General features: G+C 29.3%; 5 protein-coding genes across 6 annotated transcripts in view; 2 read left to right on the forward strand and 3 right to left on the reverse strand.

Annotated features, from left to right (window-relative positions):
* The window catches only part of LOC107455376 (adhesive plaque matrix protein 2-like), a gene marked incomplete in the record, with an annotated part of 21,163 nt that extends 18,468 nt beyond the window's left edge, over positions 1 to 2,695 (forward strand). The window contains 1 exon segment of the mRNA XM_071177332.1: positions 302 to 2,695. Within this exon segment, the coding sequence (XP_071033433.1) occupies positions 302 to 417 (116 nt within the window).
* Positions 2,696 to 12,483: 9,788 nt separating this feature from the next.
* LOC107455836 (adult-specific rigid cuticular protein 15.7-like) lies at positions 12,484 to 15,328 on the reverse strand. The gene is made up of 3 exons (XM_016073584.3): positions 15,317 to 15,328; positions 13,551 to 13,601; positions 12,484 to 12,987 (listed from the first exon to the last, which is right to left on the reverse strand). Exons 1-3 carry the CDS (start codon positions 15,326 to 15,328, stop codon positions 12,484 to 12,486), a joined length of 567 nt encoding a protein of 188 aa, XP_015929070.1.
* Positions 15,329 to 23,470: 8,142 nt separating this feature from the next.
* On the reverse strand, positions 23,471 to 28,742 carry LOC107456060 (cuticle protein 10.9-like). The gene is made up of 3 exons (XM_016073860.3): positions 28,599 to 28,742; positions 26,234 to 26,272; positions 23,471 to 25,065 (listed from the first exon to the last, which is right to left on the reverse strand). The coding sequence occupies exons 1-3, from the start codon at positions 28,608 to 28,610 to the stop codon at positions 24,562 to 24,564; spliced, it is 555 nt and encodes a 184-aa protein (XP_015929346.1). The 5' UTR covers positions 28,611 to 28,742; the 3' UTR covers positions 23,471 to 24,561.
* Positions 28,743 to 31,928: 3,186 nt separating this feature from the next.
* On the forward strand, positions 31,929 to 51,762 carry LOC107455458 (stabilin-2-like). Of its 2 annotated transcripts, XR_011636115.1 has the most exons (9): positions 31,929 to 32,238; positions 33,661 to 33,762; positions 35,674 to 35,775; positions 37,713 to 37,814; positions 43,044 to 43,154; positions 47,251 to 47,358; positions 49,353 to 49,475; positions 50,100 to 50,293; positions 51,594 to 51,762. XR_011636115.1 is itself a non-coding variant. In XM_043051462.2 (8 exons), the coding sequence occupies exons 1-8, from the start codon at positions 32,073 to 32,075 to the stop codon at positions 50,213 to 50,215; spliced, it is 930 nt and encodes a 309-aa protein (XP_042907396.1). In that variant the 5' UTR covers positions 31,929 to 32,072; the 3' UTR covers positions 50,216 to 51,762. The 2 variants fall into 2 exon arrangements, 1 of the variants encoding a protein (XP_042907396.1); XM_043051462.2 differs by having other exon boundaries at positions 50,100 to 51,762.
* Positions 51,763 to 64,509: 12,747 nt separating this feature from the next.
* On the reverse strand, positions 64,510 to 67,275 carry LOC107455683 (adult-specific rigid cuticular protein 15.5-like). The gene is made up of 3 exons (XM_016073363.3): positions 67,264 to 67,275; positions 65,558 to 65,608; positions 64,510 to 65,061 (listed from the first exon to the last, which is right to left on the reverse strand). Exons 1-3 carry the CDS (start codon positions 67,273 to 67,275, stop codon positions 64,510 to 64,512), a joined length of 615 nt encoding a protein of 204 aa, XP_015928849.1.
* Between the last annotated feature and the right edge of the window lie 4,814 nt (positions 67,276 to 72,089).

Raw genomic sequence — 72,089 nt, forward strand, 5'->3', positions numbered from 1 at the left:
GAAAAACGGGTATTCAGCTAAGAATAATGTATGTAATCCAGACACATTTCCGTAAAAAGTACTCAGTTCAAAATAATTTTCTTTTAGACGCTTATATAGAATTATAGCACATCTATAGACATCTATACTATTTAAAATTGTAGAACATTCCTTAATCAGTTCGAAAAACGGGTATTCAGCTAAGAATAATGTATGTAATCCAGACACATTTCCGTAAAAAGTACTCAGTTCAAAATAATTTTCTTTTAGACGCTTATATAGAATTATAGCACATAATTGTAATACTTAATTTTTTTTTCAGTTCCTTTCCCTTCTGGTTGGAGATTCGCCACCTATGTTGCATCTGCATTTTTTGGAATCATCATTGTCGTCTGTGCGCTACTCATTTGCTGTAAAAGATGTCCGACTGATTCATGATTCAACTGTGGAATATCGAGTAAATAGCTTTGGTTTTAAAATTAGTGTTATATATTGGGCTGGCATGACAGCAATTTTGTGAAATAAAGCTTAAATTGTTTTATACAAAAAGTGAACTTTAATCAGCCAAATATCTCCAATTTTGTTCATATGTATGCTGTTAATATATATATCACGCCATTTATGTAGAGACTTTATGATTCAATATTGATTTCAGAAAATTAGACATTGCTAGCAAAAAACTCAATGAATTGCTGTAGGAGACAAATGTTATTACTGAAAACTTTACTATTTGAATGTTTTTAAATAATTGATAATCCGAAACGTCGAATCTAAATGGAGTTTGCAGCACAACTTCTCCTCAACCATGCTGTAATAATTTTGTACTAGTTGCAAAAGATGTGTGATGCTTCACATATAGTATAGATATATATAGAATAAAAACATAAAGACAAAAAAGATTAAAAAAGAAACAGAGAAAAACGAAGAAAATTAAGAAAATCAGTAAGTTTCATTAATCTTTATAATTTTCCACGTTTCTCTATATTATTAACTCATATATATAAAATTAATTCAATAAAATACAATTAGTTTGTTAATCAAACATACACACACCACAGAGAGATAAAGAGTAGAATTCGAACTAGGCTAAACATAACAGAAATGAATAAAAATTAAATATTATGGAATTCTTTCATGCTTTGTAAAAGTTAACTTCTGCTTATATGAAATGTTCAGCAAAATGCAAGTAATAACAAACTTTCACCTTCTCGTGCTCTGTTGTAAACAATCTACCATACCCCAAAATTCGTGAAAAAATTTCTTGAAATGGAGTAAATACATATGGTTTGATGTAAGCTTGTTTAATTATTTGTGTTCAGAATTAACTATCTATACCCTTTAAAGTGAATTGGTAATGATTTGAAATAAATAATTTTTCATGCAATTTTTGAAGTTTTGCAAAATTCATATTAGATCCCATTCTTAACAATGACAAAATAAAGATAATAATAAAAAAATCTGATTGACAAATACTAACTGATTAACCCTAACTAATTAACAGATGCCACTTTCTTATTGTAACGAAGTATCGTTTTGTATTTCTCAGATTTATCATAATGTCTACGAAATAGAAAAGGGAAAGAAATTAAATACAAATAAATTAATAAAAAAATCTAGCACAAAAATAATGAAAAAATAAAAAAGAATTAAAAAACTAAAATTATATGCATATTATAGGCTCCTAATCAATCGGACCAATAGCGATAAAATTCGATATCCAGATACTTGGAACACTCGGAAGGTCACTGTGGACATTAGAACTTTCTCCGACGAATCGTTCGAGTGAGATGAGCGAAAAATGAAATGCAAGTTTCTGATTTGTTAAGCGTTAGCCATTGTTTTAAATTTAACTATAAACAATTTAAGTTTTCAAACATTTTAAAGATAGCATCAGTGTGAGATACTGGGGGTGGTCAAAATAATGGAAGCACTTCTATACCAATAAATTTTTTCATAATTCTACTGAAATAATTAGAGAAACATTCTATAACTTCAGAAGATTTTGGATAATGCGATTAATCATACATATCAATGAATTTTAAAGATTTGAGGGACCGACAATAAATTACAAAGAGAAAATATTGTTTTTGATCACTTTATGCCAAAAATGTAGCAATAGATTTGCAAATTGTGGCATCTACATTGTTATTTTGGTTATTATAAGCAATAATCACAAAAAATTTCGTAAGTCTCGCTCAAATATTTATAAAAAAATAAACATATTTATAATTACAAAAATTTTGCTTTAAAATTTGAAAATAGCTACATTTGAGCAAAATCGGCTGAACGTGTCCTGAGAACGAATAGAAGAAAATAATTCTGATCTAGAAGTAAGCACATTGCATTGTGAAAAATAATAAACTGAAGTGAGAAAGAAAAAATAAATTATATGTTATGTAAGAATTATAAGTTAATTTTGCTTGTAGAATGAAAAGCAAAATATATACTATTGCAAACAAAAATGGCCATCACCTTGATTCTCTAAGCCATTATAAAAATTTTATGTTTTTAATCATTGACATTGATTCATATAAAAAAATTAGATCAGGAAATCAAGAGAGATTCACAAAATTTATACCATACATTACCAGGAATGACTTTTTCCGGTATGTTAGTCTAGATTTAAAATAATCAAAGGAAAATTTTGGAGCTTGGGTAGCTCAGTTCATATTTATTCTTTTTTTACAATCTTGGTTAAAAAGAGAAGTAAGCGTTCTTGCTCATTTTCAAAATTGTTTGATGACATCTTCAACCCAGGAACTCCAAAGAGTAAAAATTTCATGACCATTTAGATCTTTCTTTTATAGTATGAATATTTTTAAACATATGAAAATTTGGAATAATTGAGTAAATTTTTTGTGTAATTGTAAAGCAATTTTTATACTTAATAGTAATAAGTAAAAAGTCCATGTTGAAAATTATACTTTGCCTAATGTGCTTTTGTTTTAAATTGAACGAATTATTTACGGTTAAGGAAAATAGATGGTTGTAATTGGAATATTGCTTTGTTAAAATGAATAAAGAAAGAAAGAAATAATCGTTTGAATTATTCTTTGTGTTTTATTCAACTAGTTATTTTTAATATTAATTACTCAATTTTTTTTTCACATTAACATATAACATTAATATTTATGTATTTTTTAGCATTTACTATGCGCATGTATTTACACATTGAGAAAAAATGTCTGGTCAGAACTTCCAGAATATGGAATAACTTAACCTTGCTTCTAGCTCCACATCTAAGAGCTCTGTAATTTTTATTGAAGCGCTTTGATAATAATTTTGGTAAAATAAACAATAAAAAATGGCTTTGTGTGATAAAATTTGGTGATTGTGATACAATTTAGTAAGGTAATTTTATCATTATGTTGCAAAAATCATTTATTCGGTTAAATTTACTTTTCTGTTTTGTATTTTTTTAATTAAATGTGTGGTTATAAGAACTATAATTTTGAGAACCAGAATTTCCGGAAAACCATTATCATTTGAAACGGCAAACAACTAAATAAATGGTTGAAATACCTAATATTTTAGATTTAACTATCAGAATTATGGTTCATTTTATCAGAAATGTCATTACCATGCAGTACCGCAATTTTACCACAATTGTTTCTCCGTACTTAAGGGGGATTTTAAAATTATTACATATAAATATTTGTTAAAAACTACGGGTATTAAACATCACGAATTAAATCTTTAAATAAAAAAATGGATCAAAGGTTTTGGCAAGAACTTTGGGTTTTTAAAATCTACGTAACAAAACGTTTGTTGAAACGTATAGGTGTTAAAAGCATATAAAGAAGTGTTTGATTTAAAATATAAGGAAGGGCTTTTTACACTAAAATTGATAAAAGAAACAAAGGCTAAATGTTTTGAGCTTCAGTGACAAATAATTCAAATAAATCTGTATAATCCAAATTTCTTGAACAAGGAAAAGGGAGATTTGAGTCAGGAGAAAAAATGTAATTAATTAAATGAATTAAAGAAAGAATATAAAAGAAAGAATATAAAGAAGACTATAAATGAATTTAAATGAATCAAAAAAAATTTTTGTTTACATCAGGCTCAAAAATATTCCTTAAATCTCTATGCTTGAAAAATATTTGAAAGAAAAATTCCTTATCTTGTCTCGAAATATAGAACATTTTAAATATTGTTTTATTATTTAAAAATTCCTTGAAGTATCTCTTAGAAATACAGAAACTAGTTTATTGAAGATGAGAAACTATTTGGTATGCTTTTGGTAAACTATTTGGTTACTTTCCCATATATCAATAAGTAAAGCTTTCATTCTCAGTTGATATTGAATGGAATTAAACATTTTATGCTTGAAAAGTAACTCAGTAAGTAAAAGTATTTAAGAGAGATATAGCACAAATATCGACAATAAAATTTCCTACAGCCATGGTAAGAAGGAGAAAAGAGATTACGCAAGTTAAGACTAATGCAAGAGCAATTTTTTTATATGGAAAAAAGCTAAATGAGCTATTTAAAATTTGTTTTTAATGGTTCCAATATACCTCTAATTTTTTTAATACTTGTATTATAATACTTTGTTGAAAATTCATAATCAACTAAAACAATTTTTCCCAAAATTCATCATATCTTAATTCATACCAACGTGTAGAAATCTCCATGATGATTAGTTTTAAATTACAATGCAAAAGATTACAATAAATATATATATATATCCTTTTAAAAGAAAAATATAGAATTAGTTTATTTAGTTTTAAAATTCCTTATGCATGAATATAAACTGCTGTTTGTAGAAAATGCAACACCATGAAAGAATCATCAGAATCAAATGAAATTTAATGCAGAAACGACTTGTACTGATACAAATGAATGATGAAATTTTCAAAACAAAAGAAACAAATTAAGCGTCCGAAATCAGTATTTGGTGCAGCCACCACGCGCTGCAATAAGTGCTGCTATACGACGTGGCATGGAGTCAAACAGATGTTGAATATCTGCTTGAGGAAGAGAATTCCATATCGCTTGTATGCGCAACCAAAGTTCGTCTTTGGAAACTGCAGGACGCGGATCACGAGTGAGACGCCGACCAACCATATCCCACACGTGCTCAATAGGCGACATATCCGGCGAATAAGCAGGCCAAGGAAGAAGTTGCATGCGTTGTGCTGAACAGAAGTCTCTAACAGTCCGCGCAACATGTGGGCGTGCATTATCCTGCTGAAAGATAGCTCCAGGGATGCCTTGAAGGAAAGGAACGACTTCGGGCTGTAGCACTTCACGGACGTATCTGTTGCTATTGAGATTACCCTCAATTCGTATCAAATTGGATCGTCCATGATACGAAATCGCACCCCAGACCATAACTCCGGGTGTTCGACCACTATGTCGTTCAATAATACACTCAGGAAGGCAGCGTTGACCGGCATAACGTCTAACACGAACACGGCCATCATGGGTCCACAAATTGAAGCGTGATTCATCTGAAAAGACAACTTGGTGCCAATCAGCTCGCCAGTCTCTGTGCTCAAGAGCCCACTGCCGACGCAGCCGTCGATGATCCGCCGTGAGGGGAATCCTGTATAATGGCACCCTTGCACGCAATCCACGGCGCAGCAGACGACGACGAATTGACGAAGCCGACAATTGTACACCTGTAGCAGTAGACCAATGTGCTGCCAGCTGCCTGGAGGAAGCTGTGCGATCATTCACCGCCATGCGGAGCAGGTGTCGATCATCGCGCTCTGACGTCACCTTCTGTCGTCCAGTGCCTGTTTTTCGAGTTGTTCGGTGCTCGTCGGTCCACTGCTTCCAAACTCGCATCACTGTGGAACTGTTCCGCTGCATACGAGCTGCTATTGCGCGATAGGAAAATCCTCCTTCTCGAAGGCCGATTATCCTCCCTCGTTCAAACTCCGTAAGTTGCTTGAATTTCTTATTCTTCCGTCGTGGAGGCATACTCAGGTCTCACTAAACGTTTGCCACTAACAAATAATCATAGACTATTTTCAACGTCCCGCTACAGCACTTTATTTATACGCTTTCAGCATCAATTCAGAGGGCGCTGCGCGCGCCACGCACGCGCGATGGCTCTGAAACTTTATTAATTTGCATAATATCCTATAATTGACATTTGCTGCGAATTTCATTTGATTCTGATGATTCCTTCATGGTGTTGCATTTTCTACAAACAGCAGTTTATATTTCTTTTATGCATGGATATGAAGGATATATTCTCCCATTCAGCATCTTCAAAATCTCAAAAAGTTATTCTTCACCTACCAGGTCTCAATCTCAATATATCGGGGGTTTGAATTAAGGTAAGCTATTTAGCAAAATTTAAAATTAGAAATCAAGTACGAAAACGCACTTTCTCTGGATAAATATGCGTTTTATTACGACGGATTAGGATTTCTGAAAATTTAAAATACAATGGTAGCCGCTATCTGGGAAATATGGCACTAATAGTTTGGCTAGGAGAGCGCTACAGAGTTTTTACCCCTTAATATTAATTTAAGTTTTTTTTCGTATTTTGCCATTTTTCGAGAAGCTTTCTAATGAATTAAAAATATTTACACACAATTATAAAATTCGTTTACTTAAAGTTTCTATTCAAAAAGTACTTTTTTATAATTATTTATTATTTTGTTTAATAATAGTAGAAAAAGTTTTGAATACAAATGCAGTACAAATAAGCACATTATGTAACAAAAACAAATTTTTATATCATTTTAAAGATTGTACTTTTGTATGGCAAAATACAAAATTTGAACGAAATCTATAGAATAGATCTTGAGAAATTGAATCTTAAATGTACAACTTCTTTAACAAAATACAATACATTTATAAATTAACTTTTTATTAGTGAGAAAAAATAAAGCAGATCAAATCGTTTTGGAAGGAAAGTTCATCATACTCAATGTTTTTAATTATTTGCTTAGCTTGGTCCATGATATGGTTAATGAAATGGGTGAAAAAATGAAAATAGATAAGATCTTGAAAAAGGACACTAAGAAGCTTAGAGTTCGATCGTTCGAACATGTTCAAGAGGAAGAAAAAATTAAAGAAAAAGTACCATTAATGTTTGTTTTAAAGGATGGATATTTTCAAGCAAGTCGGAATTATGGACTCGGGTTTTGGATTTTCGAATTAGATTATGGATTATGGTTGGATTACTTTTTGGAACTTGGTTACACATTATTAGATCATTGAATACTTAATGAAATATAAATTTGAAACAATAAGTTAATATATATAAATTAATATATACAAAAATAGCTGAATAGGAGAAAAATGATTATAATCAAGAACCAAAATAAAAATGTTTATAAAAAAAACAAGAAAAAGAAATTTTCTTTAAAATCAGTAAAAAAAAGAAATTAAAAAAAAAACAGATTTGAAAAAAGGGAAGGAAATTAAAAAAAGAAGAAGCGGAATGAAAAAAATTAAAATACAAGAATAATAAAAAAAAATGAGAATAAAACAGAATTGAATAAAAAAAAAAAACGAGAAAAAACAACCTTTTAATGCTACCCAGAACTAACTAAAAGTTCTGGAAGGTCCCAAGTCCTTTAAAAAGCAGAGGGAAAGGTTTACAACATAAACAGTTACTATAAAAACAATCTTTAAATATCGCTTGCACTTACATGAGGCCGGGGGCCAGAATTAAAAACACAAATCAAATGGCGGGCCGCAACTTTATCAAAATTTTATGTCGGACTCTTTTATTGGAAGAAACATTAAATATTACTGTCAGATTTTTACCAAGTTGTACAAAACAAAAGTATTGAATTACAAATTTAAATAAGAAGTAGATTTTTAAAAATATTTGATTGCATACTAAAAAATTCGGACTACAATAACTTTAATGTGCACCTATGTATTAAACAATTAATGTGCAACAGATATCTAATTGTGAAGATATAAAACTTTAAAAAGGTTGGTATTAAAACTTACATAGTAGCACACAAAATGTTCTATGAGAAAATTGGGGTTTGTCTGCTGCAACCACAAGAGAATAGATATTTACATTTAAAATTTACAAGTGTGTGTGTAAATATTTTCGTCAAAAATGAGTGGTTTCAAAAAGTTAAATTGGAGAATTTCTTCGAGAAAATTTTTGATACACACACGCAAAATTATATTCACACAATGCAAAAAAATGAAATAAAAAAGAGCAACATACACGATTATTTTTGTATTGGAATAAATATTTTCTTGGATGCAAAACCTGAGATATAAATCTTTTTTGCACCGCTGGTATGTTAAATTTCACAGAAACGAAGAAATTAGGTTTTTATTAAAGAGAAAAGCATTTTAAACCCATACAGATTTTTTACGAAAATAGTCCTCAAAAGAATGACAACCAGTAATATATTTTAGTTTGCGATCCGCAGAAAAGAGATTCGCGGACCAGATTCAGACCCCGGGCAGCCAGTTGGAAACCACTGAGCTAGACAATAAAGGGGCACGTGAGATGATTTTATACCCACTTCCCATACAAGCCAGACCTGTCTAGCAAACGCACTTTTCAGGCAAATGTGCAGTGCGCCAAAATAAAATTATTAAAAAAAAACGGATGTCTCTGAATAATTTTTGATCTAATGATCGGTTCTTCACCTTTCAGGCCTCAATCTTGATGTTCGCGGGGTATCTTCATGTTCACTGAATGTTCGAGGCTTCGAGAGGTAACTTCGATTATCCCAATTAATTAGTGCAAACGATATCTTAAGCTGTAGAATCAGACACGAAAACATACTTTCTCTGGATAAATATACCCTTTTTTTAAAAGGATTAGAATATCAGGACTTTAACTGATAAAAATATGAAGCTAACTTTTCCTGAATATTTTAGCCTGCTACAGAAATTAAAGGCAGTCGACCCTCAACATAAAAATAATGATGAAAGGATATTTAAAAAAATGTCAATAATTTTATACTTATCCTTCTCAATATTTTCTTACTAGTAGTGTTAAAAAGTTTTATTTTATTTTATTTTTTTTAAGCTGAACTCTTGTTTTTTTATTAATTAATTAAAAAGAACTTTTTTTGTGTGCGATTGTCAAATTTTGCTATATATTGTAAGGATATGTTACGACATCCGGTTTTTTTCTATCATGATTCAAAATTATAAATTTTGATCATTTTCTACTGCTTTAATGTCACTCCAAATTTACATCTCACACGTGTTGATTTTTTGTGTACTTCTTATTGGTATGCATTTACTGAAATAGGGAAGAGAGGCCTAATGTAGATTTTTTTTTTTTACAAATTTGTCAAAAAACCTAATTATATATAATTTTGTTAATCAGTGAGGTATTTTTCAGCAATAATTTTGAACGTTTCTGATTTAGATTTAGATTTAAAATGTTAATTCCTTTGTAATATTTTTTTCAAAAAAGGTTTTTGTTCTCACAAGCCCCTTGTATTCTTATTAACTTGTTCTGTAGTCATTCATTTCCACTTAGAAAAGTTTATCTAAAGCCAAAATGTAAATAATTTCAACCTAAGCTTTATTGGAGAGTGAATATTGCCTTTTATTAATTAAAATACCCATTTGTATTAGAGCATTTCACCATACCTAGAAAGACATTTTGGAAGCAAATCAATGCATTTGAACACTATTATTCAATGTGGTTCATTTGCTAAATTGGTTGCTTTTTTCATTTTATCAAAAAATAGAGTGAGATGGATTTTCTATTGTTAACTTATAAAATATAACTGTATGTAATACGTTTACTCAGTTTTATCCGTAATGAAAAAATGAAAAAAAAAGTGATGGATTTTACGACACTCATAAGCGCCATCCTTTATTTCAAATTGTTATTATGTATGAGAAATGTTATAATTAATTATTTGAATTTAACTATTGAAGAGAACTATTTTGAAAGGTATGACCTGATTGAAAACTCCATTCGCTTCAAAGATATACAAATATGAAAAACCACTCGATAAATTTCAAGCTCTTCAAAAATATGAGCCCATTTTCAAGACTTGTCAGACGTGAATGTAAAGAAATAAAAATGATTTGAAATAAAAAACTTAAAATTTCCAAAGAAAAATGAAAAAATACAGATTAGAAACAAAACCAGAAAATCCACAGATTTCGAAGCGAAAAAGAGATTTATAAAAACGGAACGAGAAGAATCAGGGTGGCCGCGAAGCAAAATCAGAGTAAAATGTATTTCCAAGTGGTATGGAGAGGTGAGGAGGAATTAATGTCGTTTACAGGAGAGTCAACACTCAAATGAATAAAGCAATATTCCAAGGCATCAAGATGGGTAGATGTAACTAGAGTGGAAATAGTTTAATCATTATCAAAATCGAATTTATGCCCAAGATTTCAACAATGTGAAGCAACTGTAGATTCCTCGAATTCTTGATAACGGACGTACTATCGAGCTTCTTATTGTCTAAACTTTAGAGCACGTTTAGTTTACCTGATACTAACCTGATGCATGGAACTGACAAGGAATGTGGTAAATGCCCCAGTGATTATCAAAACTAATAAATCCTATTAGCTTTGATAATCGCTGGGCTTAAAGAGACTTAAATTTAATTTTATTAACAGCCCTGACTTAAAAACCAAATAGGAGAGGATATTTGCAGTTTTATGACAAACGGGAGAAAAAAAACGGTAAAGTAACAAGTTCTCTGTAAGGATTCGAAGAAAGGAGCTCTTAGGTTTAGTGTTATGTCGACTGTCATTTATCATTTATATATTTTTGAAGTAAATGAAGTTTTTGAATTATTAATTTAATAATTTGAAAGGTATTACAAAGTGTACAAATGACAGCACATACTTTTTCACATCAAAACGTAATTTTCACAGTAAAAATTTTTCAATGGTGTTAGAATAGTATTTTCAGTACGAAAATAATTATGATGCTAGACAGGGATGAAGACGGCAAGATGCAGCATATAAATTTAAGAGGTATCTTCTTCATTCCATACAATCGAGCTGAACGTCTCGTTGAAAATATATAAAATACTCTCTCCTTCTCCGTCATAAGTCCCTTATCTCTGCTTAGAGCCTCTTTCAATTCCAAAAATTTCGTTTAATCTTTATTAAAACCGGAGAGCTGATTTATCGTTTTTAACTTAATCGTATACCTAAAAATAGCTTTCTACAAAATTTAAATATATTCTTTTAACCATTTGTTCACTAAAAGCATCCTACGTCGGTAACGTTTTTTTAACAAGTATAATCACCCTGTGTGCATTAGTTCATCTCCTCTAAGAATTTGATAGCCGTTTATTCAGCTTATTTATTATTTTAGATTTGGGTTTCTCGCGTATTATAGATTAGAATTCGTATCCCGTATTGCGTAATGAATATCAATTTATATTCCTTTCTTTTTTTTTTTTTTTGATTCAGTACGAAGAATGAGCATTCAGCTAGAGTAAAATTAATTTGGAAATACTTGTTTTAGCTTAATATTTAGTACCTTTTACAATTTGTTTTAGTAGTTAATATTAAAGATTTAACGATTTCTAATTACGATAGACGACATTGTTTCGTATTTTCAAAATGATTTACCAATCCGTAACGAGCTTCCTTAATTTTGAACTAAACTACTGTTTACACTTATAAAACTATAAAAAGAGCTTTAGAACTTTTAATTTTACTTTTATATTTAAAATTGTATTTCATAGGGGGCTTAGGTTTATATCCACATTTAAGCTAAATAACAAATATTTTCTATTCAGTTTATTTTAAATTGATTTTACTCTATAAAATATTTAATATTTTAAGTATATTACATTAACACAGAATGGCAACGTACAAGAGCTTTTTTTTACAATATTTTTATGATTCACACTATAGAAAAATAACTTTTATTGAAGCAAAAAATGATAAAATAAAAAAAAACAAAAACAATGGAACTTTTAGGGACTTTTTGTACGATTTTATTACTAAATATCAATTTCTGAAATATAAAAATATAAATCAATAATTTTATACGCAAAATCTTTACAATTTTCTATAGTAATATAAAAAAAATTGGCTTTATAATCTTAATAAATGGTTATTGAACAATTAAAAATAAATTCCCCATAAGATATATCAGATTAGATTTAAAGTATGTGCAGAAATTGAGTTTAATGATTTTATTTCAAGAAAAGTGTTTAAAGATTTTATTGAATATTAAATATATTTTCTACTAATATTCGTATCTAGCACAGGCCAAGGTACCTAAGATTCTTAATCCGAGTCCTCCATAGCCTCCGTAAGCTCCACAGTGTCCGGGGCCAGCATACCCTGCATGCACCAAGGCACCCATATCCATATGCAAGACCGTATCCTGCAGATGCAGCTGGTATACCCAAGTATCCTTCATCTCCAACATACGGAGAATCGGAAATTCTGCTTTATTATTTTCTGATAAATATTTTTTATGATGTTTTTATTTAGTTCCAGTTGATGTTTTCAGTTTTTTTTTATTGCAGATGATAAAATTAAAAACAACTAAAAATTGTTTCACAAAATAATTTATTTTTATGCTATTATTATTATTTTTTTTTACAAAATTTAATATCCATATCTGGCATAGCCCAAGCCTCCTAAGATACCCAAACCATAGCCACCATATCCACCATAAGCTCCTCCATATCCAAGATTTCCATATCCACCATAAGCTCCACCATATCCGAGGCCACCGTAACCTGCTCCAAAACCTCCATAACTGTAACCTAGACCACCAAGACCATAACCAGCTGCTGCTGCAGGGACACCCAAATATCCTTCACCACCGGTGTAAGGGGCATCAGAAATGAGTTGAACGGCAGCTGGGTTTTGATTGGCGGTGCCTGGTTCGTTGGTCTTGACCTTGGCTCTGAAACCGGCTTTGTCAGCGATGTAGTTCACTTGTCTTTTGATACCTCGGGCATCAGTGAATCCGTAGCTACCAATTACGTGTCCTCCGGTTCCGGATTCTTCTCTGTGTTGTTCACCATGTTTATCCGTGATGCTGTATCCGAATTTGTAAGGCTTGGGAGCATGGTGCTCAAAGACTGGATAGTGGCTTTCACCCATCTGTAAATAATAATTTATACCAATAACTCAACACATGTGCATTGCAAAATAGTTATTTCAAGGAAGTAATATTAAAAAAAAATTTCTTTCGATTTTATAGCTCCGTGACTTCTTAGAACTAAAGTTATAAATAGAAGAAAAAAAATGAAATCACTTATTGCACGGGATAACACTCATATCAATACAATAAAATTGTTTCATAAAATAAAAGGTGGTATATGATAATATTCTCTGAGTTGTTCCGAAAGTTCCAATGTTTATCGTGGTGATTTTTTGCATTCTTTAAAAATGTTTGGACAGGAGATTATTGATTTCTGTATTTCAAACTTCCGTATTATAGATATAAACAACATGGCCTTGTTTGTAATAAAAAATAACTAATAATACTATTATTTTGATGATTAGCAATATTTTATATTACGTACGATTTAATGAGTTCAATAAATGTTAAAATGGAGCTTACTTTAGACTAGTACTTGTAAGTAGAGGCAGGCTTGCAAGTTTACTGTTAAACGCTGAGATAGATTATTTTAAAAGTCTAAATGCAATACTTCAATACTTACGTAACCCAAGTGGGCTAGGGACATGCCGCAGAAAGCGAGAAGAAGAACGCACTGTAAAATAGAAAAAGAAATTACGTGATTACGTTGGAAACAATTTTTTTCTAAAGCTTTTAAATACATATATATATNATATATTTATATTAGTAACAATATGCGTGAAAAGTAATATAGTTTATAGTCAGTTATATAGGTTTTGTTTACTAAATTGTTTATGTAAACATTTTACTGGGGCTTTGAGAGCTGTTTGGTACGGTTCACGCTCCTGAGAATGGGGGTTCAACAGTGACTGGTGTACGTTGAACCTGTCAAGTCACAAAGTTCTCCACTTTCCCTTAACAAATTGTACCACTGAGGGTACTGGATTGGAGATTGATCGTTCTCTGGTTTAGGTCAAAATTACGATCTATGAATGAATGAATTAATGTATTAATGTGTCCACCCTATATCGGGTGTGACGTATGAGTGTGGCAGAAGTCGAATTCTTGGTCATAAATGGCGCCACTGGAAAACAAGATCAACCGTACCCCCAGTGCTTTAATGGCCTACGACAAAATAACAAATATTTTACTGGTCTTTAAGCCCTTTACAACAGCTAAATGATGTTAGAGATATAAAAAAAAAAATTCTTTACGAGAAAAAAAAAACAGTGATGAAATTATATTAGCGATAATGAAAATATCTCTAAACATCATGAGAGCAATAAAAATCATCAAATTTCACTTGTATTGTTACATTTTTATCTGAGCATTATGAAAATGAAACAATTACTTCTTACTATACAATTTCATAGTTTAAATTGCTATATTTAGGGGAAAACACTATTCTAATGCCTTTCGTTTCCATTCAAAATCGTTAAAAAAAAGACAGTAAGATTGTTGAAATACGCATACTTCAGTCTTTTATAACGGTGTTACAAAATAACTTCATGGCGTCAAAAATATTTCAGAGTTTCGAAATTATTAGTATAGTAAATTACTCTAATGCAATAATAATACATTTAAATTCAGTTGAAAAATGGAATAAATCTTTTCGAAAAATATATATGGATTTTTTCATTTATTTCAATTCAGTTACCGACTTACAATGTGATTTTATTATCTGTGCTACTTAACAGAACTTAGTTAGGTAAAGCTTGGAGCAGTTTAAACCAAAGTAATATTTCCATAAATAATTTGTACATTACAAGAACAATGTTAAAATTAAAAAGTATATGTAACTAATGAATACAGATTTATTTTATAAAAAATTTAAGCGAAAAAACCTATTAATGATTTAAATGTATATTATGTAAAAGACTTGAAATCTGCAGCCGAATTTCAGTGAGTTGTCTAATATTAGTTTTTAGTAACTCTTTGGTATATTACAATGGATTAGTTCTCTAACACGGAATCTAAACAAAAATGTTCTGATCAGATCTAACAAGAATGTTCCTTAAGTTTCTGAAAATCGTAACTGAATATTGTTCTTTAAGATTTAAATTTTTTCTTTTGTAGTTTATCTGATTAAATTATTTGAAAATATTCAGATTAAATAAAGAATCATGCAATTCGCGAATCAAATTATTGTTCATTCGTCATAAGAAACAGTCTGAAAATCGTTCGATTTACCGTAAGAAGAAATAAAAAACAACCTATATTCAATTTGTTACTAATAGATTTGATCAATTTTATATTTAGCCTACTGAAAAAGATTTATGAAGCAGTTCTGTAAGCGGTCAATGCTTATTTGTAATTATTAAAATTAATTTTAAAACAAGAAAATCTTACCTGAGATAGCATGGTTAATTTCGTTTGTATTTTCTGTGATTGTGGATAAAATCATCTGTTTTTATAAGTAGTAATAACGCAAAAATGCTTCAAAGTATTTAGAATAAATTTTACGCATGATTAATATTTCATTCTAGATGTAACTTTCACTGTCCGGAATAACCTGAGGAATTTCCTAATTTTGGAGATCAACAAACATGGCTCAAGGTCAGAATCTGAATAATTTCACTACCGATTAAAATATGACGGTTTTATTTAAAGTTCACTTGATTTTGAATTAAATTAAGAACGAAAAATTGATGATTATCAAATCGGATTATCAAATTGTTGTAAAACCAGAATAGGCTTTATTAATTAATTCCTACACAACAAAATCCGTAGAATTTAAAACTTATTTAGTCTTTTCAATGAAAGTATTTTCTTAGAATAATATAATGACTTTATCAAATGAGTTAATACAATAAAATAGGGGAATGCGAGATGTTCATTTCCTATAAAATAATTAAAAAAGAAACCTTTAAAGTTTAATAGTTATTGATTATCCAAAGGAAGATGGATCAATTTCTATTCAAAATTTAATTAGGTATCAATCATTTTGACAATGAATTCTATTTTCTTTTGATATTCATGATATTCATACTGTTTTATGCTTAATTATTAATCAATTAATTATTTTCATATCTAGTATAGATTTTCCTACAGCGTAGCAGACTATATAACCTGGGGAACAATATTAAGGGAAACATCTCAAATGTTTTATTTACGATAACCTCTTTTTTACTCGTAGCTTTAATACGATGTTATCAAATGTCACTTTTGCATTTGTTTTCGCATTGCAGTTTCAACTTTTATATAATCATTTTCCTATATACAGTGAATGGTGCTAACTTTTTTTAAATTGAAAATAAACGTAACCAAGAGAATAAAAAATTTTAGCAAGAAATTATTTTGGAGTTATTTACTTTATTATATTTTTATTTTATGACTGTTAATATTGTGTAAAATAAACATGCTTAAGAGATTCTTATGAAATGTGAAACTTTTTTAAAGAATTTCGACTGATACAAAGTAATACAGATGGAAGCTTTTTTTCCGTTTTCGGAAAACCTTAGTTTTTGATATAGGTTAATCGGCAATCTAGAAATCATTTATTTTATTTTAACTTAGGGCAGTATGGTCTTTACGGAATTAACCTAATCTTAAAAAAAGTCTGGTCCGGTGTTCGAATCCCTGTCAGACGCAAGGGTGTTCTTTCTGTCTCTGTACTATCTGTCTTTTTTTACCTTGGGAACAACGTTGAACCACGTAGTATGGTGCCTCTGCCCGAATGAAAAATGCCAATATCTACGGGAAGACATTGGAAAAAATTCAACTTGGTTTTTGTGATAGGTATATACCGAGGAAAAATTTCTGCCAAAATTACTGTAGTGCAGAGTAATGATATTTCGAGTAAAAAAGGGAAAAAAAGCTGTCCAATAAAAGCAAAAAAATGGTATTTAATTAATTTATTTAATAATTTTTCGTTTTTGTAGAAACGGTTTACCCGAAATACTGGTTTTCAAAATTTTAGTTCTTATTTTCTTACATTTTGTACAGAATTCAAAACTGAAAAGTAAATTTATCTGAATCAATGGTTTTTTTATGGATTACTATAATGTATCATGATAAAATTACCACATTTATTAAAATTTAATCAAAATAAAACCAAATTTTACTGTTAATTTTACCAAGGTCATTATTAAAGTGCATCGGTAAAATTTACCAAATTTCTTGGTGATCCCAAAGAGTCAGAAAAATGGTGAGCTTTTTATCATCTTTTTTTTAAGCTGTTTTGATAGATATAGATAATTTATTATTCCAAAAGTTGGCCGGGATATTTTAGATGTGTCAATAATTTTAATTTTTTAAGTAAGCTTTTGCTGAGCAAAATTAAGTTACGAGTTTCATAAAAGTTATTTAATGAGTAAGCTTTTTGGCACTCGCTGTATAAACAAATATCACAAAACTTAAAATAGCTTGTTCTCAAAACACTATTATTCACCATTTCCATTTTTACCATTTCTCATTGAAAAAAAATATCTCGCATGTAATATATAAAGACTCCCTTTAGTATGTATTTTTAGAGCCATTCTCCAATATGGAGCCAAAAACTAAATTTATTGTTTTATTTAAGTTAGAAGAAGAACGCAAATCACATAAAAAGGATGTGGTTGTCTAGAACTTTAATACATGCTAGGTAGAAACGTGATCTCTATTAATCATCTTTCAATTTCTCTTATTTTCCTTCTGCAATCAAACAGGAATGGAATTAGAATTTCGTACCTACACCTTTCTCGACTCAAAATCTTTTAAATAAACGAGTTCAGTTATTTTAGTTTTAGTTCTCTTAACCACGGTATCATTTCAACCTTTAAATTGATTGATTGATTTTTGTAGTATGAATGTTTTGTTTAACTGTAACCTATAAAGGGTTACTTCCCCCTCGCGTGCTTTCATAACTTCACTTGATGAATATTTTTCACCTGAGGAGGTGACCTCTTTTCAATAGAAATTTTCCAGTCTTTTTTTCCAGCCTCCGTCTTCTACTGTATGTCCATATTTTTGAAAAACCTTCAATTAAATTTAAATTCGTAATGTAGAAATCAATAAATAGTTCTTTCATCCCTTTTCGAATTAGAAAAATGCTTTTGAAAATTTAGACTCAGAGTCTGGAAGTGCTTTTCCTCTTGGCTATCTCCTTTCTTCTCCATGGAATTATGTGTGGAGCTTATATTAATGGATCAAATACATAGATCGTTTGATTTCTCGTCCAATTTGGCGGCAAAAGTATGATATGTTTGCTCTGCAAGAATTTCCTCTCAATAGCTGTTTTTGAAAAATTAATCTTCGACCACCAACTGACCATCATTCGACCCTCATCCAAATCTCAAGAAAGTAAGAAAATTAAATACTGATGAATGCTTCTGTCTTGTCATTCCTTGTAAAAACCAAATAGCATGGGCTAAATCAACCAGCAGTCAATTCTTCTCAAACGGCGAGTTGTGGTAATATATAATCTTCCATTTATTAAGATTCTAAACTCTTTATTTTGACATGATTCAGTTTTAAAAGAACTATAAATATGCCTACAAAATGTACTTATAGTTTATTATGTCTGTTGTTTTTTAAATATCTTTTTTAAAAAAATTAAAATTATCTCTTTCCGAACGAAAAGAAGAATCGTCATGATGAGAGAGAGAGAGAGAGATAGCAAATCATCTGTCGTGTGTTTCCCCAGACCACCACTTTTAGAGATATATTCAAGCGTTTGTTGATTACGTTGATCAGGTGCTTATCTTTCGGCATAATTTGTCAAAAGAAAAACTTTACAAGGAAAAATAAATAAATAAAACAAGAATGAAAAGATATGAAGTGCAGAAAAAAAAGCCAACAATTGATGGTTGACCGAGTAAAGCTAAGCACAATTGGCGTTAGGGGTTAAAATTCAACGTAAGACTTCCCGGGTTAAGTACTTGACCATTTGCAGTCAAAGCGTTGGATAATTGACGATCTTCTGTCTATTCCCAACTCTCCACGTCGCAAAGCCGTTGTTAAATTCTGTCTTTTGACGGGTCATGACTGTTTAGGAGAACATCCCCATCGTATAAAGATTTTTATCCATCCAACTGCTGAGACGACACTGTATTGACAAGCAAGAGACCTTTTAATGAAACAATGACTTCGGTCAACTTTTTATGTTCTACTTCATTGTACTTTCTCACCTTGTTAGCTTTGTTGTTGTTCCTTTTGTATTGCTTCCGGGATTCTTTCGATAGATTTTCATGCATAAGCTTGAAAAAGCACGCCATACAATATTATTATACTTGTAGTGTTTATAATATAACACGCTCTTTAATTTAAAATTCACCGAAACAAGCAACACCAATCCATCAAGAAAATCCATCAACAACTAAAAAAGCTTTAGATGATAATTTTAAAACTCCGGAGTCAACTTTAAAAGAGATTTTTAAAAAAAAGGATGCAATTGTTGCTGCTCAACGGGAATGAGGAAATAAATCCTCGAAGAGAAGTCGTATTCAAAGTGGAAAGTTTCAAGAACTGGAAAGTGTTTTATTACAAATTTTTAAAGAAGATCATGTTTCTGACTATCCGGTTAATATAGAATTGCTTAGGCAAAAAGCAGTTCATCTCGTAGAAACTTTGAAAATCGAAAATTTTTCAGCTTCACATGAATGGGTGGAGAAATTCAAGATCCGACATGGCCTAGACACTAATAACATATCTAGTGAAAGTGTAAGCGTGGACAAAAATACTGTAGAGGAATGGAAAGAAGAATTAAAATATTTAATTAAATGAAACAAACCAAAGGACATTTTTAATTGTGATGAAACTGGTTTGTTTTTCAGGATGATGCCTCAGAAAACATTGGCATTTAAGGGGGAACTCTGCCACGGTGGAAGAAACAGTAGAGAACAATTAACCGTTTTATTATGTTGTAATGCAGATGAATCAGAAAAACACTCCACTTTTATTATTGGCAAGTAGAAGGAGCCTCGCGGTTTGAAAAAAAATAAAGCAACTTTTTCGTGAGTACTTAAGCAATAGAGCAGCACGGATGACTTCAATTTTTTTTTTACCCTTTCTCTATTCATTTAAGAGAAAAATGGAAAAAGAAAAGTCCTCCTTTTTATGGATCAATGTTTCCAACTTTTGAACATATCAACTTGCCAACTTTTGAACATATCATAGTAGTGTGTTTTCCTTCCCACTGCACGAGTAAGTTACAGCCTTTGGTTTTATACATTATCCGTTCCTTAAAAGTGCATTATAAAAAAACAATGATTCGTCGATATGGAAACAGGCAAATTAGCAGCAGCCGACGTGAAGATTTGAATTCATGATGCGTATGCGTGGCATGGAGAAGCATTGAACAATCCAGCATAAGGAATTAATTCAAAAAAGCTGGATTTCTATTTTCAGAAGAAAATGAATTTATGGATAAAATTAACAAAATTGAGGAAGGTTGGGATATCGATCTTAGTGATAACGAATGTAAAGTTGTATCTAATGGACTTGCTTCTTTTAATGAATTTATTGTCTTTGATGATGATCTATTAACAATGGAATTAAGAGACATTGAACTCATCGCTAATGAAATGGACGATGAGAACGTGGAGGATGATACAGTTCCTCCAAATCACACAGCAGTATTAGAAGCTTTAGATACTATTCGTGATTATTTACAATTTAATTCTGCTTCTGAAACACCCTTATCCCATTTATATGAACTGAAAGAACGGCTTTTGAAATAAGTCGGCAAAAGCAAATATAAACATGTATTAAGGATTATTTTGCAGGAAAATAAACTGTCATTAGGTATGTTAAATTTTGTCTTTGTAAAATATAGTAAGTACCAAAACAGTATAAATATTAACATTTAATCTTTTGAAACATATTTATTTATATCGTCTCTGCAATTTACATTGCATTTTAGAGTTTTGAAGTTTTTCACTTATGCGTTTTTTTTCTGTTGGCCCCTTACACCGGTGCATAAGGGAGAGTTCACCGGATGTGTTTAGATATAGACTTTAGTAATTCGTAGGTCTGGTTCTCCTTTGTTTTTTTCTTTGTGTGTCCAGTTAATCAAAAGGTGGGTTATTCCATGTAAATACGTGTTTAGATATAGACTTTGGTAATATGTATGTTTGGCCCTCATTTTTTATTCTTTTTGTGTTTAGTTAATCAAAAGATTGATTACGCCATGTAAATATGAGTTTATATATAGACTTTGGTAATATGTATGGTTATCTCTTAATTGTTTTCTCTGTCCAGTTAATCAAAAGGTGGATTACTCCATGTAAATACGTGTTTAGATATGGGTCATTCTCATGAAAACTGTCATTTTTCAGTTCATAAAATCCCAAAAAAGTAAAGTGAATAAAAAGCTCTGAAACTTTTTATATTAATAGAAATATGTAATGGCATTATAAAGAAAGTATATATCCTATAAATTATACTTAATATTTAAATTAATTAATTTTTTAAATAATTAATTTATAATTAATTAATTTATAATAATTAATAATTAATTAATTAATTTAATAAATAAATTAATTAATTTAATAAATTAATTTATTAATTTTTTAATTTATTTTTCAAATTAATTAATAAGTAAATTAATTATTTTCACTATTTAAAAAGTGAGGGAATGACACTAATAGTGAGGGAATGATATTTTATTTTAATACATGTTTTTATCTAAGTTACATCTACCTAAAGTTTGAAAATGATAACATACTAAGTATATCTAATATTTATTATAATTTAGTCTTATATATTTAATAGTTTTTACAGGTTTGGGAAATAAAATTGGCTGGCACGATTGAACAAAAAAAAATTTAATAATATACTCATCTTGAATCATTCCCTCACTTCAGCGTCATTCCCTCACTTTATACACTAGTGAGGGAATGACGAATTCAATAAAATTTAAAAATAACAGTTAGGCCTAATTAATTTCTGAAGTCAATCACATACAATTATATTCATACAAGAAAGCAACATATAATTATCCACTTTCTCGATGAAGTTGTATTTTATTTTACTCTAAAAAATGACATGAGGGAATGACAAATGTAAAAAATTTTACCTGGTTTGATTCATTCAAATTTATTCCACAGCAAAGCTTCTTTAAGTTGAAGATGGAAACATACTGCAATTTTGTTCTATGATGCCAGTTGTTAACTTCTGAAGTTTTTATTAAAATATTTTTATTCTAAGAAGATTGCAGGTGATAAGAACATTGTTGTGAGGGAATGACGCGAAACACTGGGGACAAAGTTTAAAATAGTGCTGTGTTAATATTTTTATCAGAAATTAAATTTAAAATTGATTTTCTGAATTCTATATTTCAGTATTCTGAAATAAAAAACACGAATTTGTAAAAAAAAAAAAAATTATTTCAGAAACAATTTTTTTTCTTTTTTTAAATCAGCAGTGGGGACAAGAGAGGGAATGACATATCATATGACATATCATATGAGGGAATGACATATTTTAATTACCTAAAATAAATAAAAAATAAAAATTGATAATTTTATTTTTATTCTTTTGTTAGCTTGCATTCTGAAGGACAGTTTCCCTGAATTTTTTTTTTTTCGTAAACTGTAAAACAAACATAAAATATACTGGGGACATAAAAATGACTGTTTTTGTGAGAATGACCCATATAGACTTTGGTAATATGTATGTTTGGCCCCCATTTTTTATTCTTTTTGTGTCTAGTTAATCAAAAGGTTGATTACGCCATGTAAATATGAGTTTATATATAGACTTTGGTAATATGTATGGTTATCTCTTAATTGTTTTCTCTGTCCCGTGAATCAAAAGGTGGATTACTCCATGTAAATATGTATTTAGATATAGACTTTGATAGTATGTATATGCCTGGTTCTCTTTGTTTTCTTTGCGTCCAGTTGTGACAAGAAATCAAGAAGGCTGTATTTAGTTGGGACACATTGTATTGACTAATATATTTTTTTTCACCATTTTATCAAATTTACAAATTCAAACACTTTCAAATAAATCATATTTTTTTCAATAAAAATTTTATGTTATTTTTTTCAGCCAACGTGAGTAATTAATATACCTAATACAAAGTAATTTAAAAGTCTAAAACAATATTAATAATTATTTAAACGAATTAATCTAACTAAACAATCTTTTTGGTTGAAAATGTTCAACAATTTTTATTGTAACTATTAAGTAAGAATTTAAATTAATTAAGTAAGAAATAAAGAAAGAAAGAAATTGCAAATTTGTGGACGAGGTTACAATGGCAATTGAGTAATATTATTATGATTAAATTTTACTTCATTAGAATTAGAAACTAAATACATGGAACAGATTTTAGCTAATAAAGTAAAATGTTTTTGATCTTTTGATTGAATGATTTTTAAATTGCACGAAATATCGTCAAGGAACAAAAAATATCGAGAAATAATTGTCTGTGAGGAGGGAGGGGGTTAAAATGGAGATAAAGTCCCCTAGTATTTTCAAAAAACAAGCTAATAATGTCATTGAAACCACGAAATGTAGTCCAACTTTAACAAGAAGTAGGGCTGATTAAAAAATTTATCAAGTAAAGTTTTTCAATTGTCTGGTTGTTCTTTTATTCAAATTTACAAACATTTATAGACACATTGCACATAACGTACATAAAATGGGAAATATTTAAAGCATTGTGAATTAAAATACATGAAAGGCAATTGAGCTGGTACATATTTAAAGATATACAAAACTGAATTTGAAGCAAATGCAACTTATAGCTAAGAATAACAAAGTAATTTAACACAACATGATAACGGATTTACTATCTTGCAGAGAGAGATAACAGGAGAAAACGTTATAAATTGTAATAAGCATCTTTGCAAAGAAAAATTGAAATGACATGAGAAAAAAAATGGGAAATGGCTACAATATTCCACAAATACATGCAAAAGAATGAAATATTAAAAAATACTAGAAAGTCTAAAAATATGGTTGAAAATAGGACAATTCTTGGCATGCATAGAAGAGCGGAAAGACTAAAGAAGCTTAAGACAAGTAAAAGATATAAGTACTGCTTGCAGAAAAAAATAAACATTTTATTGAAGAACATATTTAAAAGTAAGAAAACCAGATATCACCAAAAATATACATCGCAAAAATGAAGGTAGGAAATAAAATTGTGCATGGAATAGTATTAAATATCGAAGATATAAAAAAAAAAAAAATGAAAAATAAGAAAAAAATAAAAGCATTCAAATAATTCAAAGAGAAAAAAAAGAACAGTCAAAGAGTAAATACATGCAAAATAACATAATAAACGAACGTAACGAAAATAAATAGAAAAACAAGGGTAATCTTAAGTAATTTAATTCCATGGAATTAGAAATGAATGCAATATAGAAACAGATTTTGAAAAGAAAATACAACACCCAAATAAGTAAAACATGCAAAGGGTTAAAGCATATAAATAAAGTAATGTAACGCAATATTTAAAAAAAGAGACGAAAATGAAGAAGGCAGGAAGCTCTGTTCTAGAATTAGAGAAAAATCACAAACATAATGCAAGTCAATGATAATGTAAGATAATGCAAGACAGTAAAAACTAAATTTTCAGAAGAGGCACAATTTGTTATTGTAGTGGAACAAAATATTTACAAACAAATTATTAAAATTATTTCAATAAAACTCTAATTTAGTTAATATCCATATCTAGCATATCCCAAACCACCTAAAATTCCTAAACCGAGTCCTCCATAAGCTCCACCATAACCAAGATCTCCATAAGCTCCACCATAACCAAGACCTCCATAAGCTCCACCATAACCAAGGCCTCCATAAGCTCCTCCATATCCACCACCATATCCTAAACCTCCATATCCAGCAGCTGCTGCAGGCGCACCCAAGTATCCCTCACCACCGGTGTAAGGAGCATCGGAGACTAAGAGTATTGCGGCTGGGTTTTGGTTTGCGGTTCCGGGTTCGTTAGTCTTGACTTGGGCTCTGAATCCGGCTTTGTCAGCAACGTAGTTCACTTGTCTTTTAACACCTCGAGCGTCGGTGAATCCGTAGCTACCAGTCACGTGCCCTCCTGTTCCGGATTCTTCCCTGTGTTGTTCACCATGCTTGTCTTTAATGCTGTATCCAAATTTGTAAGGCTTGGGAGCGTGGTGCTCTTCCACTGGGAAATGACCATGAGCATACTGAAATAAACAAAAACATGTTTTATATGGAATATTTCAATTATTTAATCTTAAAATAAAGATTAAAATTTTTGAAATAAAATTGTCTTTTTAATAGCATTATTCGAGTAATAGTACCAATGAAACACATTTTATAGTATTTGATGCCTTTAAGTAGCTAATATTTTCATTTGGAGTTTTTAGTTTATAAAATCTTAAACTATATTACAGTATACAACTTATTAATTATGATACAGATTCAATAGTCTCATATTTAAAATTAAACAATACACAAATAAATTTAATTCTTCGGAGGTTTAATTTATTTTCAATTTAGTGAAATAACCGGTTAAGTTACTGAAATGTGTGAAAATGTACTGATCAGTTGATTAATCGATCTTCAATTAAGGAGTGAACACAGAATTGTTACTCAATTTATTTTTCTCAAAAGTCATTTTTTTTTCAAAGGTCACTATTTTTATCTTCAAATAAACCCCAAATCTACCTTGACACCTTTTTTTCCCAGCGTCTCCTGTATGCGGTGGATACATCTTTTGTTTTATGGGCTTATTTTGATTGCAAACATTACTCCACTGTGTTAAATGCTATGCTTGTATTTGGATATAGAAAGTCATTATTATCTATAATCTGTAATTTTACTTATTTTTTGTGTTTACCTTATATTCTAACTTTAGTGTTACCAATCTGCCCTATTTGTTCAAACCTCACATTGTGTGACCATTGAAACTTTGTGCTATTGCTATCACACATGGTTTCGTACGACCTCTTTTAGTAAACGATCACGTTCTCCTTTAAATTAATTACTTTTGATCCTATTTTCAGCATATTTTTTCTAACTTTGAAATCAATGATGGTTGTTCTCCATTCAATGACTGAATATTTTAATATCGAAATACAAATACAATTTCATTAAATTTCAATATATAATATGATTATTATATGTCATCATTCACTATAAGTTCCAAAACCATCATTAATCAATCATACAACCATTATCAATCAATCAATCATATAATCAATCTATCAATTATTATGTTATAAATAAAAATATTAAAATCGAAACAATGCAACAGCAACATATGCAACAATAAGACAGATTCAATGTTTTTATATTTGCAACGATCATTAGATTATTCATATTCTTCTATTTTTTATTTATAGTACTTACCGTCATGGAGATGATGCTGGCGACAAGAACGAAAATGCACTGAAAAAACAAATAATTTCATCAAATTATTCAACAGATTAAATATGTAGTCTGCAAATAAACTAAATGGATTTATTTTATTATAAAACTTGCTAGAGAAAATAGCGGAAAAAATACCATTTTGATCAATAAAATTTGAAATATCGTGAAATATAAATTTTTGTAACACCTAAACAAATTTAAATTTTCTTTTTTTTAATTCTGGTCATATTTATTATATATTACTATTTTATTATTATTTTTCATTTTTAGGAGCTATTTTTACTATTATATATATATTTATATTATATTTATTATTATACATATATTTATATATTACATTTAATATTATATAATATTTCTTTATATACTATTATATTATATTATTATTATTTAATTATAGTAGAATTTATTATGTGAGCATTTAATGGTAGTATTAGGTATTTTATTGATGATATTATTCATAATGCAATTATTTATGTGATTATTCAATGCTTAGATCTGATAGTTTACATAGTTCAGGTATTTAGAAAAAAGTGAGTAGGTAGGCAATTTAGTTATTTCAGATATTATAATCATTAGATTACTCAAGTGCACAATTAATTAATTATTAAGTAATTTTATTGTAGTTCAGGTTCGTAAAGTGTTACGGAGCACTGAAACTCAACTTAAATTTATGAAGATTAAAATAATATTAGCATAAATGATTATTCAAAATAAACTACGAAATTTTTTCATTAATTTCGGAATAATGGATGTTTAATGCCTAAGGGTTTTGATTAAAGTAAAAATGAACATCATAACTTTGTTGTGTTGTTTTACAAACAAAAGTTGAAATATGCCCGAATATAGTTTATTTTATCGGTAATAAAGATTACTGATGAGACATATTTATAAATTTTTGGTAAATAATTTCACTTCTTTCAATATTATTAACATTTGACGATAACTAATATTGTTATTTAATGTTATTATTTAACATTAGTTGTTTTAAAATATATATACTTTATATATGTAGATAGTAATATTCCTTGCGTATAGAATGCGAGTATTAGTATATCAAACAATTTATATCAATTTCGTTCAGTTTAACATAGTTTTAAGGGGAAAAAACACATTTCTGTTAATTATTATATTAAACAATTTAAAGTTGAGCACATGTGATTTTTCTAGCGTTGAATTCTGATTTCAGAGAACTTGATATTACTCAGAGTCACTTTTTTAACATTTACAACATAAAAGAAGAACATGAATGAAAAGGCTTAGAAATATTGATAATATTAGCGTTAAGTATAATTCGTAAACTATATAGAATGGACAAATGATTTTTCGAATTATTTATATGAAATTAGCAGAGGATTTGTCAAAAGATTAATTTGTCAATCTTTCTAAATGAATGAAATCTCTATAAATTTATATTCATAAAGAAAAATTTATATTTTTATAAAGAAATATAATACTGAGTTGACTGCATAGATTAATAAATTTATCTATGTTTAAATAATTTTTTTAATAATTATATTAATAAATTTTTCAATACTAACTTTTTCGATTTATAAACAAACATAAAAATTTATCTTGTCGATATTCTCATTTTGTTGTCTTATTATCTATTCCTTATCGGTCTTACCTTTTCTTTAGCTTGTAACAACATATGTTTGTTGTTAAAACTTAATTTTTTTTTTTAGCCATTACTTTTGGATCAATACAACTAAAATTATGCTACTCATATCTTTATAAAAACAATAACATTTTAAAATAATTTCGAAATGAAAAATGTTCTAATTTCAAGGAAATAAGAAAATAATTACAGTTAATGCGAAAAATACAACAATTTCGCAAAAAAAAAACAAACCGTTATTTAACTCCTTAATGGTTGCATAATTTTGAAGAAAATAGTTGCATGAGGGCCAATTTTTTATTCAAGAAAATTATGTAAAATTGGTTGTATGTACAATTCATGATAAATATAAATTTTTAACTTTTAGGTAATTCTTTACCTTGAAATTAAAAAAATAATTAATTGTAGTTTAAAATAAACTATATCTAAACACATTACAAATAGACTGTAACAGCCATCTAATTGAGAAATAATCATGATTCCGGGTGTATTGAATAGATTGTCTTAATTTTTTCGCACGTTACTTTCATACACTCCAATCTGGAAATATCGCGAGAACGAGATACCCTGACATTTTGATTCAAGAAAAAAGAAAGAGCTTTTTTTTTTAAATTTTAAGGATATGAATGATTAGAACATTCTGAACTGCCAAAACAATTTAATGGTTATAACAATTTAATGGAATAATCATTTTAACTTTTAGTGGTAAATGAATAATTCTCTTACCTTGGAGATCATGTTTTACGAAGCTGAATGGTTACTGATTATACTGCATTAAAAACATTTTCTTTTATAGCAACCACAAAAGAAATGCATTTCAAATATTTAGAGTAATTTTTACAGATGATTGATTCTAAGCTTCCGAAGGGAATTTAGTCAGACAAAAATGCTTGAATCTATCATTATTTCTATCATTTGATAGAGAAAGTGTCAAGGTTAGGAGAGATAGTTAATAACAAACATAAAAACGCAGATAAAAATTCTGATAACCTGAAAGACTGAAATAAGTAAAATGGTATGGAATTGATCTTTGTTGAGTAGCTTTGAATTAGCGTAATTCATCGATGCATCATTGCAAAAATTAATGGAATCAAAACTATTTACTTGTTATAGTTTTTCTCAGATAAGAATAAACAGCAGTTTTTCTGTAGAATTGAAGTAGTTTTGAAGTTATTCTACAGTCAAATGTATATTTTCTGAAGTAGAATACTAACTGTAAAAATACTTATTTATTAGCTAATGCGCAGTATGTTCTCGATAATTTGTTTCCAAAGACTTTTTACCTTTTGTCTAGAAAATTACTGTAGTTTATATAAGTCATAAATTTAAAAAATAATGAAAAGCTAAACCCATGGTTATACTGCAGTAAATTCGAAGTGATTATACAGATATTGTTTTAGAAATATGCTTTCTGATGCATCTGCAGAAAAATAGTTATTTTTTATTGTTGTAAATTTGAGAGTGAGAGAGTTTCCCAGCTGATTTTGATGTCTTCGATCTTGCTTTCCTCGTTAAAAAATCTATGTTAATACAACTTTTTATAACGTTTTTGTTAGTTTTTAATGATAATATACTAATTTATGATTATTAGTTTCTTACATTTCGGTAAAGATTCTAAATATATATAGTAAGGGCGAAGATAACGTGCATTAAGCTTTATCTTAATATTTATTATTAAACAATAAACCTTTTTTTATTCATTAAAAATAAATAATTTTAAATAAAACAATGTCAGATCTTCTTTTACCCCTCATTGCAGACTACATTTTTAATACATAGAAAAATTTGCAATCCAATAATAATGTTCGCATTTGCCCTGCTCTTCCCCATATTTCAATTTGGGAGCGTTTTTGGATGGCGAGAGCAGCCCTAAGCTTATAGATTTATTAATGTCAGGATTTTTCTGGTCTGATTTTGTGTTATTGTGATTTCAGGTGTCTTGTAACTTGCCTTTGTAAATAAAAATAATAATAATAATTTTGTTAGAAAAAAATATAGCTCATAATATTTTCAATTTAACATAAATGACCATAAGATTTATTGAACGTTTAAAAAAAAAATGACGAAAGCTAAGGCAACAGACGCAACTCTACATTGTCTACATTTCTCATAAAAATGGTTAAATGATAATTTATTTAATTGTTATCTTCTCGTATTCAACCAAAACAATCAAATAACCATAAAAGGACGGTATTTAAACTGTTGACTGTGAGAAAAATAGCATATTAACTTTTTACCAAGTATGATTAAACAAGCAAGAATTTTATTCGCGGAAGCTAGGCCCACATTATGAAATCATTTATTTCCTTGCAGAGAGAATGTATCAGAGTAAGTAGCTGGACGGATTAATCAGTCTATCTCACGATCGATTGAATGAGTGTTAGAATCCCAGCAAAACTTCATACGTTTATTCCTTCAACGTATGGAGAGCTTCTTGTGATGTCCATGATTATTAAAATATTGATACCAAAAAAGCAAAATTTTTTATAACAAAAAGCTTAGTAGTTCCCATCGATGACGATTGATGGCACCACTAAATAATATAATAGCTCTGCGTATTTACTGTAAAATGTTTTAGGTCACTGCTTTGTTTTTCCTTCAGTTTAATCTCATCATAACTAATCCACATTAGTTTTTAGTATGTTCGCAGGAATTTTATTTCGAATTAGCCCATGGAATAAATGAAATAATGCAAGAATTATTTTTTCTCTACAATTTTTACCTGCCCCTTACCTGGTTCTTCCACTACGTTTCTCTATTAATGTATCTAAAATAATGTAAAATTTTTATTTAATAAAATTTGTTGCCTTTTTCAGTAGCTTTGCGTTACAGAAGTAAGCGAAAATCGTTTTTTTGGTAGCTCTTCCCATTACAATAAATATAAAATTTATTTAGTAGCTCTCAGATTGATACTATTGATGCCAACTCATTATAATCAATGAAAGATCAATTAAAGATTAACTAATTAAAGATCACCAAGATCCCTGTCTTCACGCTGAAATAAAAACGCGTGATAGTAACAAACACCAACATATGTTATCGAAAATTACAGAAATACTATATTTAACTCTCACATGCAACTTTAAATATAAAAATGCTTATTCTTATTTGTCCAAGCAGCATTTCAATTTCGAGACTTTTAAATTTACTAAACCATTATTTCATTTTCTGGCTAAATATTACTAATAATAATAATTTTGACATCATTTTTATGCACTAATGTTTCATTTTCTAACTGCAAATTACTATCCCTTAAATAAAAATATCATAAAATTTGTAAAAATACTCTAAATTTTTAGTAGCAAAAGTTTAGGCAGCAAAAGAGGTCGATACAATAAACTTAAAATTTTATGTTAGTGTACTCACATTTAAGATCTAAATCAGTCAAGCCTAAAACCCTGAGTCTAAGAAAAGAAAAATTTTAAACAACAGAAAATATTTCATTTAGGCTTAAAAATATAAATAAAACTGATTGGCAATCAAAATTCCTTTTTAATTATCAATAAAACGAGTTTTATGAATCTAATGAATGATGTTATCTTTTTAACGGAAATACTCATTGACAAGGTTAGGCCGTCTTTTAATTCTTGAACAGTCATTAAACTAAATTATTTTTTTTAAAATTAATTTTAGCTACAAAATATATTATTTATCGTTTTAGATGTGTGTATTCTTTTAATTTAACAGTTTAAAGTTCTTTTTTTTTAAAATATAAATTGGCTGTACTGAACATTTTCGTAAAGAAAAAAAAAGATACCAGGCGAACGTGAAGAGAAGACGAACTCACACGATCGAGTACGCACACGGACAAGAACATTAAATTTATTCTCACTTGAGAAATACAATTTTGTACTCAAATATTATTTTGATTTTGGAGTAAAAGATTTTAAGTATCGAATACTTGAAATTCAACATATTTATAAAAGCGCATCAGCTGGCGTGGCTGGCAGTTAGTTTACAAGTAAAGATATCTTTTTTTTATAAATTTTTTTTTGTATTTTATGACATTAAGTGATTGGTCATAATGTGATAATGCCGATAAGAATACACTTTTATCAATTCGCTCTCTTCCCAGTTTCATTGATCGACTGAACAAATCAACAAACTAATGGTAAACCAGTGAAATGTGTTGCCTTGAAGCAATTTATTTACGTTGAATTGCTTCCAAATGTGAAATTAACATTAACAGGTGGCTAAAAAATGGAATACTGTTGGTTATGTTGCGTTTTACTTTTGTGTGTTAACTTTAATTTCTCTGTTTCCGTCCAAGGTGAGAATATTTTTGATTTTTCCGATGAACCGAACAAAAAAGTAAAGCACACAATCACGAACTACTCCGAAAACATTCAACATGACTACGATTGGTGTAAGTACTATAAGAATTGCTCTATTCTTAAAAATTCTAATATTGCTTTTTGTTCAATTTTAGTAATTCCTGAATAGTTTCTTCAAATTAATCATTTTCATTTAGGAGAGAATCCTTAATATTTTAATTTATAATACTTTTTTGTAAACCAACCAACTCTCTCTCTCCTTATATATATATATATATANCAGAACGTTTATTTCATACTTTGCCTAAATAGCATCCGGCATTATATAGAATGCCTAAGCATTATATACAATTCCTAGGGAAAGTATTAATAATTCTCACATTTCATACTTTGCCTAGAAACATCTAGCATTCTATACAATGCCGGCGTTTCATACTATGCCGGTAGCATATATATATATATATATATATAGTCAGACCCCGCTATAGTGAATACGGTTTGTAGTGAACCCCACTCCCGGATATAGTGAACGAAATGTTCGGTCCCGTGCCTTACTTTACTCGTATGATGTTATTTTTTGTGGATATAGTGAACTTAAAAAGTGAGGTTGTTGGATGTTATGAACTTTTTTCTGCCTTCGACTGCTTTTTTTTCTTCATTTTTTTAAAATAATTTTGAAATGTCTACTTCAAAATAAATACTTATACTAATTTTTAAAACCATCTGTAGAGTGGAATGTAGCCTTAAGCATTTATTCTTTCTTACTTTTTTAATCTCACTTCTCCATCCCTAAACAAAGGCTAACACAGACAGATGTATAGACAAATTTTTCTCTGCATCAGCTAAAGATTATAAATTTTTTTTGCATATAAGATGAACAGTAATAAAAAGAAATAAAAAAACAAGTTAACACATTTTTTGCTACTAATTATTTTTCAGTCATTTCTGTACTTAATTTTATTAGTCATTTATTTAAATAATATATAATAAAAAGAAGGAGTTCAGAACCCTTAGTTAAAATTGTTTGCGAAATGGATAGTGAACTCCCAGTTATAATGAACCAAAATTTCGGTCCCTTGAAAGTTCACTATAGCGGGGTTTGACTGTGACAAGTTTTTTTTTAATTATATATTTTTTTATTTTTTTAGAAAAATGTTCATATTTCTATAAATAATGAAGCCAAGTTTATGAAACTTCAAGCAATTATTTCAAATACCAACCAAAGTAATCAATGCAAGTTATATGTTTACTATTTTATTTTCTGGCATAAGGTGTTCAATAATCTTTTTGTAATTTGATGCTCTCTCAAATTTCTGAACGTCTTAAGCCTTATTGCTGAGATTTAAAAAAAACGCATGAACTAAACAACTCTATAATTACAAATGGCTGGTCCAATATTTATTTGCATCAATTACATATTTATTTGCATTATTATATATTACATATTTATTTGCATCGATTATTCACATGTATCAATTACCTATGTGTATATATACTCTTTGAATTTGCAATAGCGTGTGATTGTGGCTATGACTCCTATGGGTGTAGTCGGAAAAATGGGGAAAAAACGTGTTTCTGCAAACCAGGTTTCGCTCAAGACAAGAACAAATGTGAAAGTAAGGAATTTTGCTTGTTTAAAAATGTAGATAGATCATAAAATCCTTGTTATCCTTCAAAGAAAGACATAAGTGTATGTATTTGTCTTAAGAGTAACTTCCTGTGATAAAAGAAGTTGAATGCAAGAGGGAAGTAACTATTTTCAAAAAGAAGCTAGTTAGAATCATGGCACACAAAATGAAGTGTATAGGGACTCTAAAAATCTCAATGAATAAAGATTTTAGCATTTTATAATACAATCGGAAGAATGTGCCTAAGTTAAATAATAAGGGGGAATTTATTACACAAAACTATTAAGTATGACTTCTAATACACTCTCATCAATGGGTCGTTAATTTGTGCACTGCTCTTGGTCAATACTGAACTAAAGGTTTTGAAGAAAAATATTTACAATAGTCATGGATTAGAATCTCTTCGTTAGGGAGCTAACCTGCTGGAGATTTTTCTCGATTTTCCTCACTATGAAGCATGAGTGGGAATTAGTTAAATTGAAGGAACTTATCTACTAAAGGGCATTTGACTCAAAACAAAATCCAGGAGTTTCTTCATCGGCTCTCACCAACCACAGTGCCGAATTAAACTACTCTCAAGTGGTAGAAGGACCACGGGTTTTAATCCCCTTGCTGTCGTGAGATTTTAGTAGTTTTCTTATTCATTTAACGCAAATGCTGGTTAGTTCGACTAAAAAGTTCTCCACGAAAGCTAGTTTGTCCCCAAACTTAATTCCATATTACCTTGTCTTCTGGGTTGGGTTCAAAGTTACAAAACTAAGGAGTTGAACTTTGATAGTCATGAACTTAGAATTGAGTCAGTATAAAATTAAATATAAAATTGCCCACAGTGACTGTATTTACCACATGAGACCCAGCGTCCAGAATATTGCACAACATTCGGCACAATTTTATATCTTTAAAAGTAATATTTTAACGTTTCTTTACCTGTTTGCATGTCTTCACAAACTAATTGTATAAAAATATAATTGGATTCAGCGTCCTAGGTCAGAATTTATGAATACAATAGAAAATTTTACTAAAGGCTTGAAATTCCATCCAAGTATCCTTTTGGAAAATTTTATGGCACGCAAATGCCTTATTATTTAAATCTAATGGACTTCGTTTTATGAAAAAAATGTAAAGATATACACTCTGATAATAGTCTACAATATGAAAAACATACATAACACTTATCACTTTTTATTTAACATTTAAAAATAATGTTAAAATAGCTATAAAATTAAATAACTCAATTTTCCTATAAAATTTTTTAAAATCATATTTGCGAATTTAATTTCTTCTACAGCCAGAATAGCCTGGTTGGTAGTTAGACTTGTGTTCTCATGAACGGGAGTTCGATTTCAGCTTTCGAAATATCTCCGTGCATTAAATGGTGACTTAATGGTGCACATTAAATCTGTCGGGGTCATTCCAAAATCCAATAACAAATCAATATCTTTGTAATTACTGAATTAGAGATTAATCGTTCTCTAATTCAGGTCAAAAAATACTATCTGAGAATGGTTTTAAAGTGTGCTAATGAATCCTCCCCATGAAACGGGTTGTTACGTATAAATGTGTGGCAAAGTGGTATTCTTGGTGGCCACAGGTGGCGCCACTTAAAAACAAGAAGTGCACCTTCTGCCTTAATCCGCTTGATTTCAAGGAGGCTTGTTGATATTTTGAACCGGCATATGTAACAACAACAGTTTTTTTTCCAATCTACTTATTAATAATAAAAAATAATTTTTGCTATCATTTAAAGTTTAAATCTCAAGAAGATTATAGAGACCTAAGAATTTTCTTAATTTGAACAACAGAGCTATTAAGATTTAAGCAGGGTGAAATAAACAAATAACATCCGAGACGTGTTTTATACAGAATGTGAGGATTATTTTCCCGTATATTTCATTTCAGAATGCAACTGTGGATTCAACTCTATAGGATGCAGTTTTATAAATGGTGAAAAAATCTGTGATTGCATAATAGGTTACGGTAACAACGATGGCATATGTCAAAGTAGGTAAACCTTTTAATTATAGATATATCATAGATCATAGAAGTGTCATTATGTGAAACACATTGACGTGATAGCTTCACACCTATGTAAAATTTAAAAAAAAAAAAAATTAATCTTACTCATGTACTGTGACGTCTGCTAAGACATAGCAATTTAAACGGCTCATAAATGACGAACATGCACATTTATGAGCAATATATAAAAATCAAAGTCAATTCTTATTGCACATTGTTCGAAGAAAAAACTTGTCTTTTGGCATAAGTTTAAAACCAATTATTGGAATTTTTCGTACTCAGTTTCTATCTTCATGTTTCAAGTGCAGACGTATATGTGATTTCTGAATGTTAAATTGGTGGAAATTATAGAATTAATGTGATAAATTATCGCAAAATACTTATTTAGCTATTATTCATGGTTCCAGATTATTGTTATCAATAACCGAATGAAAAAACAAGCAACAAAATAAAAAAAAAGTTGTCGCACTCCTTGTGTATGCGAAGAAAGTATTAGTTTTTAAAAACAACAACATGGGGAATGCTGGTTAAGGCCCTAGCTTTTCAAAATGTAAAGAAGAGGAAATTGTGGGTTTATTACCTATCAAAAAATTAACAAAAATCGAAGTATGAAGCTAAAAAAATGACATAATGAACCCTTGAATAACATATTTAATTTTTGATACATATCCCATCTAATTTTAAGTTCATACACGTCCTATCTAGATTTATGCGATACTTGTGCTAGAGAAGAAAAAAAATTTAAAATTTGCAATGTAGACAAAAGAAATTAAACAAAAATAAAGCCTCCTCCGAGACCTCTTTAATATTGTCTCATACAGAGACATCCATAACATCTGGAATAGAGACGTCCAGACCCAGATCTCTTCTAGAAATTTTCTCCTGGAGATTTTTTTTTGTATAGAATTCTTAAAAAGTGCAGAGCGTACTTAGTACAATATTATGTAATCTAACAATTACCAGGTTTCTTATAAGACATGTAGTTTAAACCTCCTGATCCGGTAAAATAATCTGCTGTAACAATTTAACACTAGAATCGATCAACAATGACTGCACCGCTATCTGTAGGTAGGTTCAGTACCGCTATGATGTTATAACTAAGTTTGATAATTTCTAAACAAAATAGTTCAAGAAGTGGATAGGGTTGGTGATGTATAATGGAGTTGGGGAGTTTTTCATGGGTCATATATTTCAGGTTTTTTTAAAACATGAATTCTGAGACGTGAGTAGATATGCTAGGTAATGCTGCTCTACCAATCTTTACGACCATGTTACGAATTGCCTCTCTTTCAAAAAAAAACTACTTCATTTACACATCGAGACTTGAGCAGTCATAGATTGACGAAAGCAGTGGCTAAACTCGACTGATCTAAATAAATCCGATACAGCAACTCTGGGATGAATTAGAAAGCAGATTATGTAGCCAGGTAATCAAAATTTTTCGCTTTTTGCCATTACTTTAGCTGTGATAAACACCTAGAAGTCGATTCCTATAGTCATCACCTACAAAGAAAAGAAGAAAAACTGGTTGTCATTGTAAAACGTGTACAACATCATGTAAATATCCCCCTCGGGAATCTTCGAGTTCATACTATTGTGTGCCTAGATACTTTCTTCTAAATAGCATATATTCCTCCCAGCAATTTGGATTTAGCTTTAATAACCAAATAAGAAACAATATCTCCTACTTCGAAATAGCAATGCATAAATCTCTCACCAGTTTAACCTTTAAACCTCGAATCTCCAAGTCACGTAACATTTAACCAACCTCTATCACGAGAGTATTTAACAGTTTTCAGCAAATAGAACTTTTAATGCTTGTCCTGGTTTTGATAATTATTTGAGCTATTTTAACTGTAATAAATGGACTACATGCTTGTAGTTTGAATAATTGAGTTGTTATTGAAAAATTATTGTTTCAGTTTGTGATTGTGGAGATGAAACTATAGATTGTACTTTTGAGAGATTTGAAAAAACTTGTCGCTGCTATCAGGGGACTGCTCAAATACACGGCAAATGTAAAGGTAAGAAAGAACTCCTTATTCTTCCTCCTTTTTCCACGTGTAACTCTTTTGGGCAAAAATGCATTAAAGCATTTAGAAGGAAAACTTTTTTCCTGTAACGATAATTTAACACTACTTCTCCTTTTTTTGAAATTAGTTGCAGGGAAACAGCGTTTGTATATCACATGTACCCGTTTTGGAAGTAATTCCATAAGTAAAAGTTATTAATATTTTGAGAGAAGAAAACTAAGTACTGCAGCTTCCAAGCATAAGAGTCTTATTAGATAGATGAATTTTTTCAATCATGCCATTGGTCTGGAAATTGTGGAGCTTTTACCATCGGGACCTCTCCTAACCCTCAGCAGGTAGCTACAGGGGTGCATTCCTTTTTTTAAATTTATTTATTCATAATTCATATTACTATTCCAACCTAAATGTGCAAACTTTTCTTACTTGCAGCAAAATAGAAAAATACTAAAATTTTAATGAGAATAATTCCTTAATTAGCACAAAAAAAACGTGAATCGAATATATTTTCAGCTCGCTTTAAGTAGTTGCCTTAATATCAAAATTTTTTCAATTTTTTACCCATTGGCAAAATGGGTCTTAGTTTGGGTATGATGGTGTTCGCATTTTATTCGGACGTCATCACACTTTTCAAGTTTGTTCAAGAATAATAGTAGACAATGCGCATGCGTTGCTATGGCAACAGCTGGTGCTTGATAATTCTTTTAGAATTCTTTTTCCCACTTTTAATTTTGATATGCATTAATGTGGTGAGTTTATCATATTCTTTTTATTATTAACTTATAATTGCTGGCTTGACGGTGACTTCAATATAAATATAAATATTGATGAAGGAAAAGTGTTTTGTGATGTCTTGAAACACGTACATAGGCAAGATTTGTAAACCAATCCGAAGATAAATAACAATAAAAACAGTTTTTGCAAACCATGATTTGAAGTTCTGTGGCGTTTAACGGATGTACCGCTACCCCTTTAGCTGTGATCTCAAAATTTAAATTTAGTAACGGTTACCCAGGCTATTTAGTAGACAAATATCTAATGAATTACAGAAAACTCTTAACATTTAAAACTCATTTTTATTGCAACTCTAAATATTCAAAAAACATAATTCCACACATTTCCAAGTGCTAACATGGGAATGAACACTTCCCTTTATATATTAACTAGCTGTACCCTGCGTGCGTTGCAACGCTTTCAATTTGAATTTGAATTTTGTATTTAAGTGTGTAAATGACATTTGCGATTATGATTTGAAATGCAAATTTTATTTAATGGTGAAAAAAAGCAGTTAATTCTCTAGGATATCATTAGTGCATTTTCAAACAGACATGTATGGTGATGCACACGGAGCATGAAACATATTTTGGACAATGATCTGAAATAAGACTGGATCTATGGTGACATCAAGAATTTCTGCTGATATCTGATCAGTTTTAGAAGGTGGTTTTTTTTCAATAAGCCAAATTAGAATGTGTGCCTGAGGCAATCCTCGTTTTTGCCATTCAATAGAGTACACCCAACACCGTGTCTCTCTAAAAACATGACGCTTCACAATGAAATCAAGTAAAGATTATCATTTTTGTTTGAACACACGTGCTGTAATATCATGACGATCCGATGATGATTGTCCTGGTAACAAAATATCTCTAATTTCAACCCAAGCAGAATTGCACGTAAATGTAATAAATAAATCTAGGAGCCCATATGCGAGAACATATGTCATTGCATCCTGTGAGTATTCATACATGTGCCTTGGAGTCCAAGGCACATGTATGAATACTCAGACATGTATGAATACTACATTTGCAGGGAGTCCAAGTTTTTCTCCCTGCAAATGTAGTCGGCAATATAATCATTTTCCCCACATCATTAGGATTAACGTTACCATCATTAATTATTGCATCCCGTAAATGAATGCATTCTTCTGAACGTAATTTGGTTTGATTTAATTTAATATACAGTAGGCGTTCAGTTTCAATTTTCGCATACATATCGACAATGTATTGATGAACTAATTGTCGACATTTTAAAGTATGATTATCAGCGTTTTGGCAATCATTAATCTATATGCATAAAAACTTATTGCACTTGCTTTCTTATTGGTTTTCTCGCCTGTTTGCGGACTTCTTAATTTTATGTTAAAATAATATCCCTCCTCTCCTCACCAAAATAAAATAGGATATTGCAATGCATCATATGATCGATACGTTTCTGAGAACTCTTTGAACGTCACGATTTCTGCGATGAAGAACTGTATCGCGGGAGGTAAATTCTTCGCCAACTATAACAATAGCCACTTCATCCAATGTTGGCGCATTGTATTTTTCTTTGTGGTGGCCTACAGGTGTTTTTTCAGCTCTAATAACAACTTTGTAAATATCGGATGACATTTAGTCTAGGGCAATTGTGAACAGCCTAATTAACTGATTATGTTGATCGAAAAATTTTTGTAATACGGTAACAATTTTTCGTTTAGTGCCATTGTTTACCTGACAACGTTGATTGACTTGATCATTTGTGTTATCCATGAAATAAATTTGTAGAAATTTATGATCTGCGTTAGGCATTGAAAGAAGTGATCCTTGCACGATGATAAATTTGGCCTTGCACTTTGAATGTTGGGATGTAATTCTCGTTCAGGATACGTGTAGCACCGAATAAAGTCATTTAGAAACACGAATTGTACCGGCGTATATGCGCCAAAAAATGTTTCGATTGGTTTGTTTGACCTGATACGAAGGTTGATAATGTCTCGGCAGGCGACGTAAAATCTTGTAGTTTCTGTATGCTTCTAGAACAGCAAATTTCAGCTGTTTCATTTTTAAATTTGAGAGCATTACAAAACATACATAATTGATATATTTCTCCGATGATGACACTTGGGGGAAGACTATAGTTTGTTGTCGGATCATAGTGAAATGCACTGAAATTCAAATCAGAGTATTGGCAGCGTCTGAATAGCGAAATGCGTTCTCGGTCGGTTTTCATTCTTGCTTCCCGTTGCTCTGATGTTTCCGACGAACGGGCTTGTGTAGTTCGTAGTTGATTTGTTGACAGTCTTCTTTCCTGTTGCTCAGACGTTTCTAAGGAACGGGCAAAAGCATTCTGTTCTCGATTAGTTTCAAGTCTTTTTCCCGTTGCTCCGATGTTTCTGAAACACGGGTAGTTCTCTTTTTGCGCGCTTGAGATGTCGACCGACTAAGAGCGATTTGCTTAGGCGGCATATTTTTGCAAATATTCTTTCTGACAACGAAAAAGAAATGTAAAAGTTGGCAGTGGTCGCAAATTTGCTAAATCGAAATATCACATACATATTTTAAATAATAAAAAGAGCAATAAAAATGAGATGAATAAGAAATATGAAAATTATAAGATTTAAAACAAAAATCAATTTTATAAATGAAAGAAATAAAATGGATGAATTCGAAAACTTTGCATAAATAAACAAACAAACTAATAGTTTTCAAATGACAACTGTCACAGCACTGAAATCTTCGAAAAGTATATTTAATTTTGCTAACCTAAAATTACGTACTAAATATAAATATTTCTGAAAACGTGCAATTTGAATGAAATTTGCTTTTGTCTTTATATTTATTAAACAGTTTTCACAGTACTGAATCCGTGATACGACCAACAATTAAGAAATCTATTCTCGTTGATTTTACTTGCTTGTGCTCACCTGACATAAAGAAAAGCGCGAATTAAAAATTAAAGTATATGCAATTTACTTTAATTTACTTTTCTAAATGAATAGAGTTATAAGATAGAAAATATCACTGTTGTTATCTTCAAGATATTTGAAAATTGAATCGTTTATAGCAAAATTTAAAACAATGGCTAGCTTTTAACCAATCAGAAAATTCCATTTCGACTTTCACTGATATCGCTGGAACGGTTTATCGCACGGGATAAAAAGTATCCTATGTCCTTCTCCTGGCTCTAAACTACCTCCCTGCCAATTTTCAGCTAAATCGGTTCAGCCGTTCTTGAGTTATAAGTGAAGTAACTAACACGACTTTCTTTTATATATATAGATTAAAACAACATGCAACCTTAAAACACTCAAGCTTAACCTTCAATTCATACAGTTCAGAAAAGACATTTAAGAAATAAAAACTGCATTTAGCATTACTAAAAACAAAGACTTGGTTTATGATATCTATAAATCACACTTAAATACTCATTGTTCTCCTATACAAAAAAAACACAACGTAAACAATTCAGAATTTACGGTAAATGATTCCTCTAAAATGTAAACGAAATAAAATTTAAAGTTTTATAAGTACCCAAAAGAATTTACTGTTTGCCCTCTGGAACCGCCCACCGGAATGGTAGATGAGCTCGTGGACAACCTCCTTGGCTCGGATCTCGAAATTTCTCCAGCTATTCTAACTTCAATAGGCTTAGGCATGCAGAAGGGGAACACCGGACTCCCAGCATAGATTCATTCGGACTTGGCCCACCGTCTCGAAGATGCCGGCCTTCGGCTAATCACGGTCGTTCCTCCCGCTAGAGACTTCAGTTTAGCTTTCCATAAGTTCACGATCCACCATCTCCGAGGTACTGTCACGGACCACTCTTTCTGCGGACAAACTCCGTATCCTCAGGTTACTGCTCGGGTTAACTGCTTACTGCCTCGCTCTTCAGTTCTCTTTTATCCTCCCTTCAGCAAGGCGAAAGAATCTAGACTGACCTGTTTACCACGTCCAGAGTCATCCCGCATCCGGTGGACGTCAGAACCAAAAAAAAGATCCCTGAGAAAAAACAGTCATAAACCCACTAATACCCTATAGAAGTTATAATACCATCCTCAATAAATATTAATAAATTTAGTAACCTAGATTTCACCCCAAAAATCCCATTTTAAACGACTAATTCAAAATTTCTGAAAAAAATATCGTTATTATGATTGAATTTAAACTTCACCATAGTGGTACCATCTGCAGAAAAATAATCTATCTTTAAAAGTATTGGGAAAAAAAACTATAATAAATTTCTATTTATTACACGGAGTCAATCTAGAAAGAAAAAGCATTTAGCGAATGGGTAACCAGAGATCGTAATAAAGCGATATCATAACTTCTTTGTTTCTCTTTACTTATTTATTTTTGACTTTTTTACTGAAAATTTTTGTATATTTTAAAAAGCTTATTTTGAATTATAAACCTTTAAATTAATTGCAAGTAGTTTATTGGAATACAAATAAATGTTTTGTTACAGAATGCAACTCTGGACGGGGCAGCAGAAATTGCTCTTTTGATTTTCAAACTGGCAAAAAAATATGTTCATGTTCTGAGGATTATAAGCAAAACCATGAAGGTGAATGTGAAGGTAAGTCAAGATATTGCTGTAACAAATTTAGATCAAGTAAAACCATTCTCGAAGGCTTATTTCCAGTTTTATTCAGTCTGTTTTTAAAACTGGTCCTCAGAACAATTATATTAACTTTACTTCTATTCATTTTTTGTTAACTTAAAGTTATTTAGTTTACCAGATGATAGCTTCATTTAGTAAAGATGAGGATAACAACGAACGCTTTAACTCCTTACTTTCTTTTTTACCAAAACTCTTAGTTTTAAAATTCTGATAAGTGTGAAATATTTATTACTTTTATTCAAGTTGAATAAAAGACATTTTATGAGCTCATTATAAAACTCTTTCTGCCATTTTTTTTTTGCATTGCTCTTTATACACACTTTAGAGAGGAGTAATTCCCAGTGCAGAGTTTCAAAGTTATGTTGGCATGTTTTCCGGTCACAATTATGAATGGTATAAAGACCATCGCCAATAGCTCTTTGTGATGTATCATTACGATGTAACTTTTGGCTTGTTTATTTAATTCTTTTTTACAAAACTACTGATTTCAACGCAAAAGGAAAATTGTTGTAAATCGAGTGCTTTTTAAATAGCATGCAATAATTTTCTAAATAGTAAAATACAGTTTCCTAACTTTGGGGAGCGTAGTTCTTGGACAGGATGTTTCACAAATGTTTCATTTCTCTTTCTTACCAGCGTTGAACAACGGACCCATTTTTGAGTTTACAGCTATCAATGTTCAAATCCGTTGTCTTGTAATTTTTAACCCAACGAAGGAGGCAAAGGAGTTATTTGGAAGTCACTCTAAGAAGTCAAGCATGAAGACAAGCTAGAGCTAACTTTCGTAAAGGAATTTCTGATGAGGAGTTTCTATTTGTATAAGTTTTGACAGGGGTCAGTGAATGAAGTATATATAAATGGGTACAAAGTTTTCGAGCCAACTCAATCTGCAATAAATCCCGTGGAAGACTCTTTTGCTATGCTAAGTCCTCTCTTCAGCCATCTTTTCATTTTGTCATGTAAGTGGCAAAAGACCATATGGCCCATGACCACTATCTCAATGGAGTTTCCACCTTCTACCTTACAACATGTCATGATTTCGGATTATAACCTGAGTAACTCTGGTGTTGTCCCACCTTGACAAAAGTTGACAGATTTATGTCCACTGGGAATGTAACCATGTCCACTTGGACGCAAACCGATTATCACACCTGACTGACAGAAAGAAAAACTTGGTGTGGTGTCCGCCTAACAAATAAAATCTCCATGAGTGTGGCATTGTTCAGCTATCATAGCTTCATAGGTGTCAAGTGCTAATTTTCAACTAAGTATACTGTTGTAACCAGTAAATAAATATTTGATAAAAATAAATTAGAATTTTTCAAATTTATATTATAGTCTTCTAGATGACAGCCGAGCTGCATTGTTTTATCGAATATTTTCTAAGAAATATGAAGCTCGTCAATAGCCCGAAAGGAAATTCTTACTTTGAAAACCTCTGATCAACTTTAATCACTTGTCATTGGAGGAAATTTAAAAGAATAAGCTTCACAAGTAAAATGCCCGTAGAAATGTATATATCATAAAATCAAACTTCATAAAAATCTAGATTTTTTTAGAAAAAAAACTGAGATACATGAATATCATTAATGCCAGATGAAAGAAAAATCAACTAAATATGCAGAAAAAATGTAGAATAATTCATTTATCATCAACATCCTTGCTTTGTTATTAACATAATGAATTGTATTAATTTAGTACGCAATATCTACTGTGCGCAAATTTAAAACGATATCACCCTGAACAACTTTCATTCTAATGATCGAATTTTCCCGTACTAAGTGTTAGTCTTAATGATTCCTGAGGAGGGGATTTTAAGTATGCTAATTTATTAGCGCAAAATATTAATCAAGTTATGAAATCAGGCAAAAAAGCATACTTTCTTTGAATAATCATACATGTATGCGCATTGTATTGTATGTAGGATGGTTGCTGAATTTACGCATAAAAAAGAGTAAAAAAAGTGGCGTTCGCTAGCGAAAGTAAAAGTAATGCAGATGATTTTTCCAATTATGAAAATGTGAACATATACGAAGACTAATATTTAGCTTTTTTCATTTTGCCGAGATAATTATAGATTGTAAAATAATGGTAAATTAAACAGTTTTGCACATAAAAAAAATTAAAATTTCAACTTGGAACTTGTGTGTTATGTTTTATTTTAGTTCCTTGTATTTATAAGTAAAATGAAAAATATGATGATTTTTTGCATTTTTCTTCAAAAAAATTGGCAACTGAAGCGGTTAATTTTCAAACTTGTTTTACGATTTTCATCAACACTGAACAGATATCTGGTATAAAATACTCTCCATTAAAACAGAGTTCGTAAGTTTCCCAAGATTCTGAAATGGTTGCAGCAAAACTAAGAAGATAGAATGCATTTTATTACGTTTTCATTCAAAGCAAAGTTAAATTTCATTAACTCCAAATATTTGGTTTCAAAACTTAATTTAAAGTGAAAGAAGATAACTTCATACTTACAATATTACAATATTCATCATATTACTAATTACACATTTTCTAACTTTTTTAAGGACTGCATGAACCTTGTTAAAATATTAAAATACAGATGTTTACTTCGACGAGCATAAAATTCTGTTCGAAATAATGATTACAGCCTAAAAGTAACATTGGGCAATTGATTATCAAAACTTCATTAGCTTTAAAAAAATAGGATGATAAAAAAAAATGTCGACATGCTCCAATAGCTCAAAAATCATCCATTTTCAAGGCTCAAAAGTGATGAATGACTTGTGACGTCAATTTTTGATCGCCCAAAACGTACCGACTTTGACATCCTCATATTTTTAGAAGTCAAAGAGGTTTTATCTATTCACCTTAGTTTCTTGGTATTATTCATTTAGTGTCACGGTATATTAAATTACTTAACGCGGCATTAAAATAATTTTTACGTAATATAATAACATAGGCTCATAGATTGCAAAAATAATAATTAATCACGACTTTCTAAAAAAAATCAATGCAGTACAATTTTTTTACTACTAACATTAAAAACATTTTTTAAGCATGTCAAAAAAATTCCGTTTACAATTGAAATTTCAGGAGTCGAATTAGAAAATGAAATGTCTCCTATTTATTCAAACAATTTAACATTTCCGTCCTACTCGATGTTGATGAAAAAGTATTTTTTTATTTATCGATTCTAAAAGTTTCTCCAGATATATTTTAAGGCAGAAATGAAGCTAGGAACATTGAAGGAACTAAAAACAATGGAAATCTAAATAAATTTCCGATATTATGTAGAAGAATGTAAAAGAGATAATATAATATACATAGCAAAATACTAAATTTCAGAAAAATAGGCCAAATAGTTTCTGAGAAATTTAATTTTATTTATGCCAGTTTTTTAAAAGTCAATTTCTCAGGACCTTTTTGCCTGACTTTGCTCAGATTTTGTATTTTGTCTTTTGTCAAATGATATAAAATGATATAAAAAATTATATATTTCATTTTTGTCGATTTAGTATTAAATAAAACAAAAAGAGATAGTTCTTACATGAGCTTTTTTTTGAAGGACATTACCTTTGAATGAATGGATTCTATTATTGTGCACTAAATATTTTCGATTCGCTTTAGTAGTAAAATTATCTTTAAAAGGTCAAAACTTTAAACTGCTCCCTTGACTCTATTTTTCAGGTTGTAGTCATCCCTATGTTTTGAGGGTCAAAAATTTAAATCCGTCAAAAAAAAAATTATTCGGGAAAGTAAGTTTTTGCGTCTGATTTCTGAACTTCAAATAGTGTTTGGGCAATCTATAATTAGTAAAATTAAAGTCTCCTAGTGGACCTTTAAGATTAAGTTCTAACACATGAAAATCCGACCATTAGATCGACAGATATTCATGGTGTTCCGTTTATTCCCTTTGCGCACATTTACATTTTATTCATAAAATCAAATTTACATTGAACTTATAAATTTTATTGAATTTGTTTTGATATCTTTACTTACAAAAAATATAGCTGTTGAAATCTTTACTTTCTCTATATTTGTTTGCTAGCATTTTTTGCTATTAATTGAATTTATTTTACAGAGTGTGATTGTGGATATGATTCCAAAAGTTGTGAGTTTGAAGGCAATGAAAAGAAGTGCATTTGTAAATATAAATACATATATGTAGTTTCTAGCGGCAAATGCGAAAGTAAGTTGAAAAAATTTTATAATATTAAGATATATAATTTTCCATAAGTTATTCTAAAAGTTCCTTTGTAAATTTTTGGTCAGAAGAACAACATAAAATATAATTTTATTTCTAACATGCTCTATGTCTCTTTCAAATCTTTCAACAGGTTTGGAAAAAAAAATAGTACAATATTCTTGAAACAAGTTAAAAGCTCTGATTACTAATTTCAATGCTTGCTCCACATTTATTAATGTCTTAAGGACTATATTATTGTTTGAAATATTATTGTATCCAACTAATTTTTAAGGTAAACAGAAGAATTTTAATTTAATTTAATTAAATATAATTGTTAATTAAATATAATTATTTGGTCAAGTAAAAAATATTTAAAAAAAATGAAATTAGAAAGCAAAGACTGTTTTCACAAAAAATTAATAATGTTGTTCTAATTCCAACTAAAGTTCATATTTCATATTTGTGTATATATATTATTGGTCACTAATTTCCATGCCTGCTTCGTGTTTATAAGACTGCCTGCTAGAGTTTTTAAGACTATATTATTGTTCGAAATATAATTGTTTCTCACTGATTTTTAAGGAAAACAAATAAATTTTTTTATTTTTAAAATATAATTGTTTGATCAAGAAAAAGATATTTAAAAAAAAAATACATTTAGAACGCAAATAATGTTTTCGTTAAAAATTTAATAAAGTAGTTCCAATTCCATTTAGTTGATATAGATAATATTTTATACTTGTGAAATCTTTTATGCAATGAAACTAAAAAACAAGTGCGGACAGATCTTTTGCGACTTGTCGGTCACAAAATTTGAAATTTTAAGCATCACTCCTTTTTTACAAGAAGAAGCAGACCACAAAAATTTCGCATCTCTTTCAAACAGAGACTGGACTCTAAATTTCAATTTAAGGGCTACTAAGGATTGTTTTGCCAGTCAGCTCATAATTTATAATCTTATATATTACCATAAAAACTACGTATATTGTATTTTTTTTTCTTAAAAGAGTTGAAAGATTACAATTGCGATAAAAATGGTGGCTTTATGGCAAGCATTTTTTAATATTTATTTTCCACTTCAATGACTGAGACAGAATTTATATAAAATAAGAATATGGGGAGAACGTTAGTTTTCTTCATTTTAAAACCAACGATATATATTCATTATTTCAAGTAAGAAGTGCCAGAAAAAATCGTGCAAAAGAATTGAAATTATAACAAATTCCTCACAAATCGGAATTAAAATAAAAATTGCGTGAAATCAGAAATGAAATTTACTTTTTAGAAGGTCAAAATTCAAATATTTCGTATTTGAATTTTGACCTACTAAAAAGTAATTTTTAGCTATAGAGGTGATTTTTTTACTGATTAAAACAAATAGATTTAAATCAACTATAAAATTTAATTTACGTAGCTCAACGTGTGTTGTGATTTTAAGAAAAAAAAATGCATACTTACTTTCTTCTTCTTCTTCAGCACGACAGCCCCTTACAGGCCTTGCCTGCCTCAACCACACGTAGCCTCCAACGCCTCCTGTCCATGGCGACTTACTCAAGAGCATGGCATACTTACTTTTCCGTTAGAAATTTCTCGGAAAAATTATTAAAGAACAATTTATTAAATTTTTTTTCACCACATTCAAACAAAACAGTCAGATTACTAAAAATAAGATTGTAATCAAAATGTTAACTGTGAAAAAAACAGCTAATTATCTGCATTCACCTAATACGGTTAAACATCCAGAATTTTAAGAATTTATTTAGATGTTGTCAGACATAATATCTTCATATTCATATTAGCATTTCTAAAAACTTTATTAAATTTCTTAAAATCAACTGAAGAGTTGAAAAAAGATACTAGAAATGAACAGTTTCCTATTAGAAATGATATATTGACATAAGGTTGTCCTTAACTAGTAAAATTATTTCTCTTTCATTTCTTTCTATTGTGTTTTTAGTTAATGAATTTTGATGAAGTGGTTAAATATTTTTTTCTAGGATGTGATTGTGGGCCGATGGCAACTTCTTGTGAACTCACCTTCGACAAGTATACTAGATGCAAATGTTATTCTGGTTATGTTGCTGAGAGAAACAAATGGGAAATGGATGAATTTTGCAAAAGTAAATGTTATATGTCTCTTATTGAGTTAACATTTAAAATGCAGCGTAATTTTGCATGTGTCCTCTTTATAGAGCAAATGTTCTTTATATTTTTCGTATAAAGAATAGGCGTCTCATTGTTGCGTGATTTTTTCCACTCCCTATATTTTTTCCCTCTTCATTACCCAGGTTTCCTCAAATCTTACTTTTAGCTTGCTTTATTCTTTCATTCTATATGTGTAAATGTTAGTAGTCGTTATTGCCAATCATCCACCTACTTCCGTGTTGAAAGGTGCCAGACTGCCATAGGTGCCATATATATATATATATANGTTTAACCACTAAAACTGTGACAAGAGATTTTTATATATATAGATATATATATATATTTTTTTAAAGAAACGTAATGCCACTGTAAAATAACAAGATTTTCTGCACAATTGGTGAGCATAGGGAGGATCTTAAGACATCTATACTATTTAAAATTGTAGAACATTCCGTAGTCAGTTCGAAAAACGGGTATTCAGCTAAGAATAATGTATATAATCCAGACACATTTCCGTAAAAAGTACTCAGTTCAAAATAATTTTCTTTTAGACGCTTATAGAATTATAGCACATAATTGTAATACTTAATTTTTTTCAGTTCCTTTTCCTTCTGGTTGGAGAGTCGCCACCTATATTGTATCTGTATTTTTTGGAATCATCATTGTCGTCTGTGCGTTACTCATTTGCTGTAAAAGATGTCAAACTGATTCATGATTCAACTGTGGAATATCGAGTAAATAGCTTTGGTTTTAAAATTAGTGTTATATATTGGGTTGGCATGACATCAATTTTGTGAAATAAAGCTTAAATAAGCTTGATAAGCTTGTGAAATAAAGCTTAAACTTAAAGCTTGCAAAAAATGAACTTTAATCAGCCAAATATCTCCAATTTTGTTCATATGTATGCTGTTAATATATATATACCGCCATTTATATAGACACTTCATGATTTAATATTGATTTCAGCAAAATGGGCCATTGCTAACAAAAAACTCAATCAATTGCTGTAGGAGACAAATATTATTACTTAAAACTTTACTATTTGAATGTTTTTAAGTAATTGATAATCCGAAAGGTCGAATCTTACGCGATCGCAGCACTACTTCTCCTCAACAAAGCTATAATAATTTTGTACTACTTGCAAAAGATGTGTGATGCTTCTCATATAGTATATATATATATACAATAAAAACATAAAGACAAAAAAGATTAAAAAAGAAGCAGAGAAAAACGAAGAAAATGAAGAAAATTAATAAGTTTTCTTTTTATTAATCTTTATTATTTTCCACGTTTCTCTATATTATTAACTTATATAAAATTAACTTAATAAAATACAATTAGTTTGTTAATCAAACATACACACACCACAGAGAGATAAAAAGTAGAATTTGAACTAGGCTAAACATAACAGAAATGAATAAAAATTAAATATTACGGAATTCTTTTATGCTTTGTAACAGTTAATTTCTGCTTATATGAAATGCTCAGCAAAATGCAAGTGATAACAAACTTTGACCTTCTCGTGCTTTGTTGTAAACAATCTACCATACGCCAAAATTAGTGAAAAAATTTCTTGAAATGGAGTAAATGCATATGGTTTGATGTAAGCTTCCTTAATTGTTTATGTTCAGAATTAACTATCTATACCCTTTAAGGTGTGTATGGAGGCTTGAATAGGTAATGATTCGAAATAAATTATTTTTTCATGCAATTTTTAAAGTTTTTCAAAATTTATATTGGATCCCATTCTTAACAATGACAAAATAAAGATTATAATAAAAAAAATCTGATTGACAAATACTAACTGATTAACCCTAACTAATTAACAGATGCTACTTTCTTATTGTAACGAAGTATTGTTATGTATTTTTCAGATTTATCATAATGTCTACAAAATAGAAAAGGGAAATAAATAAAATACAAATAAATTAATAAAAAAAATCTAACACAAAAATAATGAAAAAATAAAAAAAAATTTAAGAAAAAAACTAATATTTATATGTATATTATAGGCTCCTGATCAATTGGACCAAAAGCGATAAAATTCGATATTCAGATAGTTCGAACACACGGAAGGTCACTGTCGACATTAGAACTTTCTCTGACAAATCGTTCGAGCGAGATGAGCGAAAAATGAAATGGAATTTTCTGATTTCTTCAGCGTCAGCCATTGTTTTAAATTTAACTATAAACAATCTAAGTTTTCAAGCATTTTAAAGATAACATCAGTGTAAGATACAGGGGGGTGGACAAAATAATGGAAACACTTCTATACCAATACATTTTTTCATAATTCTCCTGAAATAATTAGAGAATCACTCTGCAACTGCAGAAGATTAAATAAATAAATTATATGTTATATATGAATTGCATATTAATTTTACTTGTAGAATAAAATGAAAAATATATACTATTGCAAATAAAAATGGCATAACCTTGATTCTCTAAACTATTATAAAAATTTTATGTTTTTAATCATGAATTCACATTGATTCATATAAAAAATTAGATCAAGAAATCAAGAGATGTTCACAAAATTTATATCTTACATTACCAGGCATGACCTTTTCCGAAATGTTTGTCTAGATTTAAAATAATCAAAGAAAAATTTTGGAGCATTGGTAGCTCAGTTCACATTCATTCTTTCTTTACAATATTGGTTAATAAGAGAAGTAAGCGTTCAAAACATTGCTCATTTTCAAAATTGTTTGCTGGCATCTTCAACCCAGAGACTCATTAGAGTAAAAATTTCATGACCATTGAGATCTTTCTTTTATAGGATGAGTATTTTTAAACGTATGATAATTTGGAACAATTGAGTAATTTTTTTGTGTAATTGTAGAGCAATTTTTATACTTAATAGTAATAAGTAAAAAGCCCATGCTGAAAATTGTACGTTGCCTAATGTACTTTTGTTTTAAATTTGAATTGAATATAGTTATTTACAATTAAGGAGAATACGTCCGAAGTAAATGTTTGTAATTAGAATCTTGCCATGTTAAAATGAATAAATAAAGAAAGAAATAGTCATTTGAATTATTCTTTGTGTTTTATTAAACTATTTTTTTTTAACATTGATTACTAATTTTTTTTTACATTAATTACTCAATTTTTTTGCATTAATTACTCAATTTTTTCATATTAACATATAACATAAATATTTATGTATTTTTTAGCATTTACTATAAGCATGTATTTATACATTAAAAAAAAGTATGGTCAAAATTATCAGAATATCGTAAAACTTAACCTTGTTTCTGGCTCTACATCAAAGAGCTCTGTAATTTTTATTGAGGAGCTTTGGTAACAATTTCGGTAAAACTAACTATAAAAAATGGCTTTGTGTGATAAAATTTGGTAATTGTGATACAATTTGGTAATCTTATCATGATATCTTAGAGCCTGTTGCAAAAAAAATTTATTCGGTTAAATTTACTTTTCTGTTTTGTACTTTTTTTATTTTAAGAACTATAATTTTGAGAGCCAGAATTTCCGGAAAACCATTATCATTTAAAAGGATGAAAAACTAAATAAAAGCTTGAAATACCTAATATTTTGGATTTAACTATCAGAATTATAGTTCATTTTATCAGAAATGTTATTACCATGCAGTATCGTAATTTTGCCATAATTGTATCTCCGTACTTAAGGTGGATTTTAAAATTATTACATATAAAAATTTATTAAAAATTAGGGGTGTTAAACATCACGAATTAAATTTTTAAATAAAAAAAAATGGATCAAAAGTTTTTGCAGGAAATTTGGGTTTTTAAAACCTACATAACAAAACGTTTGTTAAAACGTATGGGTGTTAAAATCACATAAAGAAATGTTAGTTTTAAAAATATAAGGAAAGACCTTTTACACTAAAATTGATAAAAGAAACAAAGGCTAAATTTTTTGAGCTTCAATGACAAATAATTCAAATAAATCTGTATAATTCAAATTTCTTGAACAAGGAAAAAAGAGATTTAAGTAAGGAGAAAAAATTTAATTAATTAAATGAATTAAAAAGTGAATATAAAAGAAAGAATATAAAGAAGGCTATAAACGAGTTTAAATGAATTAAATTTTTTTTTATTTACATCAGGCTCAAAAATATTCTTTAAATCTCTATGTTTGAATGAAAAATTCCTTATCTTGTCTCGAAATATAGAATGTTTTAAGTATTGTTTTATAATTTAAAAATTCTTTTAAGTACCTCTTAAAACTATCGAAACTAGTTTATTGAAGATAAGAAGCTATTTACAGAACCATTATCATATATCAATAAGTAAAGCTTTCATTCTCATTTGATATTGAATGGAATTAAATATTTTATGCTTGCAAAACTACGCAGTAAGTAAAAGTATTTACGAGAGAAATAGCACAAATATCGACGACAACATGATACCATACAGCCATGGTAAGAAAGAGAAAAAAAAAACATGAAGCCAGTTAAAACTAATGCAAGAGCAATTTTTTTACATGGAAATAAAGAGTTTACTGCAATCAAAATATTGGAATATTTGAAATGCATCTTCATGGAATAACCTGTATAACCCTTTCATGCAAAGGGCACACCAGTGCTCATTTTATATATTTTTTTCTTTCGTTTTAATTACATGGAAAAATATATTTCAGCATTTATTTTTTTATTGCACAAATGATTCTAATAGTTCTCAAAAAATCTGCTAGATTATCGAAATTTCATTTGGACTAAAATTTAAAATCAAAATATAAAATTAAAAGTTGTTTAAAATATTTTTTTACATAATCAGAAAATTTATCAATAATTGATTTTGTTAATTAAAGTAATTTCAATGATGAATAAATGTTTGAAAGAACAAATAGTGAATAACAAATTTGAAAAATTAATATTTGGATGTGAGCTATGTTTGGCAAATTTTTCATTTAACGCCGAAAAATATAATTGTGTTTTACGATCTATTTCATAACCATAAATTAACAAAATGCAAAATATAGTATTTTCCACTGATTTTGACCTAAATTAATACAAAATAATGAAAAAGTATGAAAAAATATTGCTTAATAAAAGTTATGCGTCAAAAGGTTTAAAACCTTATTACAAAAGAATGCACCTGAAATAGAAATGTATTAAAATGATTCTTTAAATTCCTAAAATTCATTCACATAAATCTCAGTTAAATAAATTCTGTTCCAAAATTTCAGAATTAATAGAAAATTTGCTAAAACACTCATAAAACTAACTGTATAATTTATAAACGTATGTATGTTACTTGAATGGGATTGTGGTAATGATTTTTAATTGTATTACTAATTTAACATACTTTATTATAATCATTATAAATATTTAATCTTTCAGAAATGTGTGTTACGTAGCAAGAATGGTAGCGATTTCGACTTTACATGAAACCATCATAACTCAAATTGCCAATGATAATATTATTTTTTTCTTGTATTTATGATTTTTTATAGGTACCATGGACATTGTTAAAAAAAATCGCTGCAAATATTTCCATGTATCGAAGATTGTATTTGACTCTTACTTAAAAGTTCTGGATTAATTTATGCACAGTAAAAAATAATATTTTTACAAATCAATGTGAAATACCAATTCAAATTATGCCCTGACCGATAAAAAACAGTTTTAAAAACTTTTTGTTGTAAGTGTGCAACAATTAGATAGTTTTAAATTTCATTTTAATAAAATTTCCAGCAACAATCGTTATTAAAGTGATTTTCTGTTGCTTAACAATGTATTTTTTCAGTTATAATACCAAAATTTCAACAATTGAAAACATCAATAAATGTTTCATTTTTTAAAGAAGAATTTCATTTTAATTTTTGAGCTTGTGAGTTATACTATAACGTTTGAGCATAAACTTCTAGAGTGATTAAAAAGTGGAAAAATGTTTGGTTTCATTAGAAACTGGTTGATGTTCTTGGGGTTTTGTAACAATTACTAAAATATTTACATTTAAGATTTTCAATAATATTTCACTAATAAGCTTATTGAACTATCAAAACATAATGAAAATTTATAAGAATATCTAAAAAATGATTTATGTGATTAATATGACATTGAATCTTATCTTATTTATTATCTTATTATCATCTTATTTAATCTGAATTTTTAACATACTTTTAAAATCTCTATTTGTAAACATTTAACTTAACAAAAGTTGATATTTGCTAACATTATTAAATATTCATTTTATTTTTAGTTTAATTTTTTAATGACAAAAAGCTTTAAACCTATTATTTAGAATGTGTTAGATTATATATTAATTCATTATACTTATTATTACTTATTTATTTCTCTATCATAAAACTCCATTAGCCGTCTGCTTAATAGAGCATTCAAAATTTCTTGATGATTTACATAAACTGTTCACTGAAAATTCAAAGTCATAGCTTTTTTTCTTTAAAATTTTTTTTCTTCATAAGTACGATTTTATATAATTAACATGTACAGTTTCTCCGTAAGAAAATTTGTAAGGAATAAGTAAATTGGTAGTTAGAAATTCAGCCAATTAAATCTAAAAGACTGAATTTTGGAAGTCAATATTCAAGATTTGTTCTAAAAGGTTGTAAAATGTTTCATTTCTTTAAGACGTGGTGGAAAAAATTCCAATTTTGAATTTGTAGCCCTTAGCAATCATTATAATATTTAGATTTTAGACGTTGAATAAATGTTTTATTAATAAACTTCTTGAGTTAGTAGAAAATAAAGAACGTGCTTAAAAAAGTTTTGAAAAGATTTACGTGAATAACATATTTATTATATTAATCAATTTTTATGTATGTCTTTTATGACTTTAAAGTCAACATTTGTTGATATTTAACTTATGGTATTACAATTGTTACCGCAAAATCACATATTTATATATAATGTTGTTTTTAAGAAATTAGGAAAGATTTTGTATTTTTACGTTATTGAAGAATGAACTACTCAAAGATAAAATGCACTACATTAAACTATTAACTGTGTATGATGAAATTTCTCGTCATACTGTTGAAATTTTTCATAATTGTTCATATTATTTACCATCACATTTCAACTTGGTCAACGTGAAACAAGTTTAAAAAAGTTTAATCACCATCATCATAGTTGGCCAGACAGCTCAATGTGGGCCAATGCCTTCTAACTACTTCTGATTGCGACTTCTCTAACGATCTCCAATTCCCTTCATTAATTGCAAGAAAATCAGACTCCACCGAATCAGCCAATCTCAACATCAGCCCATCCCCTCTTTTTTGTTCCAGTGGCTCTAAAAAGGAATATTGATATTGAAAGAGAGTTTATTTGTCGTTAGGTCAATGAGTGGATTTGCACAAAAAAAGTTTTTTTTTCACAACATAAAAATAGTCTCAAGTTAATGAAAAATCTTCATGACTTTACCATCTTAATATTAAAAGATTACTTAACATGAATAAAGTTATTTTATACATATTATTAAATTTCCATTTAAAGTTATTATTTTAATACACAAAATTTTTTGCTGTTATGAGATGAAATATAAATTTTTTTCACCAATTTGTTTTTTCACAAGCATATAAGTTTCGGTGTGAAATTGTTTTGAATTTAATAGAAAAAATGTATAAGAAGGGTAAAAATTTTAAATAACTAAATAATAAATTTAAATAAATTTTAAATAATTTTAATATAAGGTGCTCAAAAAATCTTTCAAGATAAAATAAATTTGTTTCCTGCAAGTATTTGTCAACTAGGATAGTTGTTTTATGCTAAGTACATGCTGTTAACTTCATTACAGTTACTTTTAAAATTACTTCGATTGCGCAGGTACAGTAATATTTGTTCGTTGAAAATAGAATATTCAATTCTCATTATGTAGTTATTTTTCCACAAGTAAATTCTTTTCTATTTAGAAATTTGTGTAATTTCATAAAAAGGACGTACCAAAATTTATCAAAAGTTTTCCATTATAGTAGAATACAAGCTCTAATTTTTTATTTTTTTTATTTTAACTAAATAATTGTTAGCTTGGAACTATATATATGCATGCTTTTCAATTATCATAAAGTCTGATTTAAATTAATTACTTATTAGTAAAACTCATAAAATTCAGCTTTAATATTATGCACCCTATAGTAATTATATTGTGATTCGCTAAAATAATGTGCCTACAATCAAATGTCTTTAAAATTTATTTTTCAAATTTCTCTTAATTTTCTTTTTTTTTGAAAAAAGGATGATTTAGATTACTTGTTAATAAACAAAAATTGCAAAAGAAAGAAAAATGTTGCCTTACTTCAGTCATTTTAAGGGAAATAATTAATTATTAGAATTTTTATTCAAAAATGTTAAAATTCCCCCGTCCCCCGTTTATTTCGATTCTATTACTTGAAACATTTTCATAAATGTATTAGAAATTCAAATTATACGCAATTTCATTACTATTATATAATATGCCTTATGAGGTAAATATCGGTTATATTGTTTTGCAGTCAGGAAAAAAAATAGAAATGCGACAATCGCCAAGTGTGATAATTGTGATTCGTTTCTTGCACGGCAAGATCGAATGGTCCCAATTGATTATGACGAATGGTATTCTAGACTCCGTCGTCTTGCCAACAAGTATATTGTTGAGGAAGGTTGTAAAATTGATGAAAAGTTGGAAGATGAACTTTCTTATGAGTGGAAGCCTGGTGAATATATAAGATCTCACAGTCTTCCAAATATGCATATTTCATTTGCATCTTCTGAAATGATGACGGAACTTGAACATCTCCCACAAAAGATTCTGTCTAACGAAGGGGATTCGGATTCCAAATGTGAATCTGTTGTTCAAATGAGTGATAGAAGTTATGACGAACAGTTGATTTATAAACTAACAAACACCGATTATATTTTTCGGGAATACAAACGTATGAAACGACTCTATAGATGATCATCATACGAGTCATTAGCGGAAGATATGAATGAAATGTTTAATGTTGAGGAAAATGATGAAGAACGTGACTCTGGTTATGTGAAAGTGGATGGCCGTTGTTCTTCACATTTGATGGAAGAAAATGCCTCCAATGATAAATCGGAGATAAAAAATGAGGTATTTAAAATTTGTTTTTAATTCTTCGAATAGACTTTTTTTTAAACTTTTGTAAAACTTAGTACTTTGTAAAAGATTCATTATAAACAAAAACAATTTTTTACGAAATTCAACATATCTTAATTCATATCAACGTATAGAAATATCCATGATAATAAATGTTAAATAACAATGCAAAAAATTACGATAAATATATGCATCTTTGTTTAAAAAAAAAAGAATTAATTTATTTAGTTTTAAAATTATTTTTGCATGAATATATTTCATTTATAGATGGATATAAAATATATATTTTCTCCCATTCAGCATCTTCAAAATCTCAAAAAGTTCATTTTAAAATTTGATCTATATTTAGAAAGGTAGTTTTAAAGGCTAGAAATATTTTTAAAATATTTTTCAAGTTTTTGTAATTTTCAATATTTATTAATTTTCGTATTAAGTTCTTTGAAACGTAATCTGAAAAGATTTATAAATTTCTGAAATTTAAATTTTTGTTTATTTACAATAAACTGTTTTTTAAAATGTCATTTTTCCTTTTCGGAAATGTGCAAAGGGTGTTCTCTAATCACCGGATTTATATATTTTTAAAATATTTGCCAAAGAAAGATGTTAAATAAATTGGTACATCAGTGATCTCGAAAAACTGAAAAAAAGATACAAAATTTCTACCAAAATTTATTGCATTTCTACGCAATAGATGGCGCGCTGAAATCAATAAAAACAGTTTGCTGGATGAGTGTTCGAATTATTTCAAAATTTAGTTTTGCCGCTTCTCCCTCTTTCTTCTGGCACTCAAACAGGTTGTGACTTTTTCATTACCATCTTCCTTAGTATGTTATAGTTGGGAATCGTTAGTTTTCGATAACGTTTTTGTTTCTCCTTAGTTTTATTATTCATTCGTGATATTGTGCAAAAAGAAAAACCCTTAAATTTTAATCTAATCATCGGATCTTCACATACTAGGTCTCAATCTTAATATTTCGGGGGGTTGACTTAAAATAAGCTATTTAATCAAATTCAAAATAAGAAATCAAGTACAAAAATGTACTTTCTCTGGATAAATATACGTTTTTTTACGACGGATTCGGATTTCTGACCATTTAACAATGGTAGCCGCAGTCTGGGAAATGTGGTACCAGTCGTTTGGCTGGGTTACCCCTTAATACTAATTTTAGTTCCTTTAATATTTTGCCATTTTTGGAGAAACATTTTAATGAATTAAAAAAATTTTTTACCCATTTACAATACAAAAAAACCCAATTCAAAATAAATAAATAAATAAATAAAGGCAAAAAAAAAGCGGAAAGAACAATAAAAAACAACCTTTTAATGCTACCCAGAACTAACTAAAAGTTCTGGAAGGTCCCAAGTCCTTTAAAAAGCAGAGGGAAAGGTTTACAACATAAACAGTTACTATAAACACAATCATTAAATATCACTTGCACTTTCTTGTTATTAGTAGCCCAACCTTATTTCAAAGGTAAAGCAGTTTCTGCCCCTTTATCGTCTAGCTTATCAAATACATTTGATAAGCTAGACAATAAAGGGGCACATGAGATGATTTTATACTCATTTCCCATACAAGCCAGGACCTGTCTAGCAAACGCACTTTTCAGGCAAATGTACAGTGCACCAAAATAAAAATTTAAAAAAAAGAAAAAGGATGTCTCTGAATAATTTTTGATCTAATGATCGATTCTTCATCTTTTAGGCCTCAATCTTGATGTTCGCGGGGTAACTTCATGTTCACCGAATGTTCGAGGCTTCGTGGGTAACTTCAGTTATCCCAATAAATTAGTGCAAACGATATTAGCTATAGAATCAGACACAAAAACATACTTTCTCTAAATAAATATACCTTTTCTTAACTGGATTAGAATATCAGGACTTTAACTGACAAAAATATGAACCAATCTTTTCCTGAATATTTCAGCCTGCTACAGAAATTAAAGGCAGTCGACAGTCTAATAAAAATAATAATGAAGTCTAATAAAAATAATAATGAAAGGATATTTAAAAAATGTCAATAATTTTATATTTATCCTTCTCAATATTTTCCTACTAGTAATGTTAAAAAGTTTTCTTTTTTTTAAGGCTGAAACCTTGTTTTTTTTTTTTTTTTTTATTAATTAATTACATAACTATAAAGCATTTTTTTGCGCGCGACTGTCAAATTTTGCTATATATTGTAAGGATACGCTGCGACATCCGGTTTTTTTCTATCATATTTCAAAATTATAAATTTTGATCTTTTTCTATTGCTTTAATGTCACTCCAAATGTACACCACACATGAGTTGATTTTTTATGTACTTCTTTTTGGTATGCATTCACAGAAATAGGGAAGAGAGGCCTAATATAGAATTTTTTTTTCTTACAAATTTGTCAAAAAAACCTAATTATATATTATTTTTTTAATCAGTGAGGTATTTTTCAACAATAATTTTGATCGTTTTACGGCTTTCTGGTTTATATTTAGTTTTAAAATGTTAATTTTTTTGTAATATTTTTAAAAAAAAAGGTTTTTGTCCTCACAAGCCCCTTGTATTCTTATTAACTTGTTATGTAGTCATTCATTTCCGCTTAGAAAGGTTTGTCTAAAGCCAAAATGTAAATAATTTCAACCGAAGCTTTATTGGAGAGTGAATATTGTCTTTTAATAATTAAAATACCCATTTGTAATAGAGTATTTCACTATACCTAGAAAGACATTTTGTATGCAAATCAACGTATTTGAACACTATTATTCAATTTGGTTCATTTGTTAAATTGGTTGCTTTTTTCATTTTATCAAAAAATAGAGTGAGATGGAGATGGATTTTCTATTATTAACTTATAAAATATAATTCTATGTAATATGTTTACTCAGTTTTATCCGTAAAGAAAAAATGAAAAAAAAGTTATGGATTGGAGGCAGGCCTTACAACAGTCCTAAACGCCATAATTTATTTCAAATTTTTATTATATATGAGAAATGTTAGAATTAATTACTTGATAAAAACTATCCAGAGAACTATTTTGAAAGGTATGACCTGATTGAAAACTCCATTCGCTTCAAAGATATACAAATATGAAAAACCGCTAGATAAATGTCAAGCTCTTCAAAAATAAGAGAACATTTTCAAGACTTGTCAGACGTGAATGTAAAGAAATAAAAATGGTTTGAAAGAAAAAACTTAAAGTTACCAATGAAAAATGAAAAAAATACAGGTTAGAAGCAAAACTAGAAAACCAACAGATTCCGAAGAGAAAAATAGATTTAAATAACAAACGGAACAAGAAAAATCAGGGTGGCCGCGAAGCAAAATCAGAGTAAAATGTATTTCCAAGTGGTATGGAGAGGTTAGGAGGAACTAATGTCGTTTACAAGAGAGTCAACACTCAAATGAATAAAGCAATATTCCAAGGCATCAAGATGGGTTGATGTAATTAGGGTGGAAATAGTTTTAGCAGTGTTGAAATTGAATTTATGCTCAAGACTTCAACAACGTGAGCCACTGAAGATTTCTTGAATCCTTGATAACGGACGTGTCTATCTTACTGTCTAAATTTTAAAGTGTGTTTAGTTTACCCGAAATAGCAAACGTCGCTCTGACAAGGAATGTGGTAAGTGGCCCAGTGATTATCAAAGCTAATAAATCCTATTAGCTTTGATAATTTCTGGGCTTAAAAACACTTAAATTTCATTTTGTCAACAGCCCTGATTTTAAAACAAAACAGGAGAGGATATTAGCAATTTTATAACAAACGGGAGAAGAAAAAAAAACGGTAACGTAACATGTTTTCTCTAAGGATTAGAAGAAGAGGAGCATTTGGGTCTAGTGTTATGCCAGCTGTCTTTTATCATTTGTATGTATTTGAAGTAAATGAAGTTTTCGATTGGGTAGTATTTTGCCACTTCAGTTTCTTCGGATTATTAATTTAATATTTTGAAAGGTATTATAAAGCGTACGCTCAAACATAGTGATAAAATGATTCTTCACCTTCCACGGTTACAGTTACAGAGGCTAAATTTAAATATTTTTTTTTAAAATGACGAAACATACTTTTTCACATCAAAACGTAATTCTCACGGTAAAAATCTTTCAATGGTGTTAGAATAGTATTTTCTAAGACCGTTGGTTACAAATATGGAGTTCAGTACTACAGTTTCACGGTTACAGTTACAGAGGCTGAATTTAAATTTTTTTTAAGAATGACAGCACATACTTTTTCACATCAAAACGTAATTCTTAAAATCTTTCAGTGGTGCTGGAATAGTATTTTCAGTACGAATAATTATGTTGCTACTCAGGGATAAGATGGCAAGAAGCAGCATATAAATTTCAAAGGTATCTTCTTTATTCCATGCAGTCTAGCTGAACGTCTTGTTGAAAATACATAAAATACTCTCCTTCTTCCCCACACTCCTCTGTTTAGCGCCGATTTCAATACTAAAAGCTTCGTATAATCTTTCACAAGTCAATTGCTGTAAGAGTTAACGAAATATGAAAACCCCAAAAGATTGAAAATGTTGGCATCTTGAAAGCTTGAAATTCTGTCACTGTACTTATATGTGTAATCTTTAATATGACCGGAGAGCTGCTTTATCGTTTTTAATTTAATTGTATAGCTAAAAATAGCTTTGTGCTAAATTTAAATATATTATTTTAACCATTTGTTTACTGAAAACATCCTACGTCGGCAACGTTTTTTAACAAGTATAATCACCCTGTGCGCATTAGTTCATCTCCCCTAAGAATTTGATAGCCGTTTATTTAGCTTATTTATTATTTTAGATTTGGGCTTCTCGCGTATTAGATTAGAATTTGTATCGCGTATTGCGTAATGAATATAAATTTATATTTCTTTCCTTTCTCTTAGATTCAATACGAAGAACGGGTATTCAGCTAGAATATAATTAATTTGGAAATACTTGTTTTAGCTTAATATTTAGTACCTTTTATAACTTGTAATAATATCAAATATTTTATGATTTCCAATTCTGTGATATAGACGACACTGTTTTGTATTTTCAAAATGATTTACCAATCCGTAAAGAGCTTCCTTAATTATGAACGAGACTGAACTACTGTTTACACTCAAAAAACTATAAAAAGAGCTTTAGAACTTTTTATTTTACTTTTGTATTTAAATTTGTATTTCATTGGGGGTTTAGGTTTATATCTGTATTGAAGCTAAATAACAGTTATTGTCCATTCAGTTTTTTAAATTGATTTTACTCTATAAGATACTTAATATTTTAAGTATATTACATTAACACTGAATGGAAAAGTACAAGAGCTTTTTTTTACAATATTTTTATGATTCACACAATCGAAAAATAACTTTTATTGAAACAAAAGACGATAAATTAAAAAAAAAAACAATGGAATATTTGTGACTTCTCAATCTTTTACGATTTTGTCACAAAACAACAATATCTGAAACATAAGTCAATTATTTTATGAGCAAAATATGTACAAATTTTTATAGTCATGTAGAAAAAAAACTGTCTTTATAATCTTAATAAATGGTTAATTAACAATTAGAAATAGATTCCTTATAAGACATTAAGAGAATTCAATTAACTGCAGAATTTACTGCAGTAAGATTTTATTTCAAGAAAAGTGCTTAACGATTTCATGGAATAATAAATATATTTTCTACTAATATCAGCATCTAGCGCATCCCAAGGTACCTAAAGATTCCTAATCCGAGTCGTCCATATCCTCAGTAAGCTCAACCATATCCATATGCAAGACTGTTTCCTGCAGATGCTACTGGTACACCCAAGTATCCTTCACCTCCAACGTATGGAGTATCGGAAGTCAGGGGTATTGCTTTCTTCTTTCTGTTAAATAATTTTTATTATGTTTTTATTTAGTTCCAGTTGGTATTTTCAGCTTTTTTGATTGCAGAGGATAAAATTGAAAACAACTAAAGATTTTTTTGCAAAATAATTTATTTTTATGCTATTTCTTTTTTTACAAAATTTAATATCCGTATCTGGCATAGCCCAAGCCTCCTAAGATGCCCAAACCATAACCACCATATCCACCATAAGCTCCTCCATATCCAAGATTTCCATATCCACCATAAGCTCCACTGTATCCGAGGCCACCGTAACCTGCTCCAAGACCTCCATAACCGTAACCTAAGCCACCAAGACCGTATTCTGCACCGATGCCTCCATTTCCGTAACCTAGACCACCAAGACCATAACCGGCTGCTGCTGCAGGGACTCCCAAATATCCTTCACCACCGGTGTAAGGGGCATCAGAGATAAGTTGAACGGCAGCTGGGTTTTGATTAGCGGTTCCGGGTTCATTGGTCTTGACCTTGGCTCTGAATCCGGCTTTGTCAGCGATGTAGTTCACTTGTCTTTTGATACCTCGGGCATCAGTAAATCCGTAGCTACCAGTTACGTGTCCTCCTGTTCCGGATTCTTCTCTGTGTTGTTCACCATGTTTATCCTTGATGCTGTATCCGAATTTGTAAGGCTTGGGAGCATGGTGCTCATAGACTGGATAGTGGCTTTCGCCCATCTGTAAATAATAATTTATACCAATAACTCAACACACGTGCATTGCAAAATAGTTATTTCAAGGAAGTAATATTTAGATTTTTTTTTCGATTTTAAAGTTCCGGGACTTTTTAAAACTAAAGTCATAAATAGAAAAAAAATAAAATCACTTATTGCATGGGGTAATCCTCATATCAATACAATAAAATTGATTCATAAAATAAATGTTACATTCTTTAAAAATGCTTGGACAGGAGATTATTGATTTCATTATTTCAAACTTCTGTATTATAGATATAAGCAGCATGGCCTAGTTGGTGATAGAATATAGCTTAATAATACTATTATTTTGATGATTAGCAACATTTTATATTACTTACGATTTAATGTAATCAGTAAATGTTAAAATAAAGTTTACTTTAGACTAGTACTTGTAAGTTGAGACAGGCTTACAAGTTCACTGTTAAACACTGAGATATATTATTTTAAAAGTCTAAATACAATACTTCAATACTTACGTAACCCAAGTGGGCTAGGGACATGCCGCAGAAAGCGAGAAGAAGAACGTACTGTAAAATAGAAAAGAAATTACGTTATTATGTTCGAAACAATTTTTTCTAAAGCTAATGATCTGTGTGAAGTTTTTGTTTTCTAAATTGTTTATGTAAACATTTTACTGGGGCTGAGATAGCTGGTTGTTAGGGCTCTGGACTCACGTTTCTGAGAATGGGGGTTCGACATTGACTGATGTACGTTGTCATAAGTCACAAAGTCCTCTACGTTCCCTTAACAAACTGTACCTCTGAGGGCACTGGATTGGAGATTAATCGTTTGGTTTAGGTCTAAATTACGATCTGCGGATGAAAGTATGAATGTATTAATGGTTCCACCTTATATATGGGTGTGATGTATGAGTGTGGTAAAAGATGAATTCTTGGTCATAAATGTCGCCACTGGAAAATTGGATCACCTCCAGTTCTTGAATGGGCAGTGACGTTACAACAAATATTTTACTGGTCTTTAAGCCCTTTACAACAGCTGAATGATGTTTAAGATTTTAAAAAATGTCGTTATGTGGAAAAAAATAGTGATGGAATTATATTAGTGGTAATGAAAATATCTCTAAACATCACGAGAGCAATAAAAATCACTTGTATAATTAAATTTTCTTCTAAGCATTATAAAAATAAAACAATTACTTCTTATTTTACAATTGAAGTTTCATAGTTTAAATTTTATATCTTACTTTTTTAAAAAAAATGAACTCTACTCTAATGCATTTTGGTTCCTTTCAAAATCGTTAGAAAAGGCAGTAAGATTGTTGAAATACGCATACTTCAGTCTTTTATATCGGTGTATACAAAATAATTTTATGGCGTCAAAAATATGTTAAAGTTTTGAAATTACTATTATAGTAAATTACTCTAATGCAATAACACATTTAAATTCAGTTGAAAAATGGAATGAATCTTTTTGAAAAATAAATATGGTTTTTTCTCATTTATTTCAATTCAGTTACCTACTTACATTGCAATTTTATTATCTGTGCTATTTAACAGAACTTAGTTAGTTAAAAATTGGAACAGTTTAATCCAGAGTAATATTTCCATAAATAATTTGCACATTGCAAAAGCAAGATTAAAGTTAAGAAAATATAAGTAACTACATAATGTAGATTTATTTTATGGAAAATTTAAGAGAAAAAACCTATTAATGATTTAGATGTAGATTATATAAAAGACTTGAAATCTGCAGTCGAAGTGCAGTGAGTAGTCTATTAACAGTTTTTAGTAACTCTTTGGTATATTACAATGGATTAGTTCTCTAACACGGAATCTAAACTAAAATGTTCGGACCAGATCTATTGAGAATGTTCCTTAAGTTTCTGAAAATCGTAACTGAATATTGTTCTTTAAGGTTTAAAATTTTATTTCGTAGTTTATCTGATTTAATTATTTGAAAATATTCAGATTAAATAAAGAATCATGCAATTCGCCAATCAAATTATTGCTCATTCGTCATAAGAAACCGTCTGAAAATCATCTGAAATCATCTGATTTACCGTAAGAAGAAATAAAAACAACAACATATATTTCAATTTGTTACTAATTGATTTGATTAATTTTATATTTAGCCTACCGAAAAAGATTTATGAAGCTGTTCTGTTAGCATTCAATACTTATTTGTAATTATTAAAATTAATTTTAAAACAAGAAAATCTTACCTGGGATAACATGTTTTATTTCGCTTGTGTTTTTTGTGATTGTGGATAAAATCATCTGTTTTTATAAATAGTAATAACACAAAAATGCCGGAAAGTATTTAGAATAAATTTTACGCATGATTAATTTTTCATTCCAGATGTAACTTTCACCGTTCGGAATAATCTAAGGAATTTTCCAATTTTGGAAATCAAGACATGGCTGAAGGTCAGAATCTGAATAGTTTCACTACCGATTAAAATATGACGGTTTTATTTAAAGTTTAAATGATTTGGGATTAAATTAAGAACGAAAAATTGATGATTATCAAATCGGAATTTTTTCTCGTTGTGAAACCAGAATAGGCTTTATTAATTAATTCTTTCACAACAAAAACTGTAGAATTTGAAACTTATTTTGTCTTTTCAATCAAAGTATTATCTTAGAATAATATAATAACTTTATCAACAGAGTTTATACAATAAAATAAGGAATGCGAGATTCTCATTTCCTATAAGATAATTAAAAAAGACAACTTTAAAGTTTAATAGTTATTAATCGTCCAAAGGAAGATGGATCAATTTCAATTTCCATAAAAAATTTAATTAGGTATCAATCATTTTGACAATGAATTCTATTTTCTCTTGATATTCATGCTATTTTATGCTGTTTTATGCTTAATTATTAATTAATTAAATATTTTCATATCAGATATGGATTTTCCTACAACGTTAGAGACAATATTACCTGGAGAACTATATTAAGGGCTTCAAATATCTCAATTGTTTTATTTACGATAACCTCTTTTTAACATGTAGCTTCAATACAATGTTATAAAATGTCACTTTTGCATTTGTTTTCACATTACAGTTTCAATTTTTATACAATGATTTTCCTATATACAGCGAATGGTATTAACTTTTTTTAAAGTGAAAATAAACGTAACCAAGAGGAGAAAATTTTTGAACAAAATTTTTTTTGGAGGCATAGTACCGTAAAAGTTCTCAGAAATGCAACTTTTATATATATATTTTTTTTTACTTTATCACTGTTAACATTGTGTCAAATAAACTTGCTTAAATGATTCTTATGAAATGTGAAACTTTTTTGAAGAATTTCGACTAATACAAAGTAATGCAGATGTGCAAGGTCTATTTGCGTTTTCGGAAAACCTTATTTTTTGACATAGACTAATTGACAATTTAGAAATTATTCATCCTATTTCAAGTTGGAGCAGTTCGGGCAGTATGGTTTTCCAGTATGGTAGTCCGCGCATCTCAAAAAAGTCCGGTCCGGAGTTCGAATCTCTATCAGACGCAAGGGTGTTCTTTCCGTCTCAGTACTATCTGTTCTTTTACCTTGGACACAACGTTAGACCACGTAGTATGGTGCCTCTGCCCGAATGAAAAATGTCAATATGTACGGAAAGACATTTGAAAAAATTCAACTTGGTTTTTGTGATATATACGGTAATTCTGGCAAAATTACTGTACTGCAGAGTAATGACATTTCCAGTAAAGAAAAAAAAGCTGCCCAATAAAAGCAACAAAAAAAGGTATCTAATCCATTTATTTAATATTATTTCCGTTTTTATAGAAACGGTATACGCGAAATTCTGGTTTTCAAAATTTTTTGTTCTTATTACCGCACATTTTGCACAGAATTTAAAACTGAAAAGTAAATTTAACTGAAAAAAAGGTTTCTTGTGCCTTGCTTTAATGTATCAAGATAAAATTACCAAATTTTACCACATTTATTAAATTTTAATCAAACTTAAACCAAATTTTATTGCTAATTTTACCATTGCATCGGTAAAATTTACCAAATTTCTTGGTGTTTCCAAAGAGTCAGAAACACGGTAAGCTTTTTATCCTCTTTTTTCTTAACTGTGTTGATAGATGTAGATAATTTAATACTCCAAAATTTGGCAGGGATATTTTAAATGTGTCAATAATTTAAAAGTTAGAAAATAAAATAATGTTGAATTCTTCTGTCTTGTCATTCCTTGTAAAAACCAAATAGCATGGACTAAATGAACCTGCTTTTAATTCTTCTGAAGCGACAAGTTGTGGTAATATTTAATCTTTTCTTTTTTTAAGATTCTAAACTCTTTATTTGGACATGATTCAGTTTTAAAAGAACTATAAATGGACCAGCAAAATGTACTTATAGGTTATTATGTCTGCTTTCTTTTTTTGTTTTTTTTTAATTATCTCTTTCCGAACGAAAAGAGGAATAGTCAAAATGAGAGAGATAACAAATCATCTGCCATTTGTTTCCCCAGATCACCACTTTTAGAGATATATTCAAGCGTTTGAAGGTTACGTTTATCAGGTGCTTATCTTTCGGCATGACATGTCAAAAGAAAAACTTTACAAAGAAAAATAAATAAATAAAACAAGAAGGAAAAGATATGAATTGCAGAAAAAGCCAACATTTGATGGTTGACCGTGTAAAGCTGAGCACAGTTGGTGCTACGGGTTAAATTTCAACGTAAGACTTCCGGGTTAAGTACTTGACCATTTGCAGACAAAGCTGTGGATGATTGACGATCTTCTGTCTAGCCCCAACTCTCCACGTCGCGAAGCTGTTGTAAAATTCTGTCTTTTGACTGGTCATGACTGTTTAGGAGAACGTCTCCATCGTATTAAGATTTTTAACCATCCAAGCTGTTCCTTTGTAATTTGGCAGAGCCAATGAATCGAACTCACCTCCGCTGCTTTTCATCGCTCCATAGCGATTCTGAGACGACACTGTATAGCCAAGCAAGAGAACTTTTGATGAGGCAATGACTTCGGTTGACTTTCATGTTCTACTTCATTGTACTTTCTTACCTAGTTAGCTTTGCTGTTGTTCCTTTTGTATTGCATTGCCATTAGAAATAAAAAATAATTCCGGGTTAATGCTACCGATTGATTTTCATGCCTAAACTTGAAAAATCACACCATACAATATAATTATACTTGTAGTGCTTATAATATAACACGCTCTTTCAATTAAAAATTCAACGAAACAAACAATACATGAAGATTCCGCAAGCATGCTATGATGCAACCCAAAAAATAACAGAAGGAGATATTTTACGCAAATATAGCCAAGTTAAGGGACAATAACAGGAAAATGGCAAACTTTACACTTTATTTATGTTTTCTTATTAATATTTTAAAATCTGTCAAAGGCTCACAGCCTGTTAAAATTTGTAAATTTCAGAAAGCTATTTTGAATGGTAAAATTAAACTTAAATTTAAACACAAATTACAATAATAAAACTTACAAAAATGTTAAGTCTGTTCACACATCGCCTCGTAAGCATAACATAGGCGGAGGTATACACCGGAAGTTTTCTAAATTTCTTCCTGTTTCAGGAAGCTTGTTATTGTTTATATTCAGTCAACCATCCATAACGGAAGAAAAAATTCATGCTAAAAATTAATCGGCCAATTTAAAGGTTGAAATGCCACCGCGGTTAAGACAACTAAAACTAAAATAACTGAACTCTTATGTTTAAAGGATTTGCATTACGAATAATAAACAACAAAACTGAGTAAAAGCAGTTAAGATTAAAACGATGCGGTGCAAGTGTGATGTAGCAGCATCACAATTACTTTTTAACAGACCATCCAGATTCCAGTTTTATATGGCTTATGTAAAATATATTTTTTCAGAGAATTTCACATCGGACAGGAAGGAAAAAGTTTTCTTTTACCGATAAAAAATTAATTTATGACAAAAGAGAGGAGTAAACGGTAAGAAAATAGTAGGAAATATATGAAGATAAATTAAAGAAAATCGTATTGTAAAATGATGTAATAAAATTTCCAATAAGAATTTTATTTTCTATACCTAATTAGTTTGAAACAGCTGCAAGCAGACGATTTAAGAAAAATATTTGCTATTAATTGCAGTTTAGGTTGTGTAACTACATTCAATATATTTCTTAGAAGGATATTTTTACTATTTTCTTATAATAAATTAAAATCTTATGGTCATTTTTGGTCATTATATTTTCGTCTAGCCTTGTATGTATGCTGTCACTTTTTTCAACATGGAATTCTAAAAATATGAGACAAAGCTATTACATGAAACCTTTGATTCATAAACATTTTATCTAATTTATATAAGTTAGAGTTTTAATTTAGGCTAAATTATAAATTTCAATATTTAGGGATGCAGCATATAATTTAATATCACATAATCCCTCTACTCAATTATTGTAATATAAACTCTTTAAATTGAAGAAAACCAAAGGGAGAAGTAAGAAAGTAGAAAGAAAAAAAAAAGAATGGCTGGCCCATCGTCGTTGATTAAAACGCTACTCTCCTCTGTAGAAATTAGGAAGCATAAAAGATAAATATAGCCCTAAACTATTGAACCTACGTATTAACCTTTAAAAACCAAGCTTGCACAACTGTGCGAGGTAAATATTAACAAATAACTGAATAGTGGTAAGATAATAATTTTAAATCACGTTTGATTTTAGTAAAAGTCTTTCTTCTTCGCTTAGCTACCATTTTGAAATTAAAAATATCTTTGCTGCATTGTAACAAATATTGAGTTTACTCTTAAATTTAATAACTTATTTAAGTAAATATGGACTATCATTAATTTATTTGAATAATATTTATGACAAAATTACTTTCTTAGCACTTTTTTAGCATTTTGAACTATTTATAAAAAAAGAAATAAATACTTTCAACTCGCATCAGTCGTTCTAAAAGGGATAATAATATAATTAAATCAAAAACTTGCTTACGTGTTTAAAATTTCTATGAAGTTTAAGCCTAAAGGTAAAATAAGGAAATTTAGCTGCTGGGCAGTAGCCATCAGTTGTAGCTTTTCTTGCAGCATT

This window comes from Parasteatoda tepidariorum, chromosome 2 (assembly GCF_043381705.1).
Source record: "Parasteatoda tepidariorum isolate YZ-2023 chromosome 2, CAS_Ptep_4.0, whole genome shotgun sequence".
NCBI lineage: Eukaryota > Metazoa > Arthropoda > Arachnida > Araneae > Theridiidae > Parasteatoda > Parasteatoda tepidariorum.

Excerpts from the sequence above, each read along its gene's own strand:
- LOC107455836 (XM_016073584.3), bottom strand. Across the intron at positions 12,988-13,550 it reads CCCTAGCCCACTTGGGTTAC|ATGGGTGAAAGCCACTATCC; the intron begins GTAAGTATTGAA and ends TATTATTTACAG.
- LOC107456060 (XM_016073860.3), bottom strand. Across the intron at positions 25,066-26,233 it reads CCAGCATCATCTCCATGACG|TATGCTCATGGTCATTTCCC; the intron begins GTAAGTACTATA and ends TGTTTATTTCAG.
- LOC107455458 (XM_043051462.2), top strand. The coding sequence starts at position 32,073 with ATGGAATACTGTTGGTTATGTTGCGTTTTACTTTTGTGTGTTAACTTT. Across the intron at positions 37,815-43,043 it reads AATACACGGCAAATGTAAAG|AATGCAACTCTGGACGGGGC; the intron begins GTAAGAAAGAAC and ends GTTTTGTTACAG. Across the intron at positions 49,476-50,099 it reads AATGGATGAATTTTGCAAAA|TTCCTTTTCCTTCTGGTTGG; the intron begins GTAAATGTTATA and ends AATTTTTTTCAG.
- LOC107455683 (XM_016073363.3), bottom strand. Across the intron at positions 65,062-65,557 it reads CCCTAGCCCACTTGGGTTAC|ATGGGCGAAAGCCACTATCC; the intron begins GTAAGTATTGAA and ends TATTATTTACAG.